General features: G+C 38.1%; 1 protein-coding gene across 1 annotated transcript; it reads left to right on the plus strand.

The window, feature by feature from the left end:
• Positions 1 to 31,985: 31,985 nt before the first annotated feature.
• On the plus strand, positions 31,986 to 33,979 carry LOC149160888 (expansin-A1-like). The gene is made up of 4 exons (XM_089435431.1): positions 31,986 to 32,076; positions 32,194 to 32,333; positions 32,907 to 33,219; positions 33,330 to 33,979. Exons 2-4 carry the CDS (start codon positions 32,198 to 32,200, stop codon positions 33,631 to 33,633), a joined length of 753 nt encoding a protein of 250 aa, XP_089291557.1. The 5' UTR covers positions 31,986 to 32,076; positions 32,194 to 32,197; the 3' UTR covers positions 33,634 to 33,979.
• Positions 33,980 to 72,089: the final 38,110 nt, after the last annotated feature.

The raw sequence follows: 72,089 nt of genomic DNA on the forward strand, positions 1-72,089 counted from the left end.
CCTTTTCTCCTAAATTCCATTATTTTCATAAATAATTGTGCCAAAATATCTTTTTGCCTCTTTAATGCCTTAGGAATTGCCTTTGCCAATTTCCTTAGCCATAAACAACCAAATGAACAACCCCTAGGATGTCTTGCCCACCATTTAGCTTGGAATACGTGTCCCATCATCTATGGTATTTATATATTTTTACATGGAATTTTCACCAGGGCTGTTATAGAACCCCCCCCTTAGGGGAACACCATCATCGGTGTTCAATGACACCTATAACCAAAAGTATATTGAAAACAAAACATACTTCCCATGAATCTTTATAACACATCTCGATGAAGTATTTACAATGAAATATCTGCTCAAAATCAAAACATCATGACAACATGACAACATAGCGCATAGTGGAGCTTTATAACATAACTCATTACGGTATTTACAATAACCACATATAGGTATACACATATGCACATTTTATCAACCAGAAAATAAAATAATATGATGCCTGCATCAGCAATAAGGGAATCCAGAGGCTCAAACCCCCACCCTCAAAGTAATACCAGGATCCAACTCCTTCCCACGAAGTCCAAAATCCACTGCAAATTCAAATATGCATCCAATGTCCAGCACTATAACCTTGCGCCACTTGTCCTCTCAGTGAACAGTTACGGGTTCACTATCCTAGGGTGCACTCCCAATGTGCATCTGATTCCATATGGCAATGCTAATGATCAAAACAAATCCATCCATGACCTTCCCTTCTCTACTACACAATCCCTCAGGAATCCGGTCACCTCTTCCGTGCAGTCACTCACCTTCCAAGTTCCACTGGCACCCCCATCATGGGTTGTCCATCCCTTGGCAAGGCTTCCTCACATCGGAAGATACAAAGACCAAGGCATATCCCTGCCTTAAAACCATCATACCATTCTCATGGAAATTAATGGACACTATTGGGTACCATTGTCCCACAATGGCCCTATTCTTGAAGTGCTTTACCAACATATTGCTGCAGGTTTCAATTCCTTTGTTGTTGCTGCTAATTCTTGTAGTCAATTTCAATCACCCAACCGGGCATTTCATGCATTCCTATACCAAGAACAAAACTTCCATTAGATTTGAAATAAATTAAAATAAATTCACATCATACCTCATTCGTAGCTCATCAATAAGGTACATTTGCAATCTTGTTCGCTTCCTGTCATAACAAGTCAAACTAGCATATTTGACCAAAGCATGTATAAAAATATCACATCAGGTTAGCTCAAAACATAACCATCAAAATCATAAATCAAATGTACCATTATAAACTAGAATCATGGATCACATATAGTCATCATATATCATAATCATAAATCACATGCATATTAAAACAAAAATAATATACTGATACTTATCCTTCATCAGTCTTTACTTCTGCCTTCTCCTCCACTAGGTGCACATATGCACAGTGTTCATCACACACATATAGCCACACCTGACACACAACATCATGCAATACATGCACCCACACCTGATGTACGACTCATACAACTACAACTAGTGTACAACACAGTGCATCATCTATACTTGATGTGCAATACCACCTAATACATGTAACTATACAGAGTACAATGCAACGAGTATGCACACCACAATACCATGACTACATGATGCACATACATAATACTGCATGCCCATAACATAACATTGAAGATATGCACACAATACCACACGTACACCAATACCATATGTACAACATGTACATAGTACCACCGGTACACTGCACCACCTGCACAACGTGTTCACAATATCACATTTACATGGCACCACCTGCACAATGTGTACACAACACCACATGTACACTATACAATGCGTACATAATACCACATGTACACAGTACCACACGCACGATGTGTATGTGACACCATATGTACATAGCATCGCATGCACGACATGTACACAACACCACATGCTCATAGCACCCTATGTACAACATGTACACAACACCACATGCTCACAACACCACTTGTATAGTCATGCACACAACACCATATGTACATAGCACCATATGTACAACATGCACGCATTACCACGTGTACATAGCAATGCATATCCAACATGTACATAGCATCATCAATACACAACACTGCATATCCAACATGCACAGAGCACCATATGCGCACACACCACATATACATCATGAAAATAATACAATATGTATACAGGACCCCATATGCAATGTTCACACAACCCTATTTGTACCATCCTGTACATAACATTGCATAAATAACATGTACACATGTTGTGTATACACAACATCACAAGTGCACACATCATAGATGCAACATGTACAAAATATGCAATGTGTGCAGAACAATAGTGCCACACATCCAAAACCACATTGTCCTTACTAAGAAACCTTGCTTCTCATATCCCATCCGTGCTTATCCTATCATGCCGTAGACCACACTACTTTCACTTGGCTAATGTATCCTTCAACATTACCTGTCATAACATAAACATAGGAATAATACAAGTATACAGCACCAAATCATATCCACATGATACTAACCTCATATATTTGTCATGACTACTCTTCCCAATTGATTCCTTGTAGACTAGGACCTCTTCATGTCGTTCTCCTACATAAGCAATCATTCCTCTGCAAGATTGATCCCTGACAACCTTGTCAGACAATAACATAGATACATGTATACATACATACATATATAAATGTTATCATAAAGTAATCATGATCCTATTAGACAACGACATACATACATACATGTATACATATATAAACATCACCATAATCGTGATCATAAAATAATTACCAAAGATCAAGGTCAAGGTTAAGAGAACTTCCTTTATTCATGCACAGCATGCACAATATTGAGAATGGAAATTCCCAACATAGCCAAGGCATCTGATGCCTCAGATCCATTTACTCTACCCTTTTGGTTACCTTTCTCTTGTCTGTACCGCCACCGTCTATTTACCACAATGGACCCAACGAATCCAACAAATTGTGATAGTCTTATCTTCTGTTGCACTTACTCATGCACAGAGCTTCATATGGGTCTTATATCATCGGTTGGGTACAACGCATATCTCCCGATTTCCATCAACTTTCCTCTTTCGCAACCAATTCCCAAGACTCAAAACATAAAAGGCAAGCCAATAAACAAACAAGAAGAAAATCATGAAAACCAATAACAACAATACGACACCACAACCAGAGTAGCAAGGCCTTGCACCAAACATAAACAAAACAGCAAATCAAGCTCAAAAAATCATAAAATATAAAAAGCACAAGACTAGAAACAAACACCATGACTCAATCCCCATGGTTCGTAGTGCATCCAAGGGAAAGCTCAACTCGAGCCTTCTTCACAATTCATGGAAATCTCTCTTTCCATGTGACTCCTTGCATCATATTGTCATTAACAAATAACTTTTAGTGCATAAATAAAAATAACAATACACCAGTTACCTCAATTTTTTTGCCAAGAACACTACTTTCAATTGAACACATCCACACCATCTCTCAAGGGACTCCAATCCTTTAACAAATCCACCTGTAGCTAAAGACTAGCTAATATACCTATCAAGCACATGTTCATGAATATAGCACATATCCATGTAATTTCAAACAAAATCAAGGTTATGAAGGCTTCCTGTGTGTAAATAACTCATTCATTTGACGTTAGGGTTTCCAAACATAGCCAAATGAATTCTTTCCCAATTCCTTTCTTTTACCTTTTTACCTTGTTGGAATCGAGGCTTACTATGTGCTACCACACCACCCAACTATTAGTTATATAGACACATCAATTATTACCTTATCAAGCTAATACCGACATGTTTCCTGCAACTTCTCACACATGTCAACCACATATTCCAAATATCAAGACAATCATATCTATCAATTTGAAATCAACCATTACCAAGACTAACAATCATGTCATAATCCATAGTCAACTCATAGTCATCAATCATAATACTACAACAATCACCTACTATACTCAACTACATATCAACTGTCTCAACACATATATTTTAGTACAATCATCTTAAAACAAGATCATTGGAACGCTTACTCATATTACGTAATTCATCAAACATTCAACTAACTCGCAAACATACCATATTAAATAAATCAATTAGACGACATAATAGGCACCAAACACTCAAATACCAAATATACGACATAATCAACTATGAAACACCAAGTATAGTACATAAGGAAACTCATACCTTAGTGTACCTCAGGGGAGGCTATCTTGTATGCATAATCAATCTAGTTAGCGAGATATAAATTTACAACTTATCAACTCAAACATAAATCATGATATCCATAATAGTAACTAACTAATCATGTTCACGTCATAAGATCATAAACATTTGTTATTCATGCATAACAATCACATATGTATGATCAAACTAGATTAGTACGACACCATATCACAAACATGTCAACTCATACCTTAGTATTGCAACCATAACCATCTACATAGGTCAAAACAGGTTAACACAATACATATAACATCAAGATATTTAATGCAATGAACATAACCATCACACATATGACCAATCCAAATTACGACATCAAGATCTCAATGAAATAACTCTAATCATCAAGTTAATAGCACATAACGACACTAAGCTATATATCATGCTCATCAACAACATAAAACTGAATCGTCAACTAATTGTCATATAACAATCAACAAGTTAACCTATAACATACTTATCAACAACATATAACATAATCATGACTTTATCTAATATAAGCAACAATAGCAATGCATACAACTACAAGCTACTATCGTTCTTGACTATTCAACTCATGTGCATATAACTATACTAATCAACTAACATCCATCATGAATGTAACCATAATGTCAAAATACATGTACATAAACCTAATGCATACAAAAATCCTTAACATACATACCTACATGCCGAACATGAAAACCTATATGAGGACATGTAATCGCCTAGAGGTCAAATGCTGCAACTTCACTTTGATGATCTGCATCTCTTGCTTTACCTCATTCAACACAATATCATCATGACATACCACTAGAACCATGATGACCTAAATTGCATACAATGACTTCACAAAGCATATTTGGCCTACTATTCATGCATAACTACAACCAATACCATACATACATAATGACTCCATATAGACATATAACACATAAGTACAAAACCATATACACATCCTTCTAGCTAGAGTCCAATCATCAATGCATGACTATATCAACTATAGAAACCATGAATTCATGCATGAAAATAACCATTACTCCATTGTACACATTGCCACATGCAACCAACATTATGAATAAGAAATTCCAAACCAACTACCAATACGCATAACCGCATGTAGTCTAACATAATCGATTAGTTCTTGTAATCAACCTACAAGACTGATGCATGTAATCAAAATATTAAAAGTGTAACCTAACATACAAGGATGTAAGTAGGTGACATAAAATCAACATGTAAATGACATATAATCCATATGTAACCAGTCACATATGCATGACCAATACATTTCATGAAATCAACATCAATTTATTCATAACAACCATACTACAACCATAGTCAATCATCAAGCCAATGCAGCATGTATATAAGTGCAAGAGACACACATGCAACTGACATGCATGCATGACCAACACACATTCAACCCATGTAGTTTGAGAGTTGAACCATGCTCTGATACCACTCTATAACACCCTCCTCCCACATCTACCCAAGCAATTAGCCAGCCAGGGTAAACATGCGACGAGAGGCCACTATGATAAGATTCAACCTCCTTGGTGACTTTAAGGAAATGGAATCTATGAAACATCATGCATAGTCATCCAAAATCATCCACATAACCTTCAGAAGACAATTCATCCACTCAAACTGCCTGTCCCTGGGTCCTATTGCTGTTTGAGAAAACTTAGGGCAGGGTAACGCTCCCTAGACACTGTCCAGGCAAGTTAGTTTCAGGACTAACGCTCCCCAGACACTGGCAATGTGCTTTATAACGATCCCCAAACACTACCGAGGCGAGTTAGCCTCAGCACTAATGCTAACATTCCAGGATTTGAAGCACCTTTTTTGGCCCAAAGCCTGGGACACTGCCCATAATGGAATGATCATTTATAATTGGTAAGGATACAAGGTAACAAGGATACAAAATCAATAATATGAACAAAATCATAACTAGACCCCTACTAGCCATGACAGAAATTTCGTTAAACATATCATCAACATGAAACCTACAGCTGTAAACAACAGAATTAAGTGTAGGGATCTCATACTTATCTGAGAATTTCCATGAACCATTGTTTCCTGATGTCTTTTGCTGCCTTATCACTTATTCGGTCATAAATACAATATCCATTCAAACACAAGTAAAAACATGCTGAGAGCCAAACATTGCTGCTCCCATAAAATATACATATAACCAGCATAATAAGAACATAAATACAATGGACATATCAGCCATCAAAATCCATATATATATTAGTACATTTGCACATGAAAATCAAGGAAATGAATTTCTCATTAATAAATGCAATGAACCAACTAGTGATGGGATTACCACATTCCACCTAACCATAGTTTGGCTGAGCCAATTTTCTCTTCAGCCAATCAACCCCGTTCCATATTCCAAGCATGAACGTGGGACTCATAGAACACATCAAAAACACCAATCAATGTGGATGCCACTGGAGTTCTCCACCTACACCGTGAGGAATTTGAGTGCCTCCTACTCTCTCAAGCTTTATCGTGCATCCGCAGTCTGATCCAGGGATCACTAAGCCCTACACTGAGACATACTCTCCAGGGTTTACTATGCATTGCATCCCAGAATCACTAGGTCCAATGGAGAGAAAATCCACCCCTTGGCTTTACCGTATATCTCGCCATTCACTGGCAAGGATTCCTAGGCCCACCAGGGGTTACTAGGCTAGTGGCTTCATGCATCGTCAGTCTTGTTCAGGGACCACTACCACCATGTGTTTGTCAATTCGAAGATCCACCCCGCTCAGCTTCGAATCCAATCTGACCATCCCTGTAAGGATCTGCGTCCAAGGCATTACCGTCGGGAAAACACGATGAGTTAGTGGAGGCAAACGAGTGCGTGCTTGGACAGAAATGTGAGATCTTGACTTATGTGCAACAAACATATGCGAAATGCGCACAAGGAAGGAAGGGCGAGTCATGTTTATAGCGTGGGGAGCGTGGGCTCAACCCACAGGCCAACTTACAAACTTGAATGAGCCGACCTATACTTATGATCGTTAGAATGAAGGCCGAAGGATGTTTGGAGGGTGTTTGCGATGGAGTATAGGGCGTGGGCAGGTTGGCTGGGTAGCCAAGACCTTGCCCAATGCACGGTATAAATAAACATAGCATGGAGCTCATTTGGAGCATCGCACTACAACCTTCGATCAAGGATAAGGCGCAGTTCACATAAGATATGAGGTGCATATTGGAATGTAGCCGGATGCATCCAAGTCTTGGGCAAGGCTACACGAGTTAACATGAGAAGGTGTATCGGGTGAACAGGCGTAGGGCGAGGAGTGCCCGCCGGTCGAACGAAGGCATGCATGAGAGAAGGTGTAGGCATCAGTTGTGTAAAGGCATGCACGAGTGAAGGAGTGGGCGCCCAGTTGTGTGAAGACTTGACATGGGTGTCTCGCATAGCTCAGGTGAGCACCCGCCTGTTGTGCAAGGATAAACAGTGGAGGCTTGGTGGAGTCACCTGCCGGTGCGAAGTTGTTGAATGAACCTAGGTGCTAAACGGGTGACCCAAGTAGGGCGCGCCATGCACAGAGGTGAGTTGGTCGACATGGTGAGGTTGTGTGGACAGGCGGCTGGGTGAGGATGCGTCGTGCACGACGAAAGGATGGAAACAGTGAAGTGTTGAGATTGTGAACGGAGGTGTGACTCATGCGGAGGCGCCCGTGTGTGGTGACTTGGTTATGACAAGGCGCACCCAAGTTGGGCAAACAACATGATCGTGTGACAAGGTGAACAAAGGGTTGGTGATTCGTGCGGTGACCGTGCAGAGGCACTGACGAGCTGGGCAACCGAGTTTGCCGAAGTTGAAAATTGGCTAAGTGTAAATTTGGGGTTTCCCAAGATTTAACTTGTACTTGTAAAAGAAGATTATATATATTGATTCGGGCATACTCATATTGCAGGGAGTTGCCCCTCCCTTTATACTGTTGTGAATTTATATTGTATAATGTTGTTTATGTGAATGTTATGGACTTTCACTTGTATAAAGGATAAAAATAATACTTGCTAACGAAAACTAAACTAAGTATGGAATGTTAGGCATAGTCTACAATCGTAAGTATTAGTGAAAAGAAAATGGTTGGTAGTGCCGCACCTCGCTATAAGCGGTTGAAAGACTACTGCAGGTGTAGGGGCATGACATGTGTTATCAGAGCTTATGATCAGGAAGTTGATCGGGTTGACGATGAAGTGTTGATCCCACTACACTATCATGACAATTGGTATCAGAGCTGGTCCAAGTTTTGCAAGAAACTTGGTGAACTGAATCAAGGAGCTAATTCTACGAAGACTGAAGACTTGGAAGGAAGTTCAAGTTTTGTAGGTGACAGGTGGAATATCAGGGTGATTAAGGTGAATGGTGAAATAGGTTTAGCGGAGGTGAAGCATTGTGCTTGGACCAAGCTAAACGACAAGGTAGGATAGGTTTGGAAGAATGTGAAGGGAAGCTCTTTCTTACCTTATACAGGTTGAAGTAGATGAAATAAGAGAATCCCCGGATTCGAGAGAAACTTGAAGTCTTGGAAAAGAATGTTGAATACAAACTTCTTCAACTTGGTTGGACAATGGAGCAAGATGAAGTTGCAGATTGTGCTAACAAGGAAGAGGAAGCTGTGATGATTAAGGATGTTGCAGATGTGACAACGATGGAGGATGAACTTGAGATTGATCAAGTTGGACCAGGATCGTGCAGTTTGGAGACATGGATGGATGAGGGTACTCACATGGAGGAACCTCATGATGATGATGATGTAAGTACTATTGATACTTGTGTTTCACTTGAGCATTTGGTAGATGAATCATATGCAGGGAAGAGCAAAGTCAATTTGCTGATGCTAGGGAGGATCTTACCATGGATACTATGATGAGGCCTTGTTGGGGTTGTCTGTGACCTTATGATAGAAGGTGTAAAGGCTCGTGACAAGGGAGGAACATGATGACCATTGCAGAAGATACTTGAGGTATGATGATGATACTTGGGTGGACTTCTCATGGCCGAGACCAAGAGCAAGTCTTGGTGTAACTTTTAGTGGGGGAGCTATGATGGAAGAGACTCATGTGATGATGATATGGTTGAGTGACTGAGTTCACTAGACTGAAGATTGCAGACTTGGATGAGGATGACCGATTTTTGTGATGGGTCTACTTGGTTGGACTACATGGGCAACTTGAAGTCATGGACATCAGATTAGAGACATGGAGCATGGTAGTCTTATGCAGGGAAATTATGCAGGAAGCACTTGTAGAAGTGTCACTTATGGGCATCCAATGAGGAGTGCCAAGGTAGGAATGTTGTGCAGGTAGATTTGCTAGTGTGACATGGAGACTTATTATTTATGAGCCGATGGAGAGGTTGTGCACTTATTTACAACAAGGCCATGGACTTGAATGGAGTTGTGAGTAGACTATGGAGCATTCCTATTACATGGAGAGTTGAGGCATCTTGCAGAGACCTTTGGGCTGAGACTTGTATGCTTGCTAGATGTTGGTTGGAGATGACTCATGGAGCTCATGATGACATGAGATTGTTGTGACTTTTAGGGACTTCATATATGGTGGACTTGGAGGATCTGATGCATTGAGGAGCTGAGGTCAGGGACTTTGATGCAGAATGGGGTGCATACTTTCGAGTACATGTATGGGTGTGGCTTGAAAGGGTGACTTGATGAGGAGGATCGATGTGAGACAATTTGGAGTGATGGAGTTACAAAGATGATGATGCCTTGGTGGCAACACTTGGGCATGGGTTGAGCCAAGACTTAACCACTTTTGACACATGAGAGCTGATTGATCTAGGATCATGGGCAGCATATTGATAGATGAGGCAGGTGCATACTCATTTCTATGGCAGACTTGAGGTATGGCACATTGCAGATATGATGGAGGTTGCTTCATGGACCTGGATGTGGCACATCAAGAGCCAGAGGTTGATGAGATGATCTCTTCACTTTGAGGAGATGGTTGTTTTGCAGATGGATGATGATGTTGGGATAGATGTGGATGATTTCATGCAGCACATTAGTACCAAACATCATGGACAACATGTTGCAAATGAGATGGAGACTACTTCATGGACCTGAGCATGGCTTACTTGTATAGGAGATGGATTCTTGATCGAGTTTTGGATGTGATGGGATGTTATGAGAAACGACTGATGGTGGCATCATGATGTGCATTCTCATGGTTTGAGCATGATAGTTGGATTGATCACCCAACTAGTTCAAACATGGGGTCGTGAAGTGTACAGAGATGTGTTAGCATTGTGTTGGAGTATCATGGCAACAGTTCACACAAGGATGATACATGATGAGGTCGACACGAGATGTTACAGGAAGCATGTAGCTTGAGATGGAGGGACCAACCTTCCACGATGGGGAGCAGCATGTGGAGATTGTGACAAGATGGTTGATGATCATGGATTGAGATGATTTCTGGTGTATGACATACTGATAAGGTGTATACCTTGGTATGGTGATCTTGGTGACAGATGGTTGCCGGGATGAGATATTTTCAAGGACGACAATGATTTAAAGTGGGGGAGGATGTAAGGACCTGCGGTTAAAGGCATCACCGCCGGGAAAATGCGATGAGTTAGCGGAGGAAAACGAGCACGCGGTTGGACAGAAATGCGAGCTCTTGACTTATATGTGACGGACATATGCGAAATGCACACAAGGAAGGAAGGGCGAGTCATGTTTATAGCATGGGGAGCGTGGGCTCAACCCACGGGCCGACTTACAAACTTGAACAAGCCGACCTATACTTATGATCGTTAGAATGAAGGCCGACGGATGTTTGGAGGGCGTTTGTGATGGAGTATAGGGCATGGGCAGGTCGGCTGGGTAGCCAAGACCTCGCCCAATGCACGGTATAAATAAACATAGCATGGAGCTCATTTGGAGCATCACACTACAACCTTCGATCAAGGATAAGGCGCAGTTCACATAAGATACGAGGTGCAGATTGGAATGTAGCTGGATGCACCCACATCTTGGGCAAGGCTACACGAGTTAACGCATAAAGGTGTATCGGGTGAACAGGCGTAGGGAGAGGAGCGCACGCCGATTGAACAAAGGCATGCACGGGAGAGGGCGTGGGCGTCAGTTGTGCAAAGGCATGCATGAGCGAAGGTGTGGATGCCGGTTGTGCGAAGACTTGACACGGGTGTCTCGGGTAGCTCAGGTGAGCTCCCGCCCATTGTGCAAGGATAAACAGTGGAGGCTTGGTGGAGTCGCCCGCTGGTGCGAAGTTGGTGAATGAACCAAGGTGCTGAATGGGTGACTCGGGTGGGGCGCATTGTGCATGGAGGTGAGTTGGTCGACACGGTGAGGTTGTGCAGACAGGTGGCTGGGTGAGGACACACCATGCACGATGAAATGGTGGAAACGATGAAGTGTTGAGATTGTGAATGGAGGTGTGACTCGTGCGGAGGCGCTCGTGTGTAGCGACTTGGTTACGACGAGGCACGCCCAAGTTGGGCAAACAACACGATCGTGCGACAAGGTGAACGAAGGGTTGGTGATTCATGCGGCGACCATGCAGAGACACCGACGAGCTGGGCAACCGAGTTTGCCAAAGTTGAAAGTTGTCTAAGTGTAAATTTGGGGTTTCCCAAGATTTAACTTGTACTTATAAAAGAAGATTATATATATTGATTCAGGTAGACTCATATTGCAGGGAGTTGCCCCTCCGTTTGTACTGTTGTGCATTTCTATTGTATAATGTCGTTTATGTGAATGTTATGGGCTTTCACTTGTATAAAGGATAAAAATAATACTTGGTAACGAGAAATAAACTAAGTATGGAATGTTAGGCGTAGTCTACAATCGTAAGTATTGGTGAAAATAAAACAGTTGGTAGTGCCGCACCTCACTATAAGCTATTGAGAGACTACCGCAGGTGTAGGGGCGTGACAATCCCCCACAAAACGCATGAGAGAACCCATCTAATCAAAGCTATCAGGAAATGGTAAGGCTAGGCTAAAAAATACTAACACACCTGGAAAAACGCATGCCATGGTAGAAAAGAAACACATGCAATCCCATGCATGCCAAATTTAGCAAGGAAAATACACATGCAAGTTGATGCCTGCAATGAAGCCTATTGTAGCTGCTTGATCCAGGCTTTCCCTGCTTGATCCTTTCTTCCTCTTGCCTTCTTTGCCTTTCTTACTCCAATGCCAAAGTGATCCAATAAATCTCTAAGTGTCCAAGAGTATGAGAGAGCGAGAGAGAATAATGGGAGAGCTCCAAAGCTAAACTAACCAAGTCTTCCCCACTAATCCTCAAAAGCCTTTCTATTAATGAGGCCTCTATTTTCTTCATTTTCCATTATTTTCCTTTAATTTCCTCCTCACATGCAACGTGTGACCTTTTACCTTCCTTTTCTCCTAATTTCCATTATTTTCATAAATAATTGTGCCAAAATGCCTATTTGCTTCTTTAATGCCTTAGCCATTGCCTTTGCCAATTTCCTTAGCCATAAACAACCAAATGAACACCCCCTAGGATGTCTTTCCCACCATTCAGCTTGGAATACGTGTCCCATCATCCTTGTTATTTACTTACTTTTACATGGAATTTTCACCAGGGATGTTACAAAAAAAAACTTATAACTAAGTTGTTATAGCATGCAATGTGCCTTAGTGGGAAAATGCCTTAAAAGTAATGTTGTTAGATTTTGTTTAAGATTAATAACAATTAATGAATATGGAAGGGAGATATGATTACTTGAGTGGTACACTTACATATGTTTCCTTGATATGTGAAAGAATCACATTTTTTTATTATAAAAAATGGACGATGATAAACACCAAAAAATAAATTTACCATACTTATTTGAGAATATGTGGTAATTGACTGTGGTCAAAGATTAAACTCTGGTCGTCATGTTATAAAAACAAATTATAAATGATGTAATTGCTATGAAAATATATCATGGTAAATTTTTTCAAGAAATAGTGTTATGATGGTGAGAACATGTTATAGTACAAGACTATATAACTGTACAAATTGTGGTTCAAATTAATCCTTTGATTAATGCATCTACTTACAATGTGATTTGTTCTTCGATTGGAAGAAATTATGATTAAGGGGAAACTTAACTTTAACAGATTTCTAGGACATATGCATCTTTCGATGGATATGCATAATGGAACCTATAAATATCCTTGAGTACAAACCATAGTAATTGATGAAGTAGCAAAAATTGTATGGACCATTGGGTCAATTAAATGGTATCTAACAATCTATTTAAATAGATTGATATCATATAAATTGAAATGCATAATTTGTACCAAGAAATTTTGAGAGGTTCTCTTATTGGATTGCATTGATAATGTGTCTGGACAACATAAGAAATGTTGTGTAATTCAAACAAGAATTCATAAAATAGATAACTCATCTTTTGGTTAAGGGTGATTTAATGTTAAAGAGGAGCTAACATGTAAGTACACTAAGATCATAAAAACTTACAACTAAAATGGGTGTAGGATTGAAAGTAGTAAAAACATTCATGTATAACTACACTAAATAATGCATGGCCAACAAGTTGTTGAGGCCTACAAAGGGCAGTAGTAAATCATACGGAATGAATTATGATATGGTAATTATTAAACTTCAAAATATCTAAGTTATTAGTTTGCTTTAGAACATCAAGTAGAAGGTAGGATTAAGATGAAAATATGCATGAATACAATACTATGCTACTGATATTGTAACCAAATGAAATATGGAAATGATCTGCACTTGACATAAAAATTTCTTGGATTCAGAAATGAACCATGCTCATGGGAATTCCTTATAAACTAAGCACGATTGTTCTAATTATCAGAAAAAGATAAAGGAATGTTTGGCATGATTCTAACATAGTAGAAAACATGTAGTTAAAACTTATGTCATGCAAGTGATACCATGAGGATGGTATGATGGGTTGTAGCATAGATAGTACTATGTACAACAATACATATGGTACCTGTATGATTACATGTGTTACATGATTGAAATATGATATGTATATACCTTGTGTATAATATACCTTGTGTGTAGGTATGCATAAAGACATTGGGTAGATGTCTGGCAGGGAAACTGACCTAGAGGTTACACAAAAGAAGGAAAGTAAGATTGGTATAAGTAACCAGGGTTAATTGTAGTTTGGCATACATACGATTATGATGAATATATATTGTTATGTGAACTAATCTGTTATGACCTTGCAGGCATATTAATGTGGAAAATATGCTAACTGATGTATTGTATGCAAAGAGACTGCAAGAAGCAGGTGTTCGACAAGAACACAAAGGCTTGGAAGAATGAAAGCAGAGAACATGCATTCTTCAGATAAAATAAATGATAAGCAATAGTTGCTTTAGTAATATTAAGTAACAGATTATGATATTTATCATAGTTAAAATTTTGCATCTATAAATTCTCACAAATGGTTTGAAAACAATGTTACAGGTAGCTATGAAAGGAGAGCACTCCTTGAGACCGATGTAGCTATGGAAGGAGATGTGCTGGGAGCACTCCTTGTGACTGATGTACATCAGAAAATTGCATCAAATGGTAGAGCCATGAGAGATGTTGATTCAAAAACCAACTACCTGTGAACGAGGACATGATGAAGTGATACACTGAGAACACTGTAAAATTTAAAGGGGGGAGTATGTCACACCCCTCCCTTGTGTGCTAAATTATTGTCAACCTAAGCTGAGTTAAAGCTAGGTGTGATATCATCCCTTGTGTTATAAATTATTGTAAACCTAAGCTAAGCTAAAGCTAGGTGTGATATCCTCCCTTGTGTGTTAAATGATTGCAAACCAAAGCTGAGGAAAGCTAGGCGTGATACACTCCTTTGTGGGTTAAACTATTCTAAACCTAATCTTAGGAGAGCTAGGTGATATGTAATATGAAAATAAAATGTGTTATTAAATAAATTAATAAAATAAATCACTTGGAGGGTGGAGCACTAAGAGAGAGGAAATTCTTGCCAAATCCCATTGAGGAATGGGATAGACATGAATCTTTCATGATAAAGCTTCCAGATGTGATTCTAGATAACTTGGATGGATTAGAGATCCATCATATGGATGGGAGATAAAGATCCATCAGACATAAAAGCTTTACGAAAGATAAAGGAAAGTTTTTATGAGGAAAATCCTTGTGGGAGATAAAGATGAGCTTTTCTGAAACATACCTAGGCAAATGGAAAAATCCATAAAAGTGGGACGCCTCTAATGAAAACTAAATCATGAAAGAGGGTATTAAATACCGATTGCATTGATCAATTGGGGACAGTTGATCCATGGCAATAACCTTAGCTCGGAGGGAATCAGAGGTGATTCATGGTTGGGTGGTGGTGCTCTGCTCTCCAAGTGACGTTTTAGTGGGATTCATTTGTGTAAAATGTTTTGTATGATGTTTCTTCCTTCTCTGTCTAAATTTCATTTAGTTTATGAAAGAAATTGCACGAGTTTCCTAGCCATGAATGAATGAAGGAATTGTATATAATCATTATGTATGATTAGATTTGTCTCTATTAATGGCTTTTATGAGATTCCTTATATGGATGCATGTGATAGTATGGCTCATTATTAAATTGTGGGTAAGGATTAACTAGATAATTATGGTACATATAGTTTATGTTAAGTTTCTAATGTTGTTATGATGAAAAGGAGTCTTGGATATTACCCAAAATTCCCCTTTTGCATAAATAATTCAAATCTTGGACTTATGGTTAAGAACCACAAAGTCCCAACGGAAGCGCTCTTAGGCCTTTAGCCTTTCAATCATGGATTTACAACACTACTGGAGCCTTTTTCCCCTATCGGAAGCCACCACTCATGAGCTTTAAAGCCCGCACGCCCATCATCCATCTATCGGGAGCGACCCATCATAAATACATGTATCGGGAGCGACCCACCATAAATACGTGGAAACCATATATATATAAAACCCCCGTTTTATAACCGTGCCCACATATATATAATTATATGGAACAATACCAAACCCCGCTTTTCCAAAATGCCGGACTTATAAATATATATATGTGCCTTTATAATCTATCGGCAGGTCCGATATCGGCCGTCGCAACCATAAACTTTATATCGCGGACCTGATGACCCCGATGAGGTTGCGGACCCGATCTATAATTCACTACAGTTTAATGTTTCTGTCGCATCCACCTCCGCCCAATAGTATTTCGTCGGCGATCGGCGATCGCTCGATGCGCTATACACATATATGCATCCGCCGATATAGAACCGGACCCGACTTGGGAATTCAACCCGATATATAAAATATCGCGTCCGCTTTCATTACTAAGGTTTCCGATGCGATATCATTCCGCCGATGCTCCGGACCCGACTTGGGAATTCAACCCGATATATAAAATATCGCGTCTGATTTCATTACTAAGGTTTCTGATGCGATATCGTTCCGTCGATGCTCCGATGCGATGGGATTTCGCCGAAGTTCCGATGCGATAGAACTACACGGACCCGATGAGTTCCGAAGGAAACCTTAATATTATTTCAAGTCCGTTCAGTGCTCCGCTAAGGGGTTTTGGCGCCGATTCTCTATGTAAATGGACTTTTCCGTTTACGGACTTTAGCTATGCCAGACTTGCCTTAAGCACAAGCATTCTTATGTTTATGAATAAAACCCAGACAGATCGAAACTGCATAAAGTTAAAAAGGCAACCAAACACACAAGGCCTCCACGGGCCGAATAAACAAAGCACTGCACAAAATACTGGATTTATTCATAAAATACAGGGTCTCAGCCTTGGCCAGATTACACCATAAAATGACCTCTGTTACCAAATACAGTCCACCACACTTTGAGCTCTCGCTCCACACCCAACCTCACTCTCTTCTCCGTACACGATTATATTTTCCCCTTTTTAACTCCATAATTTCTCTAACAAAATCTAACAATAATATTCTATTTCTAAGAGATCTTAATAGCAATCTTCTATCTCTTAGCTTTCATGCACACCTAAGCTAACAAATCTTATCCCCAATCTAAATAAAACAATGCCTTATTTATTACAATAACTAACAATTTGAGAAGTCATCCTTCTCGGTAACAGTAAATGAATTTAACTGTGATTAGCCACAACATGTGGACAATCCTCCACATTGCTGGCTAATATCGATGCTCCTGCATCAGACTCCCAGGGAAGAAAATATTTGTCCTTCAAACCTTCAGGACTCACTCCATATTTTTGTAGTTCAGCTGTTGTCAACCAACTGGAATCTTCCACTGGCTGCTCCTTCAACTTCACTAGATATTGGAAATATGTCTGCCCTCTGGTTTTCTTAGATACTCTTCGGTCTAAAATAGCTTCAACTTCTTTTTGAGATGCTTTTGGTACTTGTTCCTCCCAATCCACAGTTTGAATTTCATCACCTGTGACTTCTTTCTGCAAGTCTGTTTCTGCCTCTCTGAATGGATACAAGTCTGCAATATTAAAAATGGGGGATATTCCGATCCCTTCTGGTAGCTCAATCTCATATGCATTAGCTGAAAATTTCCTTTTGATTTTACAGGGTCCTATTTTCTTCAGTTTCAGTTTATTATAAGTCCTTGTAGGAAATCTCTCCTTCCTCAAATATGCCATGACTAAATCTCCTACTTGAAATTCTTTTTCTCTCCTTTTCAGATCTGCTCTCTGTTTATATCTTCTGTTGCTTTCCTGTAATTTATCTTTGACTTCTTCTTGTAGCTTTTGCATTTGTTCAGCAAAATCTTCAGCACTTGCACTTCTGGCTTCCTGTTTTCCCAAATCTCTGAGCTCATATACTCCTCTCGGATGCATTCCAAAGACAATCTGGAATGGACTCATTCCTGTGCTTCGGTTTGGTGTATCATTGTAAGCAAATTCAGCTTGAGCTAATGCCAAATCCCACTGTTTGGGATTCTGATGAACCAGAGTTCTTAATATATTTCCCAAGCTTCTGTTCACAACTTCAGTTTGTCCATCGGTCTGAGGATGGTAGGCTGAACTAAAACTAAGTTTAGTTCCCAGCTTCTTCCAAAGTGTTCTCCAGAAATGCCCTACAAATTTTGTATCCCAATCTGATACAATGCTCACAGGTAAACCATGCAATCTTACAGTCTCCGAAAAGAACGAATTGGCTATGTGTTTGGCATCGCTAGTCTTCTTACAAGCAATAAAATGGGCCATTTTTGAAAATCTGTCTACAACAACATATATAGAATCATTTCCTCTCTGAGTTTTTGGTAAACCCAGAACAAAGTCCATACTCACTGCATCCCATGGTCGATCAGGTATGGGCAATGGCTGATATAGACCTATATTTTGACTCCTTCCTTTGGCATACTGACATACCCTGCATTTCTCAACAAACTTTTTAACATCAGTTTGCATTTTAGGCCAATAATAAAAAGCATTCACCTGAGTGAAAGTTTTGTCTTGTCCAAAATGACCAGACAATCCTCCACTGTGCTTTTCTTTAATGATGTTTTCTCTCATTAAACATTTAGGAATGCATAATTTGTTGCTCTTAAATAACAGGCCTCCTTGAATAAGGTAGTCCATCCATTGACTTCTGTTATGGCTCATTGGATTCTGCACTGTCGTGTAGATATCCCTAAAATCCTCATCATCATGATACATTTCTATCATCTCATCAAAACCTACAACACCCACTTTGAATTCTTGCAAAAGAAAACTTACCCTGCTCAACGCATCTGCCACTTTATTAGACTTACCGCTTTTGTGCTTTATTACAAAAGTGAAACTTTGTAGAAATTCTACCCACTTGGCATGCTTCTGATTTAACTTTGGCTGATTATTAATGAACTGCAAAGCATGATTATCTGAATATAAAATGAATTCCTTTGGCAGTAAGTAATGCCTCCACTTTTTCAACGCCTGCACAATAGCGTAGAATTCTTTGTCATATGAAGAATATCTCCTTTTCGCATCATTTAATTTCTCGCTGAAATACGCTATCGGTCTTTGCTCTTGGCTCAACACCGCCCCAATTGCTTCTCCACTTGCATCAGTTTCCACTTGAAAGACTTTCTCGAAATTTGGCAATGCTAGAATAGGCTTTTCTGTTATCTTTCTTTTCAACAAATTAAAATTCCTGTCCGCTGCTTCTATCCATTGAAATGGTTGATTGACCTCCCTGATTATCTCAAGGATTGATGCACAAACTTGACTGAACCCTTTTATAAACTTCCTGTAAAAACTAGCAAGTCCATGGAAACTTCTTACCTCGAATACACTCCTGGGAGTAGGCCAGTTTCTGATTGCTTGTACCTTTTCCGGATCCATTTTTAAACCTTCTCTGGAAATCACAAACCCCAAATATACCAGCTCCTCTTTCATGAAACTACATTACTTCAAGTTAATTAGTATTTTTTCCTTCTGCAGTGTTTTTAAGACTAACTTCAAATGTTCCAAATGTTCCTCTTTACTTTTGCTGAAAACCAGAATATCATCAAGGCAAACAACAACAAAGTTACCTGTATATTATTTCAGTACCTCGTTCATTAGTCTCATGAATGTGTTGGGCGCATTAGTGAGCCCAAAAGGCATCACTAACCACTCTTACAATCCACTATTTGTTTTGAACGCTGTCTTCCATTCATCGCCTTCCCGAATTCTAATCTGATGATACCCGCTTTTTAAATCTATCTTTGTAAAATACCTGGATCCACTTAAACAGTCCATTAAATCATCCATTCTGGGCAAAGAAAATCTATACCTGACTGTTATCTTATTGATAGCTCTAGAATCGATGCACATGCGCCATTCTCCTCCCTTTTTCGGACTAAGCAACGTTGGCACAGCACACGGACTCAGACTTTCTCGGATCAGTCCCTTGTCCATTAACTCTTGAACCTGTCTTGCAACCTCTGCATTTTCCTGAGGAGTTAATCTATATGCAGCTTTATTAGGTAGACTTGCTCCTGGTATTAAGTCGATATGGTGACTTATACTCCTAATCGGTGGTAATTCATTCGGCAATTCATCCACAATGATATCCATGTAACTATTTAACACAGATTGAATTTCTTCAGGCAAATCATTTAAATTGGTGGAGGTTAAAATTACCTTTGGCCTTCCTACGATAGCGAAATGCACCTCTTCGCTTTTATCAACCTCTTGTAGCAGTTCCTTGCCACTCATCAACATAATACTATTTTCAGGCAGCTCTTTGTCAACATCATTCTTTACTGGCAGCAACGTATGTTTAACTCCGTCCTTCTCTATAGTATATGTATTCCTTCTCCCATCATGAATCGCATTCCTGTCAAATTGCCACGGCCTTCCCAATAACACATGACATACATCCATGGGCATTATGTCACATAAGATCACGTCTTTGTATGTGCCGATCTGCATTTCCACATTACACTGCTCTGTCACAATGACTTGATGACCCTTCTGTAGCCAAGATACTTTGTAAGGTGCAGGATGTGCTTTCCTTATTAATCCGAGCTTTTCCACCATCTCTGTAGACACAAGATTGTCAGTACTCCCGCTATCAATTATAACCTTACAGAACTTACCCTTTGACTTGCACATAGTCCTGAACAAGTTCTTCCTTTGCGCAGGTTCTCCAATCTCCTTTTCTGATCTTAACAAAGTTCTTCTAAGCAGCAATGCTTCACCTTCTTCCGGTGGTTCTTCTACAAGTCGAGGTGGTTCCGGCTCTGCCTCAGCCACATTTGCACCCCTCTGGCTTGCTGACTTGTTACAAGGACAGTCTCGTGACATATGTCCCCATTCTCCACAGGTATAACACCTAAAATCTCTTCCTCGCCCTCTTCCTCTGGGCGCGAATCTCCCTCTACTAGATTCACCCATCTGTGGTGATCTGCTGCTTGAACTCCCTGTGTCAATTTGATGTTGTGTTCCTCTAGATCGACCAGCCCCTCTACCTCTTTCTGAGCTCTTTCCTCTGTTCCTTTGACTTTTTTTTCTTAATATCTTCTCTTCTGCCTTCAATCCTGCTTGATAGGGATCCTCAATAGTTTTCAGACTTAACAAACCAATCTCATCTTGGATCTCATGCCTTAGCCCATTAACATATCTAGCTAATTTTTCCAAATCATCCTCTACATGCCCTGTTCTGATACTTAACCTGTAAAATTCTTCAGTATATTATTTAACAGACATTCCTTTTTGCTTCAGATTTTGCATCTGCTTAAAAAGATTCAAATGATAATCTTTCGGCAAAAACTTGGCTTTCAGTTTACTTACCATTTTATCCCACTGCTTGATCTTAGATTTCCCCTTTCTCGTTCTTAATGTCTGTACCTCGTCCCACCAGATGGCTACATGACCTTTCAATCTAGTTACTGCAAATTTTACCTTCTTGTTCTCTTCAACCTCTTCATAATCGAAGTACTAATCTATGGATCTGATCCAATCCATGAGCTCCTCGGCATTTAGACTCCCTTCATACATAGGAATCTCCACTTTAGGTTTGCCTCCAACCTTTGCCAGCATCTTCAGGATTTTGATATTTTCATTCTCTTCTTCTGCTTCCACATCTGTATCAGATTCTTCTGCAGGACTCTCAGCTCCCTCGTCAGGCGCTCTTCTTTGGGCTGTCTCCATTGCCTCCATTCGTGCACGCAAACTCCGCACTTCTTCTATCAAAACTACATTTGGTTCTGGTCTCCCTCGACCAATTCCTCTCCTTGGCGGCATCTTTACTGTAAACACTATCTCTTCTGCTCTGATACCAAAATGATGAAAAGGAGTCTTGGATATTACCCAAAATTCCCCTTTTGCATAAATAATTCAAATCTTGGACTTATGGTTAAGAACCACAAAGTCCCAACGGAAGCGCTCTTAGGCCTTTAGCCTTTCAATCATGGATTTACAACACTACTGGAGCCTTTTTCCCCTATCGGAAGCCACCACTCATGAGCTTTAAAGCCCGCACGCCCATCATCCATCTATCGGGAGCGACCCATCATAAATACATGTATCAGGAGCTACCCATCATAAATACATGTATCAGGAGCGACCCACCATAAATACGTGGAAACCATATATATATAAAACCCCCGTTTTATAACCGTGCCCACATATATATAATTATATGGAAGAATACCAACCCCCGCTTTTCCAAAATGCCAGACATATAAATATATATATATGTGCCTTTATAATCTATCGGCAAGTCTGATATCAGCCGTCGCAACTATAAACTTTATATCGCGGACCTGATGACCCCGATGAGGTTGCGGACCCGATCTATAACTCACTACAGTTTAATGTTTCTGTTGCATCCACCTCCGCCCAATAGTATTTCGTCGGCGATCAGTGATCGCTCGATGCGCTATACACATATATGCATCCGCCGATATAGAACCGGACCCGACTTGGGAATTCAACCCGATATATAAAATATCGCGTCCGCTTTCATTACTAAGGTTTCCGATGCGATATCGTTCCGCCGATGCTCCGGACCCGACTTGGGAATTCAACCCGATATATAAAATATCGCATCCGATTTCATTACTAAGGTTTCCGATGCGATATCGTTCCGCCGATGCTCCGATGCGATGGGATTTCGCCGAAGTTCCGATGCGATAGAACTACACGGACCCGATGAGTTCCGAAGGAAACCTTAATATTATTTCAAGTCCATTCAGTGCTCCACTAAGGGGTTTTGGCGTTGATTCTCTATGTAAATGGACTTTTCCATTTACGGACTTTAGCTATGCCAGACTTGCCTTAAGCACAAGCATTCTTATGTTTATGAATAAAACCCAGACAGATCGAAACTGCATAAAGTTAAAAAGGCAACCAAACACACAAGGCCTCCACGGGCCGAATAAACAAAGCACTGCACAGAATACTGGATTTATTCATAAAATACAGGGTCTCAGCCTTGGCCAGATTACACCATAAAATGACCTCTGTTACCAAATACAGTCCACCACACTTTGAGCTCTCACTCCACACCCAGCCTCACTCTCTTCTCTGTACACGATTATATTTTCCCCTTTTTAGCTCCATAATTTCTCTAACAAAATCTAACAATAATATTCTATTTCTAAGAGATCTTAACATCAATCTTCTATCTCTTAGCTTTCATGCACACCTAAGCTAACAAATCTTATCCCCAATCTAAATAAAACAATGCCTTATTTATTACAATAACTAACAATTTGAGAAGTCATCCTTCTCGGTAACAGTAAATGAATTTAACTGTGATTAGCCACAACATGTGGACAATCCTCCACATTGCTGGCTAATGTTGATGCTCCTGCATCATGTTCCTTCGACTACTCGTGCATAATCTATATGATAACCATATTAATCCAACAAGCAAGTAGGGTGGTAGAACTATGAATTATGTATGATGAAGGATTCCATTTTATGTATGTGACTCTGACTGTATCACAGAGATAGAAGCCTAGTAGGTAGTTGTTATTTTCCTAGGCCAGGGAGCTATCTTAATTAGTTATATTAAGTTTCTTGTGGGCTACCCCTGTATGGGTGTGTGAGACATCTACTGAATCTAAAATGTGATCATTATCATGTTAGGGAATATAGGATTCCTCTGATGTTAAGTGATACTCCTGGTTAGCTTGACAGACATATATGCCTAAGACCTAAATGCATATGGAACTGCTATGGAGAAAGGCTACTAGTAATATTATTTAGAATTTTCCATACCATGCTTATTTCAAGACTTACATACAATATAGTTGGTTTAGCTAAACTTGCATGTTTCCTAACCCTTACTGTCACTAATCCTTTTGTCTATGCCTGAGGTATGATTGATGACCAGGCTAGCGAAAATAGATTCAAGATAACAATTGCATATAAACCTTGAATAAGCTATGATTTAAGCATGAGGACCGATCCAAATAGTATGTAAAGGGTTCATTTCCCTCATGATGTATTTTGAGTTTAGATTTTGAGTGTAGTAGCCAGGAGGATCGTCGTATATGCAAGAATTGGTTAAGTAGATGGTGTAAAACCCTGAAACTTAATTGTAACTAAAGGAGATTTTAAAATTTTTGGAGCTTAGGGGCTAATTTCTAAAGGTAGGCTGAAGAGGTATGTTACAATTATCCACTCCCAAGAATTGATTATTTTCTTGATCAATTAAGGTATGCAAATTATTTCACTAAGTTAGACTTACGAAGTGGTTATCATCAAGTTAGAATAGTTGAAGAGGACATTTGGAAAATCACATTTAAACTAAACAAGGATTGTTTGAGTGGTTTGTTATGCCTTTCGGTCTTACAAATGCTCCAACTGCTTTCATGAGAGTTATAAATGATGTATTGAGACCATTCCTAGATGACTTTTCCATTGTCTACTTAGATAATATTCTCATATTCAGTAAATCCAGAGATGAACATGTCATGCATGTGAACGAAGTACTTGATGCCTTGAGAAAAGAACAATTGTTTTTAAAGATGTCAAAGTGTGAATTTGGCAAGACTTCTTTAGTGTATTTGGGACACATTGTTGGAGGAGGTGAGCTAAAGATAGACCCCTCTAAGGTTGAGGTCATTCTGAATTGGCACAAGCCCAATACAGTTACAGAGGTAAGAATATTTCTTGGGGCAACGCAATATTGGAGGAAATTTATTGCTACTTTTTCTTCCATTGTAGCATGACTACATGCATTGACTAGTGTCAATAAAATCTTCCATTGGGGAGATGTACAACAGAAAGCATTTGATTCTTTAAAGCAAAAGATCAGTTCAGCATCAGTATTGGCTCTTATGGATCTTAGACAACCATTTGAGATTCAAACAAATGTTAGTGATTACGCCATGGGAGCAGTTCTTATGCAGCATGGTAAGCCCATTTCATTTCATTATTAAATTTTTAATGGTGTTGTGACTAACTATCCCACTTATGACAAAGAACTTTATGCATTGGTACAAAGTGTTAAAAAATGAAAACACTACTTGATGGGGAAGGAGACCATTATCCATATCGACCATCAGCCATTGTAGTACTTACAGTCACATTCAAAGTTGCAACAATCATGACACTTAGCTGGATGGGTTTTCTACAAAAATTTCATTTGGTTATCCAGTACAAAAAGGGAATCTACAATAAGGTAGCTTATATGCTTTCTAGACCTATTGTAAATTCATCTATTATACTCAAGAACAATTTTGTTTTACATAAAAGTTACACTGAGAAATATGCATATGATAATGAATTTCAAGATGTGTATGCAAGCTTGAGGCAAGGAAATCAAATTGAAGAGTTATATTACCATGTACATAACAATTTGTTGTATCACTTGGGCAAGTTATGTATTCCACTGGGAGAAAGAAACAATATCATAAGGGAGGCGCACACTTCATTGATTGTTGGACACTTTGGTGTAGGCAAGCCAGTAGTGAATCTCCAAAGGTATTGTTATTGGCCACGCATGTTTGATAATGTATCTTGTTTCATTATAGGATGTTCTTTGTGTGCAACAAGTAAGACTAGCAATAGAAAACTAGGATTGTACACTCCACTTCTGGTACCTTCACATCCATGGAGAGTATCTCAATGGATTTTGTAGGAGGTCTTCCATTGTCAATTAAAGGTCATGATTACTTGTATGTAGTTGTAGACAGGTTCAGTAAGATGTGTATTTAACGCCATGTAAAAATAAAATTACAGCTCAACAAACAACTCATCTTTTCTTTCAAAATATTTGGGTTCATTTTGGTCTTCCTAGTTCCATTGTAAGTGATCGAGATTCTTGATTTGTTGGGAATTTTTGGTCAAATTTGTGGGGCATGATGGAAACTGAGTTAAAGAAGAGTACAACCTTTCATCCACAAACAGATGGACAAATCGAGGTGGTCAATATGACAATCATTCATATTCTTAAAGGATATTGCAGCCATACAACAGGGCAAAGCATTCTTCCACAAACACATCGCCATTTGAGGCATGTTTTGGGTACTTGCCAAGATCACCATTAGACTTCATCTTTGAGAAAGATGTCATCATCGATCATCATAATGACATCGATAAGGCAAGGAAGTTCATTGAGCAAATTTAGTTGATACATCACATAGTACAATAACAACTTGAAAAGAGTCAGAGTAGCTACAAGGAAAGGCATGAAAAACACCATCTTGATCATAAATTTCAAGTTGGAGATGAATTTTGGTTATATATTAGCAAAGAGAGACTTCAAGAGGAAGGTAAAAATCTTAAGCCAATCTGTTATGGTCCTTTTAAAATTTTGGAAAAGATTGGTAACAATGCATTTAAGCCAGATTTGCCTCCTTGTATGCAAATATACTCTGTTGTTAATGTTGAGAATTTGAGATTTTTTGAGCCTCCTTTGGTTAATGATCAAGGAGATCATGTTCAACTACCATCAATAGAGGATTTCTCAAAATAATATATTGATTAACTTTAACAAGATCTCATACTTGACAGAGAAACTAGAACTTCAAAGAGAGGGAATGTCGAATACCTTCGAGTAGGACTGAAGGGAAAAAATCATTCTAAGGCCAAACAGATGCAGATCGAGAAGGTGAGGGAGTTGTACCCTCACCTGCTAAACAATTGATAGTATATTTTTTGCTCCAAAATGCTTCTAGTGGGTAGGAATGACCAGGTGATCAATATTTAGCTCAAAAATACAAGTTCTTAGAATCACTCGAAACCTGAATGACCACGTCTTTCTTAGTGATACAATCCCAACGTAACTCATTTCACTCAAAACGGAGCTCGTATGAGGAAGATATCGCGTTCTTCCCCTTTGCCAAACAGAGGAATTTAAAAAAAAAGGTTCAGTCACTACACAGTCAACAATCTATACTGCTGACGTGGTAGGTGACTGGGTGGGTCAAACGAATGGTCAATTTCTAGTAAGGACTGGCCAAGTGGTGCATTTTGGTTGGTTAATGGTGTGGTGATTTGGATTCATATTATTGGTCGGAGGATAGACCAATGAGGAGGGGACAAGGGGCAAGCCTAGAAGCCGCCACATGTCCCTCCCCAAAGGACCAGCAGTATTGGAGCACAATGTAAAATTTATGGGGAGGTCGGCAAAGTCGAACCCACGACCTCGCCCGTACTAACTCCACGTCTTATTGTTACACCACCACCATGAATCTTAACCTTTAACAATCACAAATTGTATTTATTGTAATATATGTTGATGGTTAGGTGGAGGAGGGGGCCATCCGTGCGGACCAGCCCCCTCCTATGTGAACACACCACAGAATCGGAGGCTACACATAACCATTAGAATTAAACTGTTGGGTTACCACGAGATGTGATCTCTACCACGAAGACTGAGAGACTAACGGCTAGCCATAACCGTGCGATATTAGCGCTAATCCAGATTAGTGCTTAATTAAACTGCGCTTATCCATTAGTTAATGCGGATTTAAGATGGCGAAAAATTTGGTGGAGCCCCCAAACTCGGCGGTAACTCGATATTTAGTGGAGTTAACTGGAGTTCCTCCATTTTTAGTGGAGAATTCCTAGGAGAAATTTATTTTACCATAACGTTTGCAAAATTCGACCAAACTGGGATCAAGAAAAGGCATTCCTAGATGATTTTGATGTTCTAAGCACATTGAAGTAGGCTTCAGGAGCAGTATAGCATTGTAAACATCTCTTTTTTCATTTTGATATAATACATAGGCCTAAGCCATGGAAGCTGGACCAAGGAGATGTAGCCCATGAGGGGTGAACTCCTTCATCAAAACACTGTGTTAAGTGTTCATTTTGATGGTTTGATGTACATTTTTTTGTTGTTGTTCAGTACTTTACTTTCATGCTATTTTTCTCATGAATTTGATATAAAACTTGACATAAATTTACCTATTCATTCACAAACACTATAAAGGGAACCTATGCACATAAAGCAAATGATAAGCAATTATTTTTAATTCTAAAATTGAAGTTAGCACAACAAAACTAACATTCAACAACAGATCAAATACTTCCTCATCTAATCCATCAAGGAGATGAAAACCAAGATCAAAGGGGGTAAGTAAAATTACCTAGCCCATCATGGTCTGATTAAATTACTAGTCATGAATGCATTAGAAAATATTCAACGGTGCATTTCTTGGATGGATTTTTTTGATATGGACAAACAAAACTTCCTAGAGGCCCATGTAGCTTTCGAAAAATCTTAGAAGTGTTCAACCAAGAAGAGGAAAGGGAAGGAAGTTTCCAACCATGCAAAACAAAAAGAAGAAGAAACCTTATCAGAGGAAGAGAAGGAAACTTCCACCACAATAGTAGTCCTCAATACTTCCACCAAGCCAAAAGAATAGTAATCCTTGTCAACGAGTTGTGTAGACTAGAAGGAAAATCACCAAGTTAAGGTACAATGGCAAGCAAAACCCTCCTTCTTCTATCCCTATCCCTATTAAGGAGAACCCTAGTCTAGAATAACAAACGCTACATGATGTACAAGAGAAAACGTTACAAGAACCAAAGGCATAGCTGGAAGAAATTCAAGCACCCCTTGAAGGAATAAAATAATAATTACAATCACAAGGGTGGGTTTCCCATCAAAAGGAATAAGATGTCTTGCTATAGGAACAATTTGCAAAATTACAGGAAACTAAAAAGGGAAGCTAAGCAACCCACCCCAAGGAGACCTTCCTCTTTTTCTCCTCACCTACTACAGGAGCATTAGGAAGAGTGCTTCTTGAGCATATGTTACCACAATTATTACTCAAGGTGGAGAAAGAAAAAGTAGAGACTCACCAATGGAAGAGGATCACCCAATCCAAAAATTTATTAAAATGAAAGAAGAAATGGTCTTCCTAAGGTTAGATGGAGAAAATAGGAGGGAACAAATTGATAAAGAGAACAAGAAGATGAAAATCCAATAACATCAAACACAAGAATTACTACAACCAAGGGACACTTAAGATGCAACCTTGCAAACAACTTTAGCCACCATGGCACAACTCTCTTTAGAGGTAATCAATTACAGATAAACTTCAAAGGGTTGCTCATTATTCCTAAAAGAGAAACAGTGTTGATTTCAAATAAACATGATTGCATAAAAATGGACCATCCCTCTATAGGAAGCTAGGGAATTCATTGATTTTTGCCTACAATGCAATATAGACGACAAAGCCAAGGTTGTTGAATTATACCTTCACAACCTTGTCCTTACATATTTGACCATATAGGATCCAAACCCATATCTAGGAGATGCACAATTATTGACGCTGCCATTTTGGCTAGGCACAAGGATATCATAAATAAACAAGTAAAAAAACCATAAATGGGGAGTTAGAAAAACCACTATAAATTAAAGCTGAACACCCAAACCCATCCATCTTCACCTCCACTCATACATACAATTTTGGCCTATTATCGTAAAGTAAAAATAAAATGTTTACAAGTAAAAACAAGCAAAAATCATCTTAATTTTAAAAATACTTTTATAACTTACATATTTTTCTATATATACATAATAATAATATAAAACATAAAAGAATAAGAAATAAATTTTACTTTTACCATCTCTTTCCCATATTAAAATATGCATAATCTACGCTAACTAAATAAAGTCTTTCCAGCGTTCCATTTACATATGGATTCAAATGAATTAAAAAATATATATACATATATTTTCAAAGGTGTCCTTCCATTTGCATCTTAAATTCAAATCAATTAAAGAAGAAAATTTACGGTTTACGCAAAATCATTATATTTCATATATGCATTTATATTATTTTATATTATTTAAGAAAATTTTAAATATTTATATTTGTTTGGTATATTATTTTGATTAGAGTTATTTAATATATTATTTTGATTCGAGTTATTTAAAATGGAGTAGTCTTTAGTGTGATTTTTTTCTGGTTCTTGAATTTGGTGGAAAATTTTGAGGTGAAATCTTGATTTGTGTTATTTAAACTAGTTTTTTAACTGTATATATGGATTTAGCACCATTTCCTGCAGTATTTTAAAGAAATTAGACCAAAAAAGCCTACCATAAAAGTTTCCAAAAAGTCACCAACTCCAATCAAAATATAGTAAAATTTATAAAAAAAATCATACATTTCAATTATAAATTTTTATGTGAGTGTAAGATTTAAACTATTAGATGAGAATGAATAATAAAATTATTGATTGGTTAATTATATTTATTTTCAAAATTAAATTGAAATTAAAATCAAATTTAGTCAAATAAAATTATTAATTAGTTAATTATATTTATTTTTAAAATTAAAATCAAATTTGATAATTAGTATATTTTTTTCATAATTAAATTTATATAAAATTTAAATTTAATATGAAATTATTAAAATCAGAAATTTTAAAATTTTTTTTGAGAAAGCTCAATATATTTTTTTCAGAGAGAAAATCCACATATGGCCGAAGCCTACAGATATTTACAATACGGCTGAAGCCAGCAGAAGAAATGGCCGAAGCCAGCAGAAGAAATGGCCGAAGCCAGCAGAATACGGCACAGCGGTTCGAAATCACCCAGCGAGGGGCCGCCCAGGACTCGATCAGGACTCGATCACGGCTGGGGGGTGCGAAAGCCAACCACCCCAGCCGTCCTATCATGCACGTCATGTGCCAATATATTTATATATTCAGAAATAAATAAATAAATAAAAATAACACAGCAATGGAATTTGAACCTTGTTAGACAACGCCAGTGACAGCCACGGTGGTATGTTCAGAGTGTATTATCTAATAATGACCAAAACAGTGCATACCAGACCGTTGGTCCGGCACCGACACGAGAATGATTGGAAGGGTGAATTGACGTGCATAATTACAAAAATTTCTTAATACTGGATATCTGGCTTTTTAGGCGAGAGCCACCATATAACGCAATGTGATATTTTTAACGCGTATGAATGGGGACAGAACAATGTCGCAGAACAGCTGTTACATAAACAAACATGAACTGTGATACCTAAATCCGTCAGTTTCCTGTATTAGTTGGTTTGATTGGAAAGAGATATAGTTTTCATTAAATTTAATCAAATATTATGGAAACGATTAACATGTCTAATTCAAATGTATATGAAAAAGTAGATTAATTAGTTTGTAAGAAATTTAGGTCTAATCAAATGAGTGATTCAAATATTATGAGAAGGATTAACATAGCCAATTCAAATATGATGGAAAGGATTTACAAATAAGGAAATCAGTCTTTCATCCCATATTAAAGTTGGCCAGTTGGCCCGGCCTCGTTGAGCGTGGCCGGAAAACGAAATTGTAAATCCTCCTACAAAAAGTGATGAGCCAGTGTTTAATGATTAATCCGTTGTTAGTCGGTGGATACCTCCCTTCCACGGTTTCCCGGCAGCGATAAAAATGAGGTTGTGACGTTGGTCACCGCTATTACCACGAACGTTCAAAGTACTGTTCTTCCTCTGAAAACGAAGAGAATCAAACAGTTGGTGAAAATAGAGTTTGGTGTGACCACGACGCTGTTTTCTCCAACGAGTACAATGCCCATTTGAAGAATGTATCACTTTTTATAAACACATGTGAGAAACAACTCCCCCCACCGCTATTTCAATTTCCTTGCCGTGCGTATCTGGACAGCAGCAAGTTTGACAAATCATTAAATGGTGATGGTCCATGTGAATACGACCCTCTCGTCCTTTCTCAAAATATGATCCCATTAATTGTACACGGTGTGCAATACCAGGGCAACTTCACACAAGACCGAGTGGAAAACGCAGACCGTGCGACAAAAGGAGGGACGGGTTCTATATATTTGCCCTCTCGCCTTCAACTTCTCAACGGAGAGAATCCCCGGTTTTCACTTCATTTTGTTTCTCCTTCGACCTCTCTTGGGTATTCCGGAAACCCTGAATCCTTTGCTGCTGTAATGTAACTACTCTGATATCAATTGTTTTTTATTGAAGGAGGAAACTAGTCATGTGGATTAATCATGAGCTTGTTTCTTTGCAGGTTAATGGCTCAGATCCACACAATTGCCTTGATCTCATTGCTAGGATTCCTATGGATGTCTGCTCGAGCTTATGGACACGGTGGCTGGCAATCCGCCCACGCCACGTTCTATGGTGGCGCTGACGCTTCGGGAACTATGGGTGAGTTTGTGTTTTATTGAAAAGCAAATATTAAGCAATATGCACTTAATACAGCCTAAATGTGAATGTTAATGCAGCTTAGTGGTAGAGCAGTGTATGGGCTGAACTAGATCCTAAGCTTTCTTGAAATGGGTCAGAATTCCCAAAACCTTAGCTGTGAGTGTGGATGTCAATAATTGGCTAAGTTCTTTTTTACATCTTGTATTGTATCATGGCAATAAAATGATATTTAATTAATAGGATGGAAAGGCAGTATACTAATCATCAACCCCTAACCTAAGCTTATCTTGACTGTTGATTAGTCTAATGATTAATATTCAAAGAGACATTGATCGCACTCATATTCGTTTGATGGCCAAATATTTGATAAAGATGTCATCATTAACTTAACTCGTAATAAATATTTACCTTAAAATGATGCTTAATATTTAAGCTACTAGTATACTTCACACCATTGTAGAAGTATCAATCCACACTCAAGAAAAAGTTGCCATTCGTGAATTATAATTGCTTTCTGATATATGTTTTGATTACAATTGTTTGCTTTCATATTGCTATTGTGTCTTTTCCCAGGAGGGGCGTGTGGATACGGTAATCTTTATAGCCAAGGTTATGGAACCAACACTGCTGCTTTGAGCACTGCGCTTTTCAACAGCGGACTCAGCTGCGGAGCGTGCTACGAAATGAGATGTATCGACGATCCCGAATGGTGTTTGCCAGGAACTGTCACGGTCACGGCCACCAACTTCTGCCCGCCAAACTCCGCTCTCCCCAACAACAACGGTGGATGGTGCAACCCACCACTGCAGCACTTCGACATGGCGGAGCCTGCTTATCAGAAGATCGCCAAGTACAGGAGTGGAAAAGTCCCCGTCCTCTTCAGGAGGTGATTCATTGCCCCAATGTTTTTTGGCATAAGCTAATTTAATTCAAATTGATTTAGCTGCAACCTTATTACTCTTATGGCAATTAAAAGAGGCTATGACTACAACGCAGGGTCCCCTGCTTGAAGAGGGGAGGAATCCGGTTTACAATAACCGGCCATTCATATTTCAACCTAGTGCTCATCAGCAACGTTGGAGGAGTAGGGGACGTCCATGGCGTTTTGATAAAAGGATCGAGGACTGGATGGCAATCAATGTCACGCAATTGGGGACAGAATTGGCAAAGCAACTCCTACCTCAACGGCCAGAGCCTTTCCTTTAAGGTCACCACCAGCGATGGCAGGACAACTATTTCGTATAATGTTGCTCCTCCTAACTGGCACTTCGGCCAGACCTTCGAAGGAAGTCAATTCTAACAGTCAGATAATCAGACAGCTCGAAGAAGAGAAGCTTTCTTTCCTTGTTTCTTTAAACAAGTTGGTAATAAATATTGCGGTATAGCTGTCATAAATTTGGTTTGCTAAGGTTGATCCGGCAGTACTGGCACCTGCTGCTCCATGGCGTAACGCTGATCATATCGTGATATACAGGTTGTTCCAAGCAGGTCCTTTAATAATAACTATGTTGTAAACAAAGAATAAATGTGAAGTATGATACCAATCCTCAAAAACTATTATCATCTAAGGTATGACTTCAAAATTCCAACGATAAATAAATTTACGGAAAAAAGACGGAGTCTGAAGTTTAAGAACATGTATTCAAACGCAGAGATGGAATTCATAATTGAAATTTTCCTTTAACACAAATATTACGTATGATAGGGCGTATTATAAAAAACTATTTTGACACTATTAGCTGCTATGATTTCTTTGGAAATTTACCTGAAGTGCCCACGACAGACAATTTACGTTGAGCAAAAAGCTGAACTCGTGTATTCAAACTGAAAAAATGAAAATTTCTCGCCTCTAATATTAATTAGTTATTTGAACGGTGACTTTGATAATCTTATATAATGATATATTATTATGCGAAGTAATTTACATTGAAAATTAATCCAAAAATTAAAAAGAGAAATGTGAGAGTGATCTTTAACTTAAATTAAATAAAGTTAAATTAAATTGATTATATGTATAGTTAATTAAATAAATAATTATATATATATATATATATATATATATATTTTTTTTTTGATATATGAGTTTTTTCTTTCTGGTTCCTATATATGTGTGGGGGCATTTGCTTATATTCCAAGTGTTTTGTTTTAATTAGAATATTTTTTAAGGCATTTTAAATGTGTAATATACTTATCCTCTTAATGCTTCATTAAACTCTGAATTCAAATCTAACTTCCAAGATTACATTATGGAGATGAGGATTGTCAACAAATTTCCTTCCTAAACCACTTTAAAGCTTAGTTTGGACACCACCATCATTTTTTTCTCATTAAGTAATTTTTAACTATATAAATTTTGTCCAAATCAAACATTTACATCAAAAGTTATGCACATTTGATAAATTTTCCTCTAAAGGCCATGTAGACATCCATAACACTACAATGTGGAAAACACATGGTAGTCCTTGTCCACATGTTGCCACCCTATACATACACATTTTCAGCCCTACCAAGTTGACTACTACCTCAGCACTAATGTGCATTATGATCTATGTCAACCATGCCACATCATCTCACCACATCATTAACCATGTCAGTATGCCACATCCTCTGAGACCTGCCACCTACCACACCATGTTAAAACATATCGATTTCCTTCAATATTGGGAGGAAACCCCAAAGGTTGGTGTCTCAACGTCTCGACACTCGATAACTAATATCATGAAGCCCCAATAGTCCAATGGTCAAAGTCTCGACACTTGACTAATAGTCTTCAACCAACAAATGGTAATCTTCATCATCTAATGTTTTGACCCACCAAGCGTCAACCACAGATAGAATAATAACTCCACTCATGACTTCTCACCAAACACAATAGATAAATATCCACTGAGAGGAAGATTACCATTAACAAATAGAAATTTTGGGATCTATCAGCATCGAGGAATTAATGATAGGGGTTACTCATTTTAGTCTTAATGGCCAATGCTAGATAACCTAACAACCCATTCATCCATTGTTGGAACAAATATTCTGTTAGATTATATGCATATCAAGATATTCTAATATTAGGGGTCTGTGATAGGGATTATTCATGTATCTCTCACTTCAACTCCTAATAATTTAACTACCAAACACTCTTTCCTTCTGATGAAAAACCATAAACTGCTAAGAGTAATCCCCATTAGCCAACATATGTTTAGGATCTATTAGAAATGAAGATTCAAGTGGATGTATTTTGATGTGTAATCCTAACAACCAACTCCTAATACTCCTATAGCCTGATATCACATTTGTTGAACTTAACCTCATTTTCGGTTAAGATCTTGGTTTTAGCCCTCTCGCAACACCATATGAGTAAAAGGGCTGGAACCAAGGATCCCCAAACCCCAAATTTCCAAAACTTCGCTAATAATCCCAAAATTCAAAGGGGTTATCTCTAAAGTTTTGGCACTCTCACTAAGCTCCCAAGCTAGTTTTAAATCTCTAAAAATGATTTTAATAGAGAAAATAACACACCTAAATACTTCTAAAAGTTTAGAAGTCTTCTCCAACTTATGAAGCATAGTCAAAGATTATTTCAAAAATATATCTCCGTGACAAAAGCATATAAGATAGTAAATAGTGAGGCCTTCTCAATTTCACCTAGCTAAATTATTTTTGTTCCTTTAAAGTTGGACACTTTAAACTCCAATTCAAAAATTTGCACTTAAATGATAGTATTATGGATTATATCTTGAGAAAATTTGTCCTCTTAGCTTTTAATAGTAAATAATTCAAATACGCACAAGAGAGAGAGAGAGAGAGAGAGAGAGAGAGAAATAACAAAATCAAGATAACCATAGGATTTTATTAACTTTACAACATGTTTGAGGTGTCTCAACTAGGGGCTTTATAACATGCCTTTCAAGGTATCCAATCTAGGAAAACCTCACAATATTCTCATTCCTAAAATGCATATGACATAAATGTTCAATCTTCTAGCTTTCTTGGTAAAGACAAACACACTAATAGAAAACAAGAAGATACTTGGGCTCAAATCAACCTTTGGATTATTTTCCACACCACAATATAATAATTGAAAGCTATTAAAAGAAACATACTTTAATGGATACCTTTTGTATATAAAGTTCCTTCTTATACATTTACTCATAGCTTGTAATAAGGCACATTTAAATGAATACTTCTACTTCATCATTCATACATACTCAGTAATGTAACATGTCAACATTCACAAAGAACTAAACAATAATATTATTTATTTAATAAAGCAATAATATGTGTATCTAGTTCTCAAAAACTTGTTGGAGACTCAAGAAGAAACAACCACCCTCCGCCCAACCATAAGTTAAGCTACAACACATTCTTTCTTGCAACTGGCCACCCTTGAGCCAAATTTGATGCCTTGAGAGGAAATATCACTTACGGTTCAACATGAATTAGTTCAAGGTAGAGAACATGAAGGCTACTCACCCTCATGCAAACGGATTTAGCGTGATACAGTTCATCCATTGATACACATTATCTTTCATATTATGACCTCATTTGGCATGCATAACATGAAAGGAACGTTTCATTAAGTCAATAGTCTCTCGATGCTTCCCTTTCTTAGTTATTTGTGTGTATGCATTTAACAATCCCATTCAATAATTATAATTGGATTTTTGTCTTAGGCTAAAGGATTTCACACTCACTCCCCTGACCAATGCGGAAACCCACAAATCTACATGTGCTACTGCATCTTAGAAGGATTTTTCTCTCACCTTCTATTTAAAGCCACAAACCTAGAATCCTTGGAAAGTTTTAGTTCACTCCATGATACTTGAGTTGGTACACATCCATATTTCCTTGTATGTAGCCATTCTTTTTTTTCTCTATTCTCCCTTCTCACCCACAAACACTAATTTAAATCTATTTGTCTATCTTTTTTTTCACTCTTGCACCCCTACGAGTGCTTACCTCATTCACAAACTACTATTCATGAGAATTTGTGGCAATTTTCCTTGCGAAATGTGGTCTATACAAATTCTATAGAATGGATATGTGGCCCATATCTCTTGATAAATTTGGTACCAATAACCCCATTCTTTTCATAATTGTTGTAAGTTAGGTAGTTCAACCACCAAGTAAAAAATCAAAATAGTTAATTCAAGGTAAAATAGGAAGCTTCCCTAAATCTCCCTTATAACTTATCTCTCAAGCATTTAGATGTATGTTAGATTATCTCTTCTCCAATATTTGGAAATATAACACTAAAGATAAATATTATAGTTGTTCTACATATTTTGACCTGTTTACATTTACTTTCCCATTGATGATTCATTAACATAATTAATTATAATAAAAATATTAGTGGGGGCTTAAACGTTGTGGTGTTAAAATCATCTCCACCTCAAAGGGACACCTTCCTTAGTATTCACACCATTTTAGGTGTCATCATCAACAACACATCATTTAAGACATCTTTTGTTCATTACAGTAGTCTATATACTGCTCCTTTTTCAGCTACATAAGCATCATTGATATTGTATATCAACATCATCTTTGTGTTATTTTCCTTTACCACTGATTCAATAATGGTATCTATCTCCACCATCTGGCCACTTCTAGACTTGTAGAATTCCATTAAATTCCTACATCAAAAAATAACAATACATGCGCTACAACCATTTTCATATGCAACAACTTTAAATTTTGTCATATTAGATCTTAAATTTCACAACGAAATATTCTTTTTGAAAAATCAAGTTTTCAATATATTACTTATCTTCATGGTTTTCCTTCACTTCATTAGGATTTCATAGGTAATAAGTTCAAATCTGTATCAGACTCACCCATTAACATTCATGATCCCAATGAACGTATGACATAAGATTTTCATAGCTATTTTATTTAAGTATCCTCTTCCTTCCAATCATTCACCATTTTAGGTTGAATAAATACCCTTCTCTACTACACAGTCCTTTGGGTGATCAACCCAAGCAAGGCTTCCTCACTCAATAAGATCAAAGAGACTATTAGTCTTATAGTCAATGCATCCCTCTGACTTACTCTAACATAGTTTACATGTCACAAAGTTCTAGTGTCACAACCGTCACATTGTTCCGAAGATATTTGTTGTATAACCTTTATTTATACTTCTTAAATATATTCATCATTCAATCTATATCACAACACACAATTCTCATGAGATATATTATAAAATTTTCAAACTAAGATTTTTTTTTTTTACAAACATACTTTCATACAAAATCCATTTATGACAAACATGAGATTATTCTCATAAAATAATGTTCCTTGTAGGTGGTAATATTTTTACCCTTATCAAGGGTTTACTGTCCATGCCATACCTAAGACACTCTACCCAAAATCTACATTTTCACTCAACCATATAGAGTTAGCTTTTATCCATAAAAACTATTTTCAATACATTATTTACAGCCACTATATTGGTCTTTAAGACCATTCATATAGTAAATCATTCAATGATATAAGTTTCATTATATACTAATCAAAATGAGACGTCATTTCCCCACATGCTCGTCTAATATCATCTCAATTATTGAGAAAAAATATGGAAAAAAAGCGTTTCATGCTAGAAAATCAAATTAGCTCAAGGCAAAGAATTTCATTTCCACTCTCTCCATTGGGATATCCATATGAGAATTCATTAAAAAATCAATTATTCTAATTTACTTTGTAAGGAAGTGAGGGATTCACACTACCCAATTCAATAATCAATAACTTGTCCTTTTTTTTTAATAATACTAACAATCATTACTTTCCATTCAAATTAGCCACGTTAATGTTTGTCCTATACAAACATGCATGCTTTCAATGCATTAAACACATATATAGATAAATTTTCATGTCTTGTGGTCATATCAAATGTAACCATACCACTAACATATTCCATTCATTCCCTCCATGCATTACCAAACATAGATTGTCTTTAACATGTGAGTGTATCACTCACTTATCTAACTATTTTTTAATATTGCAACACTAAATTCTAATATTTTACCAAAGGTAATGTGCATAGGGCCCATAGTATAGTCCCCTTCTTTGAAAAACATTTTTCCTCAAAGCTGGTACTTATGTGTGTTTTTTCATGAACTACTCAATTTCTCAAATAGATTATTCTAGAGGCATGTTCTTCCATTTGATTAGGTACTTAATAATGGTTATATTTTAAAGAGATAGTGAACATTGATCCGTAAATTTTTATGGTTCAAGAATCAACCTTTCTTTTTCATCTAATTTTTTAAGTTCCATTTGCACTAGTACAGTTTGCCCACAAACTTTTTCAGGAAAGACACATGAAAACCCTTGTTAGTGTGAGAAGAAGACATATGTAACTCATATACCACTTGTCGAATCTTGTGAATAATTTTGTAGGGACGATAAAAGTTTGGAGCTAATTTCTAATCCTTCTTTTACTTGAGTGTAGATTGTTTATAAGGTTGTAGTATGAGAAATACCCAATCACACTCCTCAAATTATCTTTCACTTTGAAGTTGCTTTTCTTGGTACTCAATTTTTTTTTGTGCAACTTGAAGGTTTTCCTTAAGAAATGACAAATTTTTTGTTTAGTTTTATCCATATGTGATCGCATTTCTTGTATTTGGGATTATATTTTAAAAATATGAGATTGTAGTAGTCGAATATCCGTACAGAGCCTCAAATGGGGTCATTTTACTATATGTATGATAGGTAATATTATACAACCATTATAACATATGAAGCCAATACATACATTGAAATTTCTGATCTAAAGATAACATTGTAGATGACCCTCTAAACATTCACTAACTATTTATATTTAGCTATTTTTTGTGGATGATATGTTGAATTCATTTCTAGTGTTGTTCCACAAATATTGAATAGTTCTTTTCAAAAAGTACGTATGAATTTTGAATATTTTTCATTTGCTATTATCTTAGGAAGACCATGAAGTATAAGGATTTCTTTCATGAACATTTATTCTACTTTTCTTGTGATGCATTTACTTTAAATTCGACAAAAATGTTCATATTTTGTGAGTCTTTTGATGACCACAAAAATGGAATTAGAAGGAGCGCTTCTGGGTATTAATTCAATTTGATGTTCGTGATCTCTATATGGATGTAGATATTTGGTAATTTCTTTGAAGGCTTTATAGTGTTTTTCCAAGGTTCCTTTTAGTTCATCGAGAATATGTTTATTCCTACATAACTTTGATAGAATACAGTTTAACCACACTTCTATTGCTACCCATTTTTAGTATTTTTTTCCATTCTATGAGAGTTGATGGCTCGACAAGGTCCATATTCTAGTTCTTTAAGCTCATATTGAACTCCTCCCAAGTCAAATCTCATTAGTAATTCATTGTAGTTCGTAGAGTTTTACCCAATTGTTATCAACCATTGAATCCTTAGAACAACATCTACACCTCCATTGGAATGACATACATTAAGCTTTCCAATTTATATTCTCCCATATACTCAATTTAAAGTTATGGCATTTTCGTATATAATCAATACTCCCTCGTTTGGCAACTAAGGCTTGAAAAATTGTCACTAGATAAACAAAACAATTGAGGCACTCTACCAATATTTTATCAATGAAGTTATGGGTACTACCTAAGTGAATAAGAACTATGACTCTTTGCTTCTTAATGTTGTTGAACACCTAATCTGCTAAGGGTTGGTGTTGTGGAATATGAAGAGTCAAAGGGAGTCAAAGAGACATTGGAATACAAAACCAAGGGTCATAATAATGTATTATAAATGTACATATTTGTAAATAGAAAACTAACTCTCAATTGTCTTATCTTTTCCTGTTAGTTTTGTGTTGTTTAACATGGTATTAGAGCAGGTTTTCCTCAACATTTTGTCTGATATTCCTCTATTAATTTGTCAGGTCTGCCACTCTGAGTAGTCTTGAAATCCTTGTCTAGTTCCTTTTTATGCATAGTCCAACAACCCTAACGTTTCCTTAGTTTTGTCGATTCTATGCCTCATTTCTCATACGTTTCCTATTCTCTCCTCCTATGTATAGACTGACTTAAAATTCCATTTGACAGAACGATGCAACTGCAGACCTAACACTCACTCAGTTCGTTCACTCATCCATTTCACTATCATAAATCCTATCTGTGTTGCTCATAAATTCCATTATGCTCAACCATCGATCACTGATATATCATTTTTGTTACCCTAGCATTTTTCCTCACCTCCTGCAACTTGAAAACATTCATGTATGGTTTCTCAATGTTTGCGGTTGTTTGGATTTGAAAATAACAACTAGCGTTGGATCAGCCCATGGTACATTGTACTTAGTCTTAGGATCTTCTAGGGTTTTCTGAAGTGGATTTAGTTCTGTGAATTTCTCTCTTCTTTTTGCATATTGTACCCAAATCCATCATTCGATTTTACCACCAGTCACAGCTCGAGAGAGGTTGTTCTAGTCTAACATTCAAAGTTGTATAGCTTTTCAATGATGTATGATTATAGTCCTCATGATCCTATTGCCATGAAAATCATGGCTTAATTTATGTCTGTCAAAGGTTTAATTTTGCTGAAGGAGAAAGCTACAAGGGCATTCTAGCAGGTTTATAGTAGGAAAGACTACACGATAAAACCAACTAACAAAATTTGGTGATTGGAGTAACGTGTCGAGTTTAGTGGTCGATTTAACTCGTTGAATTTTGGTGACAGTTGTGATCACCTATTGTATGTAAATTTTATTACTATACTGAGTACACAAATTTGTTACATAAAGAAATGAGAACATAATATCATATTATCTAAATTAAATTTTTTAATGCATCGTCAGTCCCATACCAGGCATATAGTTCGACGTAGATTGAGAATGGAAGAACAAGTCATGGATATTGATCATCGAAGGAAATATTGACATCGTTTCCTCATTATGTCCATTGAAGTCTCTTTTCACTTTGCTCCAGATGATCTTCAATTTATTTTTTCATTTCTTCATATTGTTCATTAAATTTTCATGGCATATGGTCTTGGCTCTGTTTTATCTTTCCATGAACAACATTTTACCTTCTTTTCCAGAACTATAATAAAGATCAACAATTCACAAGAGTCATCTAAGGAAATTAAGGCCTGTGCGCAACTCGAGGGAAGATTGAAGGGAGTGTAAGCTGATTTGTATCTAGATGAAAGCATTTGTTGTAGTGTATAGTTGATATTTGTTGGAGGAGCTAGATAGTTCATGATGCCTTGACTAAAGGCTTGCATACCAATTTGTTGTAAATGAAAGCCTGCAAACGAGTGAGCAAGTTTAGAATTTCTATCTACTATTTGTGTGTTTAACATTAACAAATAAATCTGATAGATTCAATTCCCATCATTGAAACCTCATCCCCCTTGAGGAAGAAAAAAGAAAGAAGGAAACAGAAAATGGCAATGCCACCTGATGTTGACAATATTGCCACATGAACAGAGTCACAAAATTGTCAATTTTGTCATTTGTTAAAGTTGAGTTGTTAAGAAAAATGGTTGACCTTGAAATACTATTAGAGTACTCTAATCTTATCTACTGTTAGAGACAATTAAAATCAACATGGACACCCTTTCCAACAATAGAATTTGTTTACAAAATGCACAGGAGAAGATTGATTTCTTGCGGTGTGAATCATAACTACAACAAGATGAATTAAAGAATAAAGGACATATTTTTCATAACAATCCTCTTTTTCAGCCTAAAGTTGACTCCTATTAGTAGCTAAAACTTGACCAGATCAATGAGCCTATCTCAGGAGCGGATTTTCATGCAGATGAAAAAATTCAGCCTGCACTTTCCAAGTCCATGATCAAACCTTGGAAAGTGTTTTTCAACAACAAGCACAAAATAGGTATTGGATACGATAAGGAGGGGTCCTTTCATACTCCAAACTACTAAAATTTCATCAAATTCCAAAGTGCTAGATTTCTTCAGGACTTTCCTTCACCTATTTCTTCTCCTCCTCCACATTCACAACAGATTGTGAACTTCCAACATTGTAATTGAGTTGGCCATTTGAAAGATCACTATTTTGATCTTCACCCCTATAATCATTGTGGTCAACACACTCATCATTAAAACAGATTTTTTAAAATCAAGCCTCCTGCAACAACAAAGATTCACCTTGATGGATCGCTTCTTGGCAATGGGCTTCAACAACTAAGAAGATACATGATTCACATCATAAGATAATTTGTTCTCGAATATTGAGAAGTATTGCAATTGAGATCTCTTCATCTTCTCACCTTGTGTCTAACAGAGGGGAAATTTATGGTCATCTACAAGTTTCAAATATAAATCAAGCGAGCCTAATCCACATCCTAAACCTGTTATCTGAGCCTACAACCAGAGACATCCATACCCAGATTCATAGTTGTAGCTAGAGACACAGAAGCCCTAAGCATGTCTTTGGTTGGTGGCTTTCGTTAAATCACCACAGTTTTATACCTCCCTTTTTAGGTTGAGGTTCTCCCTTTCTTTTGAAGGTTCAAGGCCTTCCTTTTTCTAGTTTAAAGGTCTCGCTCTTCAAATCATTAAGGAGAACTTCCTCTAGGAAAAGAATTCAACTTATTTCCATATTTGTAATAGTTTGAGGAACCGCACTAAGAGTTCCACTGTTGGTGGTCATCCTTAAATAATCACTATTTAAGACCCCGAGTTCTCCCACCATATGCCATATTTTCAGAGAGCATATTTAGCCATTGCTTGCCACTTTTATATTAAAACTCTCTTATTGGACTCGTATATACCCCTTCGGTTTAAGGGGGGAAATATTGGACACCTAATCTACTAAGGGTTGGTTTCTTGGAATATGACGAGTCAAATGGAGTCAAAGAGACCTTGGGATATGAAACCGAGGGTCATAAGAATGTATAATAAATGTACATCTTTGTTAATGGAAAAGTAACTCACAATTATCTTATCTCTTGGCTATTAGTTTTTTGTTGTTTAACAAATGTAACCAACATATTCAAGGTTTGAGAAGATGACAAACCTACCAATGAATGAGCAAATATCTCACACTTTTCTAAATCAATATTGTGAATAAATTCCATTTGTATCTTCCATTCTTTTAAGTTGACAATTTATTCCTCATTTCTTTGTGTATATACCTCCATTTCCTCTTCATCAATATTTTCCAAGATGAACAATTTTGTTCTTGACATTTATCACCTTATGACCATTTTCTATTACAATGAAATCATAGTCCTTTTGCTCTTATTTCCTCCATTGCTTTCTATGGTATTCTAGTAGGTTGATGTAGGGTTGTTGTATGAAATCCAAAATTGGTATTTGCTTCCTATGCATGCTCACATGGTAGATTTATGGGTAGATTTATTATCTGCTTGAATATGAAAAGAAAAATGCATAGCTTCCATAAGATTTCCGGGTGTTTTATGAAAATATCATGTTTATTTTCTTCTTTTAATTCACCTACAAAATATTCCAATAATTTCTCATCGTTTATATTATCTACCCTTGTGACAAAAACCAGAAATTCTAAATTGTAGTCTTCAATATAACAAATTTGTTTGATTCTTATCGATTAACTAAAATAATTTAGTTTCTAATATTTGGTATATTTTGATTTTAAGTCTTTTGTAAATATACCCATGTATAATGATAATAATGGGGCTTCCATTTAAATATCAATTAATACCATTGATAGTGTTTTATCTCAAAGTTTCTATGTGAATTATTCACTTCTCCTCCACAATATTATGTAATTCAAAATATTGTTGTATTTGGTGCACCTAAGTAGATACCTCATTTCAATCAAAATTATTTAATTCAACCTTGGAAATTTCCACTCCTATATACCATCCATGAGTAGCTCCATGATTAGAGTAAAATCCATTTGAAAATTTCTTATTGTTGACAAGTTGTTCAACTTGAATATTACCTTTATTTTCAGAAGTTCCTTAGGACACATTATCAGTTTCAAGGAACCTCTCATCTACAATTTTTTAAATATTTTGTTCCATTTGTGTCATTTATTATCTATTTCTTCCTTATTTATATCCATTTTTTGTTCAATATTTCATTTAACTAGTTCTTGAAACTATGACAACTAACTTTCCAGCTTGGTTACTCGGTAGTTGACATCTTCTATTTCGTCATGAGTGATAGATGAGCCATATAGAGGCTTAATTAGTGTAGTAACTTTTGGATATTTTTTTGGAGGCATGTAGGATAATAATAATAATATACTCCTTTTCATCACACCTTTTAGTCAACCAAAAGAAAAATGATCTTCTAATCCAATGTTATGTCACTTGTAAGTTACATACCTTAAAACCTTAATTTGAAGAATATTTGAATGGTTTATCATTTTTGTGATATATATTTTATATTCGAGCCCTTCTGAATTTGGAAGTTTGGTTTGTAATACTGTGATGTTTCTTCTCTATAGTTCTACAAGTCTAACTAAAATTTGATGTGCAAAGTGAAAGTAATAGTAACTTTCCCAAGACTTGCCAAATTGGACTCTTTCCAAAAGAAAACTTGTATATCTTTTCACATGTCCAATTCTTCAAATATAATTCTAAAATTTTACCTGAGGTACTTCATTATGTCTCCTCATATATCTAAAAATTTCACAATCTAAGGTATCACAAAAAAAACCAAAAATGTGAAGCTCACATGTATGAAATTGATTTTAGGATCCTTCACAAACCCTAAATCCCATGTAGTATATGTAAGAAATTATATAAAACTAAACTGTGAAATTTAATTACATGTTACCCAATATATTTCCTCAACATAGTCCAAATTTTACTACCTAAAATGTCCCATTAAAAACTTATATCTAAAATTCCAAAGTAACCTATTTGAAACTAATTTCTGGAGCATTAAGGAACCCTAACTTCCTCAAAGCATATCTCTTAAAATATAGTAAACCAAGATATTAAATTTTAATCAAAATTTCCCCAATATGTAATCTCAATATGGTCCAAATTTCACTATTTGAAACATCCCAAAAACAATGTTATAGAAAAAATTCTAATTTTATATGTTTCAAAACAATTTTAGAGGCATTCAAGAACCCTAGCTTCCTCAGAGCATATCTTTGAAATTATAGAAAAGAAGGTTCTTAATTCTTAATGAGATGTTCTTCAAAATTTCTTCTCAATATGTTCCAAATTTCACTGTTTGAAACCTCCCAGGTAAAAAAATAAAATTTGTTATAGCGAAAATGCTAAGATTACTATTTAAAGTAACAAAACCCTAGGTTTGTATGCTCTTATAACAAATGTCATGAATCGTGTTCCTTAAAAATAATAAGAAACCTATAATTACATTCCTATTCAAAGGGGAACCTCCTTTTGCTATGAATACAATGTACAAAATACAATATTTGATGACCCTAAGACTAGGTCTCCTTAGTATATACATAGGAAAAAATGATATAATTATAATGAAATAAGATCAAGAAATGTTCTAGCAGGCTTCCTATTATAAAGAAGAAACTAATAACGAATTATCACTTTACAGTTGATTTGAGGTTTGGGGCCAAAATGGCCATGAATTGGTGGAAATGTCTTGAAGGTCAAACACTCGAAGGCTTGAATCCAAGGTGGGGCCAAGTATAGTCCATGGTCTAGTGTATGTATGGGATGTTTGGCAGAAGTATTGATACATCAGATCCAATGTCCCAAAAAAACCCATTCAAGGACCATTTGGTGCGCCCTAAGGAAGGTTGTGTGGCATATGCCATGATGGCAAGCCATAGGGCATAGTTTGGCTCTAGGCCCAAACGAATCACGGGTTCAGTGTTCAGGGTCATGTGGCATGTGCCACTACCCCTTATGATGTGAAACACATAAATATGGTGACATGGACGACCTTTTTGTGGTGTGGTTACCATGTGTGTGCCACATGGAATTTATTTTTTGAAATGATGAGGGTTTAGTGGACAAACATTAGATGGCCATAAATTTTGAGTGTTAGCTTTTGACAAAATTTATATCACTGGAAATCTCTCAATGAGCCAAACCTAAAGGTGGTATTGGTTTTTTAGTTTTAAATAAGTTTAAAAATGGAGAGTTTTGTGACCCCATTTCTATGACATGACTATGGAGGTCAAGTTAAATGAAAGTAACACCTTCCATATGGCCTAGTTTATCCAATGGGGTGGGAGGGAGCATTACACCCATGATGTGTTTTCCATCACTATAGGAGAATGTTACATGGTATCGAGCTATGAATTGCAAAGCTATATGTAACAGACTGTGAGTAGCTATAGGAGGCAAAGCATTTTGCTACATGAGTAGAAAGTACACTAAAACTGCTCGTAAAGACCTTGATCAAACTGAAAGAGGTTGGTTTCTTAAGAAATCGTAAGTATAAATTATTTCCATAATCTTACTCACATTTGGCACTGGGTTTATGTCAAGGGTATGAATTAATGAAGGGACAAATAGTTAGTTTTTTCCTCTATACATGAAAAATGGTCTGATTATGGAGAGATAACTTGTTTCTAAAAATCTAGTCGAATACTATGCATTTTTTACAAAATACAAAAAGTAGAATCCCCTGCTACCATAGAAAACCCCAATTCCTGTAGTAGCATAGGAACAATATTTTACCTTGCCTAGAAACTTCTACAAACTTAGGGGATCACATACTAGACTGCTAAAGATATTATAATATACCATGGGGGGTGTATTTCGTAGAAGAGAGCCAGATATCACTGTTATAATTCATCATAATCTTGAAGTTATGACCATCCTATAAAATTGTCAATCGTTGGGCTTGTTTGAGAAGCTCAAAGTGTATGATGATGAAGTTGACTGAGAATTTTCCATGAACTTAAAAAGTGCTAAAGGCTAATAATTTATCACTAAATTCAAAGTACTGGTGATATATATTGTTAATGAAACTCCACCAATAGGGTCACCACTATCCCTAAGGTGGTACATATGAGTAAAGAAGAGAGAAAAGAGGTTATCAATGCCAATAGAGGATTCTTCCTCCCTAATGAATGACTAGATGAGAATAAGAATGAAATCAGAATGGATAGATTTCCTTACCCTAGGGATGAGGTAACCTACTTGTTAATGGTGTTGGACTCACCAACATTCAGGGGGTATCCTTGATATGAAGTCCCAATTAGACCTCAAACTGTTTGGTGTAGGAGCCCCATCTAGAAGATGGCTTAGTTACTAGAGAAGTGGGTTTAATGATGTGCCCTGGCTGGAATAACACATAGAGTGGTGGATTTGCGACTTTGGTGAATGATTGTATGAATCTACAGAGGGTCAAGTGCAATGTATGAAATGTTCTAATACAAGAGGGGAAAATGAGTGAACCCTTTAAAATCTTTTAATAGTATGCATCTTGAAAGGAACACACAAACATAAAGACATCATGAGTTAGCCTGTGAAATAGTTCACACGTTAACCATGATAGAAAGAAACAAGAACACATATTCAAAAAGATTCATAATAATCCAAATGAAATAGTTCATAAGTGTTAGTGTAAGTGAAATAACATATATTGAAAACATAAAAAGAATATTCCTACTATATTCATAACATATAAATGAAAATGTGTCAACTCTAAGATTTTATTAAAGTGAAAGTTCCAAGAATACATATATCATTAACAAACCACTAGCCCCAATAGTGCAACATGAACTCAACACTTTCTCCTCCAAAGAAAGATACCCCCCTGTTACACAAAAATATAGTCACCATGATTATTTGCAGTCAGTATGGGTCTATCATCACTTGTACTGTCCTCCTAAGCAAGTCTAGGACCTCAGCTCCTCAAATCAAGCTTTGGAAGTGGGAGAAAGACATTAAAAATCAATGTAACTCTGGTTCCGCACTTTCTCTCATGGTCACCTGCGGTCCCGCACCTTCTGTGTACAAAAGCTGCGTACCTACCCGCTCTGTTTCTAACGGTGCAGGTGCGGACCCCTGTGAAAGTCAAAAAGCGCAATTTTTATCTTAAAAAACTCACTTTGGGTTAATTCTAGAGTTTTCTAGAAGGAATTTTGACGTGGATTGTTCGCTCTGAGGTGGTTCATGCATCCCAAAAGAGAAGGAGCTAATCCCTTGACTAAAGGATCTATCCCTTTGAAGGAGGGCTTTATCCCTTTGAAGAAGGACCTAGTAACTTCCCTCCATTGCACTATAAATACAGGCATTGGGGTGAGGACTAGGGAGGTTAAGAGTTGAACATTTTGAGGGTAAATGCTGGTGAAATCAAGACTCTTTGGTTGAGCTTGAGGGGAAAGATCACATACCTCTTGGTTCCATTGGAGAGGGAGTGAAGCTTGTCAAAGTAGAGGAGACATCTTGTTGGACCCTGGGAGGAGCTTGTACAGCGTCAAGGCAGAGGTTGTAAAGTTCTTCTTCTTTTGAATTAATACAATCAAACTCATTTTTCTCAACAAGTATCTTGTGTTATTTGTTTCATGGACTCCTTGACTTTCATGTTAAATATGTTTCATGCAATTGGTTTTTCAAGTGCTATTTAATTTGTTTTCGTTGTTTGTGTTTGCAGATTCGCGAAGAGGAGCTCATTTGGATCAAAAGAGCGAGGGCATCCACAAGCTTGCGTTGGACTAAAGGTAGGCCCTAAAAACCTTTGTTTGCTATTGTTTATTGAAGCATATTTAGAGAAAGATAGTGTCTGGTTGGCTTGCTTGTCGTTAGGTCTTCTTTAGATTCTAGGAAGGTCTATCTTGTCCGCAAGATCGACTCATTCCGCGCGACAAATTGGCGACCATACTAGGGACTTGACTGTTTTCTTTGTCTATACTTTGACCTGAGAAACTGCATTTTTTGTTTCTGTTTTTGAATTAAGGATTGTGGGATTGGGTGAGTTTAGTCAATTTTGAGTTAATTTTCATTTTTCATACTCTTGGGAGAGGTACGCACCCTCTGAGTTAAGCACAGTGTGTACTTGTACGCACTTTTTCTTTGTGCATAGAGCGTACACGCACCTGTGTAAACAGGTTGCCTGCGTACCCTGTCAAAAATTTGAAGAATTTCAAATTTTCCTCTTTCTTATCAATTTAGAATTTGTTTATAAGTTTTAGTCATTGCCCAGACCTGCTTGTTCCCTGTCAAAAACTTTCCTTGGTTTAATTTCATTAGCATTAGGGTTTTAGGTGGAATTCCTAGGAATTTTGCTTGTTGGGTTTGTTTTTCGTTTTGGTTGTGTAGTGGCTCTGAGCTTAGAAGCCCTAGGGACCTTAGATTACCTTGGTGTCTACTGGTCTTATTGTGAGTCTCACCATTTCTGAAATCTCCCCTTGTTGAGAAATTCGCTTTGAGTTTTCTCATTTCAAAATTTCGAAAAGCTTGTAGTTAAAAGCTTGGAATTTTCATTTTTACAAAAAGAAAACAAAAGATTGGTTGTTTTTTTTGACTAATTGTGATTCTGCATAAATTAGTCCTTAGCTCACACTTAGCTAAGTAAAACATCCTCAAAAGATTTTTTGTAGGCTTTGGCTTCCAGTAGTTTTTTATAGTTTGTAGCTCTCAAAGTTAGTCATTTTCATTGGTTTTGAGTGTCTTTTTTACAAAATATAAAAACAAAAGTCTCTTTTGGAAAAGTTTGTCTTTTGTAGTGATTTGAGTGCTTTGAAAAGAAAAGGGAAATTTATGTGAAATAACTAGTTGTCTCGTTTTGAGTGCTTTGGAAAGGAAAAGCTCTTCTTTTAAATTTGTTTAATTGAGAAAGATTTGTGTTTACAAAGTACTTGCATTCTCGAACTCTTTCTTAGTTTAGAAGTTCATCGAAGAGAAAAGATTGTTTAAATCATCCCAGGTGCATCTTTTTAGTGATTTCGAGTCGAGTCTTTACACCACGAGTTTCATTTCCGCCACCTCTTGACTTAAACAACAACCACTAAAATTAACGCTTAAAGTAAAATTCACCTAGTAACATTTTATTTCTAGGGCTCTGATACACCAACTTAGCTTAGGCTAGTGTCTTGGAGTAGGAGAGTAATTAACTGTCCAAGACAGTAAAAACAAACAAGTAGCTGTATCTTGTGGTAGGAAGAAATCCAATTGTTGCATTTATGCTCTGGGAAAGCTCCTCTTAAAGGAGAAGCACGAGATTGTGTCTGAACCAGTGTGGGAATCAATCCTTCCTCATTGGGAACGACGCCAGATATTCACGTATTAAAAACGGTAAACCTCGAATTAACCATTGTCGAGGAGCCTGGGGTCACTTGTTGGTAAACCTTGAATTATGTCAAGGAGCCTTCAAGGGGATTGAGCTTGCTACTTTGCCCTTGCGTGCATATCAGATCATAGACTGTTCCCCCAGGTGTATTTGTCTCAGTTGGTAACCTTAGTGGCCATATTCTTTAGGATTCTTCCTAAGGTGACAGTGGTGGGAAGATCCCACTGTACCTGGAGCAGACGTCGGCTAGACTCACTTGGATTTTCTGGGGGGTTCACTTCACTCGAGACGGTTAAGTGGAGGAACTTGGTCCAGTCTATTCATTAAGCAGGTTGCTGGGGTAACTGTTCCAACCACCATTTCTGTACTGAATTCTGCGACGCTGGATTTCATCACCAACTAGTGTTTTCGGTCCGGAAAGTTACTGTTTGTGTGTGTTTTTGATCTCTAGATTCTTTAGGCGCGTGATTCAAATTTGTTTGGTTCTTTAGAGGTTGTAGGCGTTTTTCATTGATATTTTACTTTGTTTGCGTGTGAAGTAGTTAAATTTTTTAACTGTGGCTGAATTACCAAGACAGTCCCGTAGACTTCGGGGCCAGTCTCCTGAGTTTGTAACCGTGGCTGATTTACTGAGGAAGTCCCGCAGACTTCGGGGCCAACCTCCTGAAGAAGTCCCGAGCCATCTTGAAGGCTTGAAAGTCCTCGTAACTCCTAGTGGAAGTAAAGTTGGTTCACCTGAAGAAGGAGAGTCTTCATTGGTTGTACATCCTGATTACCAAACTCTAGAAACAGGTTATAATCCTGAATCTATTTCGGTTTCCGAACTTGCTGGTAGCTTTTCATCTACTAGTGATATAGGTGAAGAACCTGAGATATCTGAACCTGTTACTCCAACATCAGGGTTTGTCTCTCCAACTTCTAGCGGTCCTAATTCACCTAGGGTAGAAAGAGTAATCACCGAAAATATTCCTTCTGGTTTGATAGCTATTGAAGAACTTGCTCCGGAAGAAGAAGTAGGCATCCCTATCCCTGAAAATCAACCTGTTATTGATCTAAGGGAGCGTGAATCAATTTTTTACAGTCCACCTAGAAGTACTACTTGGTATCTTTCTTTGAATAATTATTTGGAAAACTCAGTGTTAAGTTTTTCACCACCTCGTACTCCTTATCATCCTAGAGGTTTTTATACTCCTGTAAATATGTCAGGTCAGTCGTCCATGTTTACTCAATTGCCTGAATCTTTTTTGTACGGCGGTCCTTCTGTTCCCTCTGGGTATCAGTCACTTTCTGGTACTATTTCGGGAGCATCTCCTCAACCCATTGAACAAGGGTTATTCACTGGAAGCCATGGTGCAAAGCCGTTGAGCGTAGAAGACATTCTTATGATGTCAGGTTCTATTCCCAATTCTCAACCTCAAGGTGGCCAGTTACCGCCTGGGGGGCAGCCTCAATTAACGCCTAGGGGGCAACCTCAAGGTACACAATTTGCATCTGGGGGGCAACCTCAAGGACAATACGTGCCTATGGTACAATACGTTCCTCAAGGTCAACCCCAGACTCAATATGTACCCCAAGGTCAACCCCAGTATCAATTTATACCTCAAGGTCAACCCCAGTATCAGTACGTGCCTTCGGGGTATCTACCCCAAGGTCAGTACTCGAACCAAGGTTTCCAACCACCCCAAGGTCAATCGTATGTTCAAGGAACGGGAAATGTACCTTTCAATTATCAATCCTACCCTCAACCCGGTTATGGTCCTCAATATTCTCAACCTGTTATGGGTCAGTACCCCGGAATGAACATAGTGTGGGATCCATCGCAAACTCAACAAGTGTTGCAGCCAAGTGTACAGTTGTCATCTCAAACTGGACAACCCTTAGTTTCTGGTTCATTCCAGCAACCACTCCAGTCTAACATTCAAACTTCTGTACCTTCGGTAGTTTCACAGTCTGGGCCTACTGCGCCTCATACTCCATCTCAAACGACTACTGCAACTACCGCGACATCTGTTCCATCAACCCCACCTACTTCTGGAGTATCAACAGCTCCGGTTTCTACTGTTCCTGTATCTACTCCTCAGTCATCTTTACCACCATCTAGATCCATGATTCAAACTACGGTTCAGATGCCTGTAGGACAACCTGGTTTAAGTACAGTTGTCACCAGTCAACCTCAATTCACCTATCAACTGTACCAGGGACAGTACCAATTTGGTCCTGCTGTCCAGCAGCCAGTTTATCAGTATCAACCGTATCCTGGGTACACTTATCAACAACCTCAACAACCCCAATACGGTCTAGTTAATCCTGGTTTTCTGGGAGGATATAATATCCCGAACACGATTCCTATTCCTAGTTATCCCGGATATCCTCCTCTTGGGGCTAGTCTCATGACCCAGAGTTTTAGGGATCCTAATCGGCAGTTACCATTTATCGCAACTTTGGACTTACCTGATTTGTCACGCCTAACGAACGATCCAATCAATTATCTTCCGTTTTGGCCGCCAATGCCGAATAAGTTGCCCAGTGACATTCCCAAGTTCGAAGGTAAATCTGGAGAGGACCCGTCAAACCATGTGATGACTTACCACCTCTGGTGTGCGTCTAACTCCATCACAGATGATTCGATCCATCTTAGACTTTTCCAGCGCACTCTAACTGGTCTCGCGGCCAAGTGGTACATTGAGTTACCACGAGGCACTTTTTATAATTTTAGTCAGTTAGCTACCTCGTTTTTAACTCATTTTCAGTTGCCAATCAGATATGACAATGGCACGGAACTGTTAACTTCGCTAAAACAATCGACATCCATGTACATTTCAGATCATATTCATGAATGGAGGCGTCGATGACGTTTAGTGAAGGTATTCATTCCGGATCAAATCTTGGCTGAGTGGTTTGTAAATTCTTTGTTGCCAAGGATCACCGAAGATGTTGCTAAAGCCGGAGTTGTTACTGAGGAGCAAGTGATTGCTCAAGCACAATACCTTGACTTGGTCTATACTCAGTCAGGTACGTTACACGAAAAGATCCCCGATCTTCCCAAGTCAAATCAACTCACTGCAGCTCCTTCGGGATCTCATGCCGCTGACGGTATGATTGGTACGGTTAACACTAAAAGTAAGAAGAAGTCTTCCAAGAATTCTTCTCCTATCATAACCTTGCCTGATTCGCCGACGGGAGATTCTCGATGTTCACGTTGTAGAATCAACTACAGCTAAATCAAAATCTGGTGGGAAGAAGAAAGGAAAGAAGAAGAATAAAACAGACAAAAATTCAAAGGAGAAACTTGAAAAGGTGGAATCCAATGATGAAAAGCGCAAACCTCGTTATCCGTGTCTCATTTGTGACGACAAACATTTCACAAGAGACTGCCCTCATCGAGCAGAGGTTGCGAAAATCGTCAAGGTTCCCAAACTCTTGCTATTTTGAATGATCCATTTCCAAATCAAGATAGCAAGATGATAGGTTCTTCCTCGAGTACTAATGAAGAACCCATATTGATGATGTCCCATGTAAGGATTGCGACTCAATCGCAAGATTATGGCAGTAAAAGTCCTGTTGATGGCAAAGAAGCAGAATCTTCTCATTCTAATCCATCAACCTCAGCTCCCGGCTCCAATCCACTACAGATCAAGAAACCTAATCCAGACTTAGTAATCAAGCCACCCACTAAGGGTGTACTTCGAAGGTCAGCTTTCAATCCGCATGCAAGAGCGGCTCAGAATTATAATATTGTTGAGGATTTAGCTGTTTCACCCTCAACAATGTCGGCTTTGGAAGTGCTGCAATCATGCCCAGCACAACGCAAATTACTTTTGTCGGCTATAGGAGCTGTTGATGTTCAGGACCCGAACCTAATAATCTTTGATCTAGAAAATAGTACACCGCGTTTGCCTCATCAAATGGCTTTCCAGATTCCAGTGATAGTCAAAAACAGGCCTATTCATCGGACTGTAATTGATGAGGGAGCCTCAACGTGTATTATGTCGATACAGTGTTGGAGATCGCTCTGTTCTCCTTCACTAAATCAATCCCCGACGATTCTTAAGGCCTTTGATGGCCGTGGGTTTCATCCTTTTGGCATTCTACAGGATTTGCCTATAGGGGTTGAAGGAAAAACTGTTAGTCTAGATGTGGAGGTGGTTGATGCCCCTTTAGACTACAACCTTCTCTTGGGTCAAAGTTGGTCTTATGCTATGACAGCGGTTGTTTCATCGGTCTTTAGAGTCATAAAATTTCCACATAATGGAAAGATCGTAACAATAGACCAGCTGACTTACTTTTCACCCGACCCAGCCTCTTCGGAGAGTATTCAGCACGTCGGTAAAACGACTATCCCATATAAGGATGTTGGAGTAGGACTAGTTAAAGATGTCGGTTTACTGGGAACTTTTCCTTTTCCTCCAATCAACGCATCACCTTCATTTGCAACTATTCATATGATTACATCAGACACTATTTTTTATGACGATCCTTCGATCGTTCCTTCTGAATCTGAAATAGACTCATTTGGTAATTCCATGCCTTTGAGCCCATATGAAATGGCCTATGAAGCTGTGCAGTCTTTTACCGACCTGTGTTCAACCGAAAAAGACTTAATGAATGTGGTCCGTGAGGAATCACTTTTCACATCAACCTCGGATTTAACTACGTTTTCTGAACTTGTTCACTCTGATGAGCAAATTCGTGAAATCCTATGTGTAGATGATTTACCATGGGAAGATCTCCATCACAGATCTTCATTTTTACCCGAGGATGATCGTTTTGAAAATAATTTCTCATCAATCTTTACGACCGAATATGTCAAGGAACCTCAGAATCCAATGAAACATCCCGATTCAGAGTTAAATTTGGGAAACATCTCTTGAACTATTCCCATTGACATTTTGGTTAAGCCTGGAATTGTTGAGAACATTCATATAGGTGCCTCATGTACGAATGACGAAATTCAATTATATAAGGCCCTATTTCAAGAATTCCGCGACGTGTTTGCCTGGTCCTATGAGGAAATGCCAGGAATTAATCCCGCAATTGTTGTTCATGAGATCAAAACTTACCCGGATGCTAAACCCGTCCGACAACGTTTGCGTAAGATTCACCCACGAAAAGCTGCTGCAATTAAAGCAGAAGTTGAAAAACTATTGAAAGCAGGTTTCATTTATCCGATCCCGCTAACGGATTGGGTATCGAATATTGTTCCCGTTAACAAAAAACAGGGGACAATAAGAATATGCATCGATTATAGGGACATTGATCGAGCCTGTCCAAAAGATAATTATCCAACTCCCTATATCGATCAAATCATTGATGATTGTGCCGGCAACGAAATATTTTCCTTTATGGACGGTTTTTCCGGATACAATCAAATCAACATTCTACCTGCCGATCAACCAAAAACGGCTTTTATTTGTCCATGGGGGACATTTTCTTATTGCAAATTACCCTTTGGGATTAAGAATGCCGGAGCAACTTTTCAGAGGGCGATGTCTTATGCGTTTCATGACATCAACCACATTGTGCAACCCTATCTCGATGACTTGCCTGCTCATTCATTACATCGAGCTAATCACCTCGTCCACTTATGAGCAATCTTTATGAGGTGCAGGCATTATCGTATTCGGTTGAACCCACACAAATGTGTCTTCTGTATAGAAACGGGTCGATTGCTGGGATTTGTAGTTTCGAAAGCCGGCATTCGCGTTGACCCCTCGAAGGTCGAAGCTATTATCAATTTGCCTCCTCCTTCGAGTCTTCGCCAACTCCAAAGTTTGCAGGGGAAAGCAAACCTTTTACGACGATTCATTCCTAACTACGCCGAGGTTATAAAGGGTTTTACATGGTTGTTGAAACAAAATACTCAATTTTCTTGGGATGAGATAGCTCATAAGTCTTTTGATGCACTCAAACACGCGTTAACCCATGCACCGTTGTTGCATCCTCCCAACTACAACCAAGATTACTTTTTATATCTCGCCGCCTCCCATTCCACCATTGGAATGGTCTTAGTTTAGGAAGATGAATTCGGAACGGAACATGTGATATATTACCTTAGTCGCACGTTAAATCCAACTGAGCTAAAATACTCACATGTGGAGAAATTGGCATTGGCAGTCGTTCAAGCTGTCCAACGTTTTCGTCACTACATTTTACTACGTAAAACTACGGTAATTTCGGATTGCAACCCTATGATCTCCATTTTGACTAAACAATTGCTAGGGGGCAAGTACTCTAAATGGATCGTTATCTTGCAAGAGTTCGACTTGGAGTTTGAGAAATCTAAGTCTAAGAAATATTTAGTTTTTGCAGAGTTAATGTGTGACTTCCCGCGTGCTGACACAGAAACTGTGGCAGAGGAGCCCATTGCGGACGAATCTTTGTTTCTAATCAGCACTTTAGATCCGTGGTATGGGGATATCATCGTCTATCTCCAGACCCAATCCTTTCGGCCAGAAATTTCAAGGTCAGAACATCGGAAAATTCGCTTCCAGTCCCAACAATTCAAAATTATTGGAGATACTCTTTATCGCCGTGGGGCGGACTCTATTTTTCGACGTTGCTTAACTCATGAAGAGGCTGAAAGAGTTCTAAATCACTGTCACTCTGGAGTATGTGGCGGTCATATGTCTGGGTATGCCACAGCCCAAAAGATATTGCGCACTGGCTATTTCTGGCCGTCCTTGTTTAAAGATTGTATTATGGCGGTCCAAAAATGCCACAACTGCCAGATTTTTTATCGTAAGATGCACGCTCCACCTGCTCGTCTCCACCCTATAATTACTGTTGGTCCTTTTTCCAAATGGGGTATCGATTTTATTACATGTAACCCTCACTCGGCCGAGGGGCATGCGTATATCATCCTTGCGGTAGATTATTTTACTAAGTGGGCCGAGGCGATGCCTACATTCGAGGCAGACGGCAAGACAGCTGCAATTTTCATGTTCAATCATATAATTGCTAGGTTTGGTGTCCCACAAGCGATAATCACTGATCATGGGCGTCATTTTCGAAACATTATGATGACCGAACTCACAGGCCAGCTTGGTTTACGTCATGATAGTTCAACCCCTTATTATCCACAAGCAAATGGTCTGGTTGAATCCATCAACAAAGTTTTAGCTATCATGATCCGACGAATCATTGGGATTCATCGGTCGAATTGGCACAACATGCTATTTTCAGCGCTTTGGGCGTACCGAACTTCAGTAAAAACATCAACAGGGTTCACTCCTTTCCAACTAGTCTATGGTTTGGAAGCTGTGCTACCCATTGAGTGCGAAATCCCGTCACTGCAAATGGCCATCGAGTTACTTCCAGCTACTTCCGAAGAGGAGAAACGTTTGTTATACTTAGCTCAATTAGATGAGAATCGACGTGATGCTGCATTGGCGATCGAAACTCACGCAAAACGTATGAAAGCTCAGTATGATCGGAATGTGACCCCTCGAAATTTTTCGGAAGGAGACCTAGTGTTATTATATGATCAAGCTAATGATAAAATAGGCGCTGGGAAATTCGTTCCTATGTGGCATGGTCCCTATATTGTTAAGCGAAAGCTAGCAAAAGGGTCCTATGAGTTGGTAGACTTTGATGGGGACTCTTTGGGTAAACCCAGAAATGGCCTTTACTTGAAGAGGTATTATGCTTAAAAGAATGGGGTATGGAGATTTTTAGTTAGGATAGTTTTCTTTCTAGCTGGTGTGTTTTAGTTTAAAAAACAAAAGTGTGCTTAGCTTAGAGAGTGTTTTTCGTCATTATTCCTGCTTATCTTGGTTTTACTATTGACATTGCAGATGTCGATGCCTCTCCAAACATACATTGGATTTGCTGATGGTGCTTGTCGTAATACACGGAACATCTCTTTCGCAGCTTGGGTTATCTATTCACCCTCTGACGAGTTAGTTTCTATGCATGGGGTAAGTCTCGGTCAAACAACAAACAACATTGCAGAGTATAGTGCAGTGATTGAGTTATTATCTGAATCTATTTCATTTGGGATTCGGAGTTTGATAGTGAGGTTGGATTCTGAACTCGTTGTATTACAACTTAATAGAGTGTATGCCATTAGAAATCCAGTGTTATTAAGATTATTTTTGAGAGTGCGTCTCTTGGAACGTGAGTTTGATTACATTGAATATCAGCATATTCCAAGGTCTTTAAACACATTAGCAGATGCAATTGCTTCTCGAATGTTAAATAGACATTTACAATAATCATACATGTAAATTTAAAACCATTCCATGGCATGATTTACAAAATAAGCCGGTAATAGTGATATATATATATATATATATAGGAGTGTGTCAAAAAATACATCGTCTTCGATCATAGGTTGAAAAACACCTTATGATCGGCAAAAATGATAAGTACAAAAAACAAAAATGTCACATGTGCCCACAAAAGGCGATCATCCTATCACTGGTGATGATCTCTATAAGAAACCACTGCCTGAGCCACCTTGCAAAGGAACCTTCTAAACGGTCCTGGGACTCCAATCACATAGCGCTGAAGTCGACGAGGAATGTCATCAATAGTGGTCTCAGGAATATCTCCCGTCAAGCGCTCAAGATGACTCTCCAACTCAGCCAAAACCTCTGCTGATTCGTCCTGTGGGGCTGGCGCGGGTGCAACTGGTTGCCTCCTCTCGAAAGGGCGGAGAATGGTTGGTCGCTGTGGACCCACATCTGCATTTGAAATTTTTACTATCAGTTTTGAGATGATGAAAAATAAAAATAAAAATTTCTTAAATAGGGAAAGTTTAAAAGGATTTTACCTGACTCTTCCCACTGCTCTCCTGGTGGAAGAGCCATGTCTGGGTCACCATGGAAATCTATCCCAGCATACGGGAAATCCTGAATGCAAAAGACCTGGTTTTCCAACCATTAGAAATACTCAGGTTTGAACCGAGCAACCTCTGTCCTCTCGTCCAGGTGACGGGCCATGACTGCAACCCATCGCATCAATTTGGGCTCTCGAGGAAGCCCAGCTCCATCAGTAAGATGTTGTGGGATCAGCATAGGAACCCTCTCCAGGCCAAAACTCACAACCAAAGCCCCATAGCCAAAGGTCTTTAGTCGTCCGCTCTTGGCCCTGGTCAGTTGGCCTTTCACATTGGCCAGCACAGCATTGCTCCAGTTGAAGATGGTGCCGTGAAAGCAATCAACTGCCATACACATCTGGGATCCGGTGGCAATATGTAATGCGGCAGCTCCGCAAAGTCTGGTGACGGTAAACGCAATCACCATGAGCTTAGGATGGGATATGGTTTTTATGTCTATCCCTTTGTCTCTAGCCTGGCTGTTGCAGTACTCTAACCGGAGACTATCGACAGACTGGCCACCTGGCCTAGTCCCGTGCAGAGTCAAGTCTTTGCCTCTCTTAGGCAAACCAGTCAAGAAATAAATGTCCGCCAGCTCGATCTCGAGCCGGTGACCGCCAATGAAAAAACACTAGTCCTGTATACTCCATCGGTCAACCAACCACTGTAAGAAATCCACCTGACCCCTCATGCCAAGAATGGTCCAGAACTTGTACAGTCCGCACGCCCTCAAAGCATCAAGTGAAGGCTGATGATTCCATGCGGCAGCATCCACGTCCTCATGCTCTCGTTTGCGCCAATCTAGCATGATGTACTCCCTGCATCAAGTATAAAGATCAGTTATATTGCCAGAAAACATTTTGATTGGTCCATTTTTGAGGAATTTTGGGTCCAAAACCCTTGCAGCGGGGTACGCACCCTCCACGTTAGACACAGTGTGGGGGTCCGCACTTAGTCTACATGGAAGGTGCGGACCCCGAGCTTTTTCCCAATGGAGAAAAAGTTGGGGTCCGCGGGTCCGCAATGGTAAACCTGCGGACCCCCGCGTGCGGGTTTTGTGCCTAAAAACCCTCCCAAAAAACAAAATGAGGGACTAAATCAAAAAACTAAACGGTTGAAAATGGAGAGCAAGATGATGTGGATTACCTGGAGAAGACGGCGCTCAATTCCGACGGTTGGAATTTCCACAATCTTCACGGGAAGTTTTCTAAGCAAAAGCACTATTTTCTCACCCAAACTCGAACGATAAAAATGAATTGACAAAGGCCCTTTTTATAAGTTTTTTGAGTAAGTAAATCGCAAATTTGTTTACGTTTCACTTTGAAAAGGTATTTTGCAATGCTTTTATCCATTTCAAACAGGTATGAGTAATGTTTGTGTCTTTGTGCAGAATACAGGATTATTCAGGCGAAATCTATCTTTTTCAACGAAAAAACAAGTAGAGTCATCTTTAAGCCCTTTTCTGACTCCTAAATCATGAAAATATTGCCGAGCGTTTATTTTACACTCGTTAAAACGGAATTAAAAGACAGTCCACTTACAGCTCTTTTCCCACCGTAAAAATATGAAAAGATTTCCAGATTTTTGTCGTTTCAAATTCGATATTGGTTATAAAACGACGTGTCGTTGATCGCTTTTTTACTTTTTCAGGTCAGTGACACTAATAACGAAAAGTACTCCTTGGTCGTAAAAGATCAAGCGGTTCTCTCAAGTATTATTTTATACTTTTTCGGGCTTGGGAGACACAAATTTACGAAAAAGGTCGACCCTGGAGTCTTCTTAAGTTTTTTCAGACTCTCTAAAATTGAAAAACGCCGAGTTTCTCCTATACTGGACTCGTTAAAATTTCACAGTAAAGGGCCTGTTCAATTACAAACACGAACGAACCTCTCCTTCTTAGGGTTTTAATTTAAACTAAGTTGGACTCATCCGAAGGATGAGCTTATAATCAAGCAAATGTTATCCTCCTCAAGCTTGTCAAAAATAAAGAGGTACTTGCCAGAAATGGTGGGGGAAAGAGAGAAAAATGAGCCTGTTTATCATACTTTGTAACCCCTCTTGAACACGACACTTTTATTCACCTGGGTTGGGAAATCCTTTGCCTAACAGTTAATCAAACCACATTGAAAGTCTTCAGCCAGTTTCTGGGTATTAACTTGGGGTCAATTGTCACCAAGCCATCTGTCGTGTCGTTATGTGTTCAAGAGGTCACTGCCAATAAGCCATTCATCTGCAAAATGTCTGTCATCCATCTTGACCATCCCTGAGTCAGTCCTTGCAACTAAATTTCTTCAACTTGATCTATGATTTCGTGTTATGGGCTCGCCTACGACGGATCGCTTTCTATCGACATCAGCTCATTATCTAGAGAGATGATCTAGGAATCATCAGTACCTCGAGATCTGCATGCCTCAATGGCAGGTTTTTCGCCTTTGACGACAGTTTACATCATTGACTTTCGATCAAAGGATTCCGTGATATGTTCGACATCAATACATTTACTCACATCTCATGGATTGTACTGGGTACTTTGAGAGCCATTGACATCACTGGTGGTTTCTCTCACACTTGTTAACAGTTTACATCATTGACTGGTAATCAAGTGGTTTCTACCATGTTCGACATCAACACATTTATTCACATGGATAGAATCGTACTATTTCGGGAAGTAGAAATGAAGACCCTGGATCTAGTTTCTACCATCCAGGCTGCGAAGAATTTTGTACTCATTATGTTGTGGACTATTCATAAAAGATGGTTGCGTCCATACTGTGTTCACACAAGTCTATACTTATGATGTTTTACAAGATCATTCCTATATCAGAGCAGTAGATAGGTTTCTAGTTAGTTTTGATCTGAGTATGGGAATGCCTACCTCAGCGATGATATGATCTCATATATATATCTTGCATTGAATGTTTTTACAGGTTCCGACCGGGCTCTCCACAAGATAATCCTCGAAATGATAAAGTACTTCACTCTTCCTATATGATAAATGAAATCCTCATCTACTACAGACTTCGCACTTTAGGGGGCAATCTGTTACACAAAAATATCATCACCATGATTATTTGTGGTCAGTATGGGTCTATCATCACTTGTACTGTCCTCTTAAGCAAGTCTAGGACCTCAGCTCCTCAAATCAAGCTTTGGAAGTGGGAGAAAGACATTAAAAATCAATGTAACTCTGGTTCCGCACTTTCTCTCATGGTCACCTACGGTCCCGCACCTTCTGTGTACAAAAGCTGCGTACCTACCCGCTCTGTTTCTAACGTGCAGGTGCGGACCCCTGTGAAAGTCAAAAAGCGCAATTTTTATCTTAAAAAACTCACTTTGGGTTAATTCTAGAGTTTTCTAGAAGGAATTTTGACGTGGATTGTTCGCTCTGAGGTGGTTCATGCATCCCAAAAGAGAAGGAGCTAATCCCTTGACTAAAGGAGCTATCCCTTTGAAGGAGGGCTTTATCCCTTTGAAGAAGGACCTAGTAACTTCCCTCCATTGCACTATAAATACAGGCATTGGGGTGATGACTAGGGAGGTTAAGAGTTGAACATTTTGAGGGTAAATGCTGGTGAAATCAAGACTCTTTGGTTGAGATTGAGGGGAAAGATCACATACCTCTTGGTTCCATTGGAGAGTGAATGAAGCTTGTCAAAGTAGAGGAGACATCTTGTTGGACCCTGGGAGGAGCTTGTACAGCGTCAAGGCAGAGGTTGTAAAGTTCTTCTTCTTTTGAATTAATACAATCAAACTCATTTTTCTCAACAAGTATCTTGTGTTATTTGTTTCATGGACTCCTTGACTTTCATGTTAAATATGTTTCATGCAATTGATTTTTCAGGTGCTATTTAATTTGTTTGCCTTGTTTGTGTTTGCAGATTCGTGAAGAGGAGCTCATTTGGATCAAAAGAGCGAGGGCATCCACAAGCTTGCATTGGACTAAAGGTAGGCCCTAAAAACCTTTGTTTGCTATTGTTTATTGAAGCATATTTAGAGAAAGATAGTGTCTGGTTGGCTTGCTTGTCGTTAGGTCTTCTTTAGATTCTAGGAAGGTCTATCCTGTCCGCAAGATCAACTCATTCAGCGCAACACCCCCCCAAGGCTCTCAACAAACTCCCAAGCTCTTGATTCTATTCTAAAATCCTAGGCAAAATCTTGGCTTCCAAAATTGCTTTACATGAGTTATGAGGGTTTATTTATAACAAATGGGGTGAGTATTCACTTCCCCTTATGACTCTTGGACTTCCCTCATAACTCTTCAACTTCTTTACAAGGTGACTCTTCAACTTATTTACAACACAACTCTTCATATTTCACAATTGACACTTGGAAATTCAATTACAAATTAATTACAAAAGAATATTATAATGTACTCATACCCATATAAGACAAAATTGGGTAGATACAACTAGAAAACCTAATAAGAAAAAAGTCAAGCATGATTTTGGGGAAACTCCATCTCAACAACATTGATTTGTAGATTCTTGGTCACATGTTTATGACAAGCTTTGTATTTCACGATGAATTTCCCAAACTGTGCAACAAGATCAGGCTGAAAGCAAATTCTAGCCTCCATGGCATCCGGGTACACTCATTTTGAACCAATCTAAATTTCCTTCTTTAGTAACAGCATCATAGTATTGTTTTGAATAGGGCCACCAATGTACTTTTGCATATTGTTTTTGTTTACTTCAAGATCTTCCTTGATAGCGATATGTATAAACTGATCCAAATATTTTTCCACCTCCTCGACTTGATTCTTGCAGTTGGCTTGAGTGAGTGAGTGCAATTTCACCAAGAAATCCATGTTTTTCTCCAATCCTGTATATGATGCTTGAATATTGGCGATGAACAAGGAAATTTTTTTGTTGCTCTAAATGATCATCCACACTTGCACTTTCACCAACTCTGCCTATTTCCTTGTTTTCCTTGCCAATTCGGGCGGTGCCTCTGTTTATTGCATTGACCATTCATGCATGAAAACAATGGTTGTATGGACAACCTTAAGAGTTTTTTCTTTATCCTTACACTTCTGTTGCAAGTCACGCAAGTGGAAAACATCCTTATGGATGGTGACAAGCTCTTCATACAAGCTCTGCATAGTTTCTCCCAATGTTGATACTTCACCAAGTATGGCTGCCTTAAGAAGTTCTTCTAGATAAACTTGCGCATGAGTTGTGTTCTAAACCTATTCTTGGAGTTGTTCAACTTCTTGCCTTACATCCTACAAGTTCTTTTCTATCTATTTGTGCTTGGCCATTAGATATTTCATGCTTCACTTTGTAGCACTTGCAAAGGCCAAGTTGGTTGTGGTAATGGAATCTAGATTTCTTCTGGTGTCTGTTAGAATCACCCTTTCTCTGATGAATAAAGGAGATGAGAGGTCATCCAAAAAATGTTTCCTCCTTGCTTATACAATATTTTTCTGAAGCTCATCAAAGTCATATTGTACATTTCCATGACCATACCATCATCAAGAGGAATAATTTACTCTTCCTCGCATGGAGCTTCCTCTACTAGATGATGGGGAGACTGAATGGTGACCTATTATGTACTTGGCATCAGGTCAACATCGTGGATCCATCTCCATTTCTTGGATCTCGATCAACTCTTCAATCTCTTGGGTGAGCTCCTTGTCCTACATATGTTTGTTGTCCTCCTCTAGTTGTCGGTTATGTTCATTTTCTTCACTTGTATTTGTGTGACATCTTCTCCTTCTACTCTTCGCCTTTCTTCTTCTTCCTGATTCTACCTTTCTTCCTCTAGTCTCTTCTACTCTCATTCTTCGCTCTACTTTTTTTTTGCTTCGTGCATCATCTATTTCCTCTTCTTCTCTTATGTTATGGCTACTTTAAGTATGAGTGTATCTTCTTTCATCTTGTGTCTTCGTTCTTCCCCTGGGCTATGCGCAAATTTTCTCTTACCCTTTTTGCTAGCACTGCCTCTCAAGTGACTTCTTTCTATAGAGTAACATGCAATGTTTCAGTGAATCTAACTAGTTCACGAGACTTGGAGGCATTATAACAATTCTTCCATGCTTCCTCCTCGAGTCTATGAAAGGCCCTGCTTAGCCACTGACAATGAGTCCTCACACAGTGGTATTTGCAAATATTACTTTGATCGTATGGATTGAATTCCAAACAACCGAATGTGAATTCCTATATTTCCTTTCCTTCGGTGTATAAAAAAATAAATTTCTTAATCTCATAAAATCGTATCTGCATAGAAGAGCAGGCCAAGGTTCTTTCTTCTTCCTGTGAAAAGTTGTTGACAACCCATTGGAGAGATGGTACAAAACTTCTTGCATGACTAATTTATCAGTGGAATACCTCGGTAGAGGATGCAAAGGCTTATTTCTATCGAACACTCTAAGGAAAGTGGCATTCGGTGAGGCAAACCAATCAGTTATCTCTAACACTGTTTCCATTGCCCCACATGACATGCAAGGTGGATCTTACTCAAAGATAAAATTATACAACGGAATGAGGAAGTGATCAATCAACTTTTCCATTACTCTTCTATGGCTGCACTCCAAAACCAACTTGCAATAAATGTTTACGACAGGGTCTTGTGGTGTCTAAGTCCAATTCATGCCGCATAATGCATTGTGGGCGCGGATTACATCCAGTAGATAGGAAGACATGTAAAATCTAGCTTGCTTTCCCTTGGGAGGACTAAGGGAATTGGAAACATGGATCCTAAGTTGTTGAGCCAACAATTCTGACTAGTTAAATGGTCTTCCTTCATTCACAACCTAGATCGGTAAGAATGCCCACCATTTAGTGAAGGTCTCAGTGGTTTACTGACCATAAATTCTGAAACATACAACTATTAAGAGCTTATTGGCCCTCCTGAGAGATTGTGTCTTGTAGGTGTTAGTGGGTGCCTGAAAGAACTCTGATTCCTCTTACATCCAGCTTTTGACAATATCCTTTATGCTCAAGTAGCTGGTGGCAGCATAAAAGTAAGAATCCATGAGCGATTGTGGCTTCAACAAATGGTACATGAGATGGTAATCTAGTGCCAAGAAGAGGGAAGCCTTTGTCCGTTGGCATTGTTCAAAGTCACAATCTTTGGATCTGTATGAGATAATGTCCAACTCATAATGTCTGCACATGGGAAAATCAGGTACCTACATGAAACCTTATGTATCCATGACCTTTGTACATTCATATATTGTTACCATTCTTCAAGCCTGGTCCACTTTGAAGATTCTTGCTTAGAATGCTTCATTCACTTTCTATCATGTGATGCCTCATTCTTTCTCAATGAAAACTTGAGTATATGAGTAAACTCGCAAGTTCATTTGGGTAATCTCAACTGCCTCCCCGATGTTTCTTTTAGTGGTATCCTTTGAAGAATATCTCTTTGGTACCATGATGTATGTGATTGATTAAGAGAAGTGCTAAAAAATTTCAATACCAGTAGGAGGAAACAGACTCACGACCAGCATAAATTAGCTTAAGAAAAATGACTCACAAAGAAATATTACAGTTGCAACCACATGATTGAAGTGAAGGATTGTGTAATCCTTGAGGTGAAGGGAGAGGGCCTAGCTACTTGAACTACGCATTGCATAGTCTCAGCAGCCAGTGGGGTAGCTTGAGGCTAAAGATTGTGCAATGTGTAGCCTCAACTAGGGTAGATTGAGGTGGAGATTACGCATTATGCAGTCTCAGTGACCAAGAGACAGGCTTGGGCCCTAGAACTAGACAATGCGTAGTTTTCCTAGCTAGGTATTATGCATTGTGCTATCACAGAGGCCAAGCAAGACAAGGAAACTACTAGGAAAGGGAATGGAAAATCTACCTCGTAAGGGTAAGGGAAATTGGTAGATGTGAGTGATTGTGCAAGTTAGAGTGCATATTTGACTAAGGATAGATGGATCAATGTAAATAAAGCATAGAAGATCAACATGCAAAAGGAAAAACAAACATGCATGGAGAGTCGTCAAAACAACGATTACTAATGGGAAAAATAAGAAAATTTATAAAAGGCAAATGAAAAACCAAAATAACACTTGTAAAAGCTAATATAAGTTAAAATTTCACAACCATTAAAATAAACAAGCAAAAAAGCACTCACAGAAGCGAAACGAAAAAAGGCGATAGAAAAGACGACAAAAGTAAAAATCACCTGGAAAAGCATCGTAAACTCTACCGATGGCTCCTTGATCTCCTGGAGAAGGTTATATGTCCAAGATATAATGTAAAAATGAGCTCTATGTGCATCCATTATATATATTTAGATCAATTTGGTTTTATGACACGCATGCCTAAAATCAAGGAAAAAATTACACTTGGCGGAATTCCAAAAATAACATGTTGTGTCATCATTCAAAAAACTAATTATCCACTCCCTATTTTCTAGGGATTTCTTTTGCTTTTTTATTTCTTCGGGAAAACTGGCCATTCACAATTCCAAGGAATATTGCATAGTTCCCAACCACTAGGAAATTTCTTGACTCGGTGCGTTGTGTAGTTTTTGAGCTGAAGAGATGATTTGCGCAATTTGTGGGCTCAAGGATGGGCTACCATCTAGGACTGTGCAATATTTCAGCTCAAGGTAGACCTGCCATCCTAGATTGCACAACTCCAATCATTAGGCTAGCCTGCCTTCCAATATTGCGCACTTTCTGGAGGCAAGCCCATGAAAGCTGCAAGGTTAAGTCAAAAGGTTACTTATGATTGGAAATGTTCATATCGGTATCAATACATGATAATAAAGAATACATGATTATAGTGAAAGATAAGCTCCTATGGGTAGAAGGGAGTCTTCGAAATCAAAGCATGGGAAAAATGTTGGAGGGTGGTTGTAGCAACTACAACACTTGGCAACACACTAATAGAACTCTAGTTCTTTGTATGGATCTTAGATCATGTAAAACAAGTTAGACTCTTCGGGACATATTTTTTTAGTTCATTGATCTCCATATCTTCTTTACTTAGCTAAAGTTAAAGATATAGTCCCTGCCATTCTCTTCGTCGACATAACACTACAAAGGCAAGCCAGACTTAATTGTTTTGATTAGGGATGGGTAGTATATAGATGCACAAGTGAAGAAGGATTGTAAGATTCTTAGTTTTCATCTCTGGTGTTGCTCTGCTACTGGCATGTCTCGATAGTACCCTAATGGAGTTACTTAAGGGAAACAAACATTGCTCCGCTACTAGCGAGCCTAAACAGTACCCCGACAAAGTTGCTTTCTTCACCACTCTACGCAAGAACTCTTTCTCTTCTTTCACATTTTATTATTCTTTTTTGTTTTTGTTTTGTTCAAACAAATGTGCATAGAAAGTTAACTATTTAATGAGGTAGAAGAGGGATCCCGACTTATTGAGAGTATTATAAGTTATCCCTTCATAGAAGGATATCTATAGACCTCTTAAATACAATTCATTTGTTAAAGTTTCCTCCCCTCCTTACTCTACTCGACTTAGTTGACAAGATGAAACAAAACAATTATAAAACCAATTAGGGTAGGTGGTGCTAGTTAAATATTTAAATATCCTAATTCCACTATGGTTTTCCCAAGAAAGAACGTATTTTCCATTAGGGTATCATTGAATAAAAGAAACAAGATTTACGCATAGAGAGGGACTAAATAGATAACTAAGCATTGACAGTAGCACAATTTCCTCCTGAACTTCACCATGATTTCTTTGGAAAAAAACATGGTCTCATGCGGAAGCTATCCTAGAAAAAGAAAGGAAAGGGGAAAGATGGAAAGTAAAATAAAAAAATGAAAACAAACAAACTAATTAACTAATCCTACTTGTAAACTAATTGAAAATAAGATAGAATTACATAAAATGAAACTTCCAGTGTGACCACTGATGCATACACTAACCTATATGGGTAAGGGAATCCATATCAAGAAAGATATTCAAGCATGAAAACATACTAGAAAGATAGAACGAACCATACCATAACATTCAAAGAGTGAAAGTGCATGCAAAAAAATAGAGAAAGAAAGCACATGCAAGACACTCTGCTGATGCATGATGGTGCTTTTGCACATCGCAACAACGAGACATCCAAGAGTAATATTTTGAACTTCTAAACTGGAAAACATAAAGAAAAGGAAAAAATTGTGTTTTGTATCAGAGCTTTACAGGTACAATTCCACGAATTATTGAGAGATGGCATCATGAAAAACAGGTGGAGGATGCGAAAATTGAGATATGGGTAGATCTTCAATTTGCGTGATCAAATGATGAGGATCTTGAGAGATACATGACTATTCTGATCAAAATTGGAATTAGCCTGAAGACTACGAGAACCTGACATAACCATCAGCTCCGGCTGAAGTGCCTCCACAGCTTACGAAAGTTACATGAAATAGGAAAGTGGCTCATTGATAATCGGTCGCTTAGAAAGATCGACTATGGAAAAATCAGATTCATGATCGGAAGAATTAATGAATAGATCCCAAAAACCATGATCATAAATTCCATCATTGAAAATAGAGGAATCTTGTTGACCTGATGAATCAAAGAGAGGGGAATATTGGAAACAATAAATCCCCCCTATGTTTCTTGAGAATAACCAGATGATTGATTGGAAAGATTGAGAAGACAAGATTCTTCCTCTCTGTGTTTAGATGTAAAATTGGCATTCCACGAGTTATGAATATGATTAAAATTAACATCGTTAAAAACTTATTCTTAGAAATATTCAACAAGTGTGAAATAATTGTGAAAGATGTCAAGATAATGAGGGAGAGGTGAACAAGGAGAAACATCGACTTGTATCGCAGTTTCTTGTCCAAAAATAGAATTCCACACATACGCATCACAATTGATATCACAAGTTGATTGATAAACACTAGCTCCATCCTAATTTTGATCCTCATGAACATTAGAAATGATTGAAACAAGTGAAAACAACAACTCAGAATCAGGAGGACCAAAAGAATCGACGGATGGAGGGCAAGGAGAAAGAAAATCTTAAAAAAAATAGATTCACACTCTGAACTTGCATTTTAATTCTGAATATGTGGGATTGGAGAATGTTACGAAACCAACTCACAAAAAGATAGAAAAGATAGATCAATGCCTTAGAATTCAGCCTCTTCGAGGGGGCAACCTCCTTTACATTACACAAATGAACAATTCTTAGATGATACAAGTGAAAATACCTCCTTTCTATATATAGGTATCAGAGCTCTAACATTTGGTATCAGAGCTTTGGATTCTGTGGTTTCGCTACTTCAAACAGGTCATCGTGGAATTTGCGCTATGTCGAAATCGTTCTGAACCGTAGGTTCGAATTTAAGAGCTTTTTGCACTATCTTTATGGAGATATGATCTGAGGAAGTTGGTCTTTTTGTACTCCTGAATTACATTCCAAATAGGTGACCTTGGGAAAATCATCATAACTTTTGTTTTGAGCATCAGATTGAAATTTCGTAAGTTACAGAAAGAGGACGGACTGTAGTTTCTTGTGTATATTTTTTGGACCCAAAGGTAAAAACAGTGACACTTGGCACCTCATACAATTTTGCTCTTCTCAAGAGATATATAATCAGGTCATCTTGGGAGATTTGGCATAACTCTTCCTTGGAGAATCCAATTTGGATCAGACTGGTGGCATTGGAAAGAGGTCACAGAGGGCTACTTCAGGTCGCAATTTCAGAATTGGTAGAATTGTAATTACAGAGTTATATAGTCATTTCAATATCGAGCTCCTAAAATCAAGAAAAGGCAATATGAGGAAGTTTGATGGCAAGGATTCGGTAAATTGGATACTTCAGATGGAGCAATATTTTGATCTACATGGTG

Source organism: Pinus tabuliformis, chromosome 5_2 (genome assembly GCF_031772625.1).
Source record: "Pinus tabuliformis cultivar Carrire ecotype Pingquan chromosome 5_2, CPIR1, whole genome shotgun sequence".
In the NCBI taxonomy this organism is placed as follows: domain Eukaryota; kingdom Viridiplantae; phylum Streptophyta; class Pinopsida; order Pinales; family Pinaceae; genus Pinus; species Pinus tabuliformis.

Excerpts from the sequence above, each read along its gene's own strand:
- LOC149160888 (XM_089435431.1), top strand. The coding sequence starts at position 32,198 with ATGGCTCAGATCCACACAATTGCCTTGATCTCATTGCTAGGATTCCTA. Across the intron at positions 32,334-32,906 it reads TGACGCTTCGGGAACTATGG|GAGGGGCGTGTGGATACGGT; the intron begins GTGAGTTTGTGT and ends GTCTTTTCCCAG. Across the intron at positions 33,220-33,329 it reads GTCCCCGTCCTCTTCAGGAG|GGTCCCCTGCTTGAAGAGGG; the intron begins GTGATTCATTGC and ends ACTACAACGCAG.